Below are 63,347 nucleotides of genomic sequence, written 5' to 3'. Positions count from 1 at the left end.
TCTCATTTAAACCAATAGGAAAGTATCATGTTGCCCCACTCCCTAATCAATTCCTAAAATGCATCCCCCAATCTATATCCACTCTCCGTCATTTAAAATATTCATATTAATTAATGAATAATTAAATACGATTAATATTTAATCCCACCCATATTCAATGAGTATTAAATATTGTTATTACCAAAGGTTAATAAATACGGTTAGTAAATTACCAAAAATTACATATTCTTATTAGTATGATTAGTAAATTACCAAAAATTAATAAATATTATTATTAATTAACCCATTAACAACATTTTATAAAAATTGAAAACTCTTTAACTAATTTTTATAAAATTGAGAATTATATTTAATAATGATCAAAAAGTATAAAATTTTAGTTATTTTTATTATTATAATTAATAACCAAATACAAATGTGGGAACAAAATATTACAATGTTAGAAAATGAAATTATTAATTAATTTATATTGAAAAATAAAAGATAAATTAGTGTAATTTAGTTATTTATATACCAAATAAAAAATATATTTATAACAATTTAAAAAAATCAATAAATCCCCATAGTTACACAAATGTAATAAAATTTTTACAAATTTTCATAAAACTACAGTTTCAAAAAATAACATTTTTGAAATTAAAAGATATAAAGTATTTGGAAGTTTATTTAAAATGTATTAAATAATTATTTAAAATTATTATAATATTTTGGAAATTTTAGGAAAATTCATTACATTTGATAGATTTTGGAAAAGCATTGAAAAAATTATGTAATTTTCATTACAAATTATTGAAAATTATTAAAGATAAATGACTATGGGAATTGGAAAACTATAATTTGAACAAATGATTGCACAAATTATTAAGATAAATTAGTATAATATTGGAAAAAGGAAATTATTGGTTAGTTTATATTAGAAATTATAAGATAGATTAGACTAATTTTGTAAGTAAACCATTTAAAAAGAAAATAAATTATTTAATAAATTTTCCAAATTTTTCATAAAATTACATTTTTGAATATTAAAGACAATTTAGTATACTTTTAGAAATTTACCATGTAGTTGATACTTAATATATCCTTTTGATTCTATCATCAAATTGAATATTGGGTTCATGGGGACAGTGTTTTCAAAACTGGATCAAACCAGATGTTAGATCGGAAAAATTGGGAACCGGACACCGTTTCATCTCAAAACCGCTTTTTGTCCAATAATCGTTTATTTGGTTAGTAAACCACTGACCTTGGCGGTCGAACCGTCAACCCGGACAATAATTCTTGGCCTTTTTTTGTTTTTGTATTTTTTTGTCAGAGCGGGTAGTCTGTTAGATTGAATAGTCAAATCGTTTGACCCCATAATGGTTCTCTATCCGATCCAACTTTAAAAACCTTGCATGGGGAGTGGGTGCCTTGCCTTGAGCTTGGCTTGGTGTGTGGCATGGCTTGGCCCATGGACCAGCCTGACCTAGGGCACAACATGAGCCCGAGCGGGCTCGAGCCGTGGGTCATGCCGAACCAACCCCCCAAATTATCCTAGAGGAGGGAGGCACGGCATAGGACACTTCGTGGGCCAGCATGGCACGACTTGCACTTTGTGTCGGCCACATGCATGTTATATCGTGTCAACCCAATGTACACCTCTACTTGAATCTACCCAAAACTAGGGATGGGGTAGGGAAATTCGAGGATTCTCCATCTTTGATGAGGAGTGGGGTGCCTTGCCCCTGAACTCGCCCGACATTTGAGGAGTGGTTACCTTGCAGTGAATCCGCGTGACATTGAGGACAGGGTAAGGATGGGGTAGAGTGTCTTGACTATGGGGCAGGAAAAGGGATGAGATGCCTTGCTTTGAACCCACCCCATTGTCATTCCTATATAGTTGTTAATTATTAGTGGAATTAATAAAAATATTATCTTTTATAATTATTTTTATTTATTTTAAAATAATCAAAATTACATTTAAAAATAATATAAAGGATAAAAATTATTAAAATTAATATAATAAATTATTAATAAAACTAAATTTATAAAAAAATATTATTTCATATTTAATTAATAATAATTATTTTGTTATAAATCAACATTAAATCAAAAATAAAACTATTAAATGTTTTAGATATTTCAGTGCATCGCACGGTCCTACTAGTATAAAATATAAAATAATATATTGTGAAACTCAGGCAAGCGTAGAGAGGCGCCTGTGACATTGGATAGTAGGAGTCCCCCATTTATTACTTACACAAGTTTCTCCTCCACTATATAAAATTTGGTGCATTGTCCTTGTCCCAAGCCTGAGCGGCTGAGCCCCTATCATAAACGATTGTCTTTCATGTCTTGATCTCTGTATTGGAGTAATGACATTCCTCCTCTCCTGCAGTTCCACGTGCTTAGTTTCGAGAAATACAAGTTAAAAGCCCGCAACAGCCTACATATATATACTACTCTAGCTTCTTAATTTTTCACTTCTTCATCACAAGAAAACCCACCAGAAATTAATTAACCATTCCACTCTACGACCTTTGATCTTCTTCCTCAATCTCCTTCCAAGAAAGCCACAAGAAACCCATACAACATTTCTCTGAGAAAACCATCACCCTCAATCAACCTGAATTCCGAAGTCTGAAACTATCAAGAACGTAACTGACCCACGTCAGTCGTCCATGGCCCAACAAGACGAGGACCCTCGACAGAATCATCAATACCCTCTCGATCACAGTTCCTACAAGATACTTGCCATGATCGAAGCTAGTGTAAGCGCAATTGTCTACAAGGCTGAATGCCTGTCGAACTCATCGGCCGTGGCAATCAAAGCAATCGATCTTGATCGATCCAAAGCCAACTTCGACGATATAAGGCGGGAAGCCAAGACCATGTCCCTTCTCTCCCACCCAAACATCCTTAGAGCCCATTGTTCGTTCACAGTCGATCGTCGTCTCTTGGTGGTCATGCCCTTCATGTCTGGTGGGTCTCTTCAATCCATCATCTCTTCGTCTTTCCCTGATGGCTTGCCGGAGCCCTGCATAGCTATCGTTCTGAGAGAAACCCTCAACGCTCTCATGTACCTCCATGACCAAGGCCAGGTCCATCGAAACATCAAGGCTGGGAACATTCTGGTTGCTTCAGATGGGTCTATTAAACTCGCCGACTCCGGTGTCTCTGCGTCAATCTACGAACCCAGTCCGTCGTCCATGAAATTCAATGGTGTGGCTGGAACACCTTATTGGATGGCACCAGAGGTGATACACTCTCACACAGGGTATAGCTTCAAGGCTGATATATGGACATTTGGGGTTACGGCGTTAGAGCTTGCTCACGGTCGACCTCCACTCTCTCATCTTCCTCCCTCAAAATCTTTGAAGATGAGATTCGCCACCAAGTTTCAAGACTACGGGAAGAACACGAAAGACAAGAGTAAGTTCTCAATGAATTTCAAAGAGATGGTCAAAGATTGTCTAAATCAAGATCCATCGAAGAGACCCACCGCAGAGAAGTTGTTGAAGCATCCCTTCTTCAAGAACTGCGGGACCCCAGATTACCTCACCAAGAATTTATTGCAAGGGTTGCCCACAGTTGAAGAGAGGTTCAAGAAAATCATAGTAGATCATCCTCCACCGATTTGCAGCACCGATGTAAATGTAAATGAAGATGACAGCGACGAAGCATCCCTTGATTCCTCTGTCAAGCAAAGAAGGATAAGTGGATGGAATTTCAATGAGGAAGTACTAGAGCTGGACCCTATTTTTCCAACTGACAAAGAAGAAAGCTCCTCTCAGACCCAGACGACGGAAGATGATCAGGATTTTATTGCAGCAGCTGACAGTAGTAAGATCATCAGAAACACCATTGACGTCGATCAGAAGGATCAGGTAACCAAAGAACAAGATAGAGCTGAACCAGGGATGCGAGGAATTGTTTTGGGTGGTGCAAAGATCAACATTGATCAAATTCAAATCGATGGAGGTGTTGATCCAACAGTTTTACAAGAGGGAACACCAAACCAGCTGGCAACTTGGTCTGCGACGGTTAGCACACTGGAAGACCTTCGGGAAAGTTTGTATAACGAACAGGACATGGTTATGTCCTTAATTGGTAGAATTCATGGAGCAGAACTTGGTCTTCGTACAATAAGTCCCGAAGAATATTGTATGATGACAATCAACGGGCTAAGAAGAGAAGTCGAGAGAGTGAAGAAGAGGGTTAGTATCTTGGAACAGCAATTAGAGAGGTTGACAATTATCTTTCCTGCCAGCCCCAGCTCCAACAACGACAACAATGGCGGAAATGATGATGACGAAAGTAATGCAAACCCATCTCAGTGAAACTAAAGCTTCAATGGTGAACCTATTTGTGTGCTCTGTGTGTCTGATTTCTGTTTTTTTTTTTTTTTTTTTGTTGCAATGCATAGATTTCCATGGAAATAAAATGAAATAATTCCTCTAATATGCATCACTTGCTAGGATTTAATTCTTTCATTTCAAGTAGAATGGGAACATTATAGTGAATTTTTTTTTCGATTTGTAACATTACAGTGAAGCTTTTTTTTTCTTGCTTTCTTTCTTTTTGCTGGATAGAATACAATGAAGTTGATGTACAGATGGAAAACCAAGCAAAAGAAAAGCAGACTCGTGCATATATAAGAAGGGTATTTGTGTCCATGTAATACAGAAAGGGGGCAAATTACTTAAACCTCCCCTGTGTTTTGTCTTTTGTAAAATCTTCCCCTTGCCTCTCAAGTAAATGCCTGTGCAATCAATGACGAGAGGGAGAGTCTAATGGGCACCGAGAAGGCACGAAGCTAGGGTTCTGAGTCTTCTAACGGCAGCGGCGGGCGACAGTGACGGATATCGGCGATTTGGCGACAAAGAGTTGAAGGCGAAGGCACACACGAAGCTAGGGTTCACTGGTTTAGCTCTTCCAACGACAGAGTTGAGAGTTCTTGACTTCTCTCTTCTCTTTGTCGAGGGTTTTAGTTTATTGTTTTACACTTTTAATGTTTTTTAAGTTTTAATAATTAATATTTAAAAAATGAATAACATTATATATATAGTATTATAGTATATATAATAAATAGAATATTATATATATATTAACCGGGGCCTGGTGGGCATTCCCCGTCCCCAAACTTGATCGGGGATTCAGGGATTGCCCCATCCCCAACCCAAACCCCGTTGTGTCGGGGAGCTAGGGTACCCGTCAAGGACGGGGAAAATTACCACCCCTAGGATTCAGTTTGCCAAATTCCCCTTTGTTGAGGAATCGTAGACTTGGTACAGTTCATGAATATATAATGTTCGGGGGCATTGGTGTATAAAGTGGTGGTTTTTGATATTTTAAATGGTTTTAACTTTACAGTGGAATTCAAAAATCTACATTAGGCCTGTCCTTACTTTCTCATATATATTTCTGATTTAACGGTGGACATTTTCATAATTTCATTGTCTCTCTCTTTAACAACACCCTGTGGAGGTAGAGACTTGGGAAACTCTCCTCACCTTTATCATCAACCTGTTTGTATTCAAAATTGTAAAGTTAGGACAGGTTGAACCTCATTCAAGATAAAACCATTCCGGGATTTCCAAGTAAGCCACTGGCCACATAAGAATTATTGTATAATCAAACAAGAATTATTGATCCAAATATGAGTCGAAACCATCACAAAAAAGCAAGGCATGCGTAATAGATTAGGGAACACATTCCACCAAAGGCCCAACCTCGTTAACTGCCATACTATTGTGACAATATTTACAAAAAAAAAAAAAAAAAAATCTTTCAATCTTTGAGGGACTACTGCAACGCCCATAATTTCTTCCGTTTCTGAGGGTTGAAATCTATAATAATTAGTCTTGACTCCTGTCTAGCATTTAACAGCAAAGCAATCTAGTAGACTGACTTGACCCAAAAGCAACCCTTGGTAGACTAGGCTTGAAAGAGGCCGGTCAAGGCCTCTTTAGCATTAGTTAAATCACTTACCCAATTCAAGTGGGAAGAGGCCGGTCAAGGTCCACTAGGCTTGAAATGAGATAAACCCAAAACCCAAGGCTCATCCCAAATGCTAATGTTAGTTGCACTCGAACAATCTCCTTCTCTTAAAATATCTCGCACTTGAACAATATCCTTCTCTTAAAATATCTTCCTCCCATACGACTCTTGAAACCCCAACAACAATTAATTGGACCTTTGATAGACCAAAAATTCTTACCTCTCAAGCATTTTCCTTTTGTAATTTTTTACCAAAGGTAGTTTTTATTAACCAGAAATCTCTAGGCTAATTTAGTAATATTGAAAATATTCAAAAATATTCGATTTGATTTGAATTCGATTTATTAATTATTTTAGGTAATTAATAAATATAAAAAATACATATTTCATTTATATAAATTATTTATATAATTTAATTATGATATTTATAAAGTATATGAAATATTTAAATATTTTATATATTATATATAAGAATTAAAATAATCGGTCAAATTCAGATATTTGTTGAATTGGATCATGTCATATCCGAATTCGATTCGATTATTTGAACAGCTTGAATAGGATATCTGAATTCGACTAATTATAATACTCGAATAATCTGAATTTGATTTAATTATGTCGAATCTTGAATTCAAAATCAGATTTTTGAATATCGTTGACACCCTTAATAAGGTGAAAAGATGGAGCCTCATCCTTGACATCAAAATATACATACTCTAGTTCTCGATACTCTAATCCGAGCTCAAAGAAGACCAGAGGAAGGAAACCTGAAGGAGGTCCCAAGAGAAAGAGAGAGATAGAGAGAAAAGAGCTTTCTCCTAACCTATATAATGCTCCCTGTTCACCCAAAATTCGGAGGTATTCTGAACCTTAGATTCCAAACTCGCCTCCTCCATTTTCAAGTGGAAGTTGTTGCAATTAGAAGCACTCCCTAGCTCAAGAACCCATTTAAACTTCATTTTATTTCATCCTTAACTACTGGAAAAATTATTGACAAGGTACATACGAAAGGTAAGTCTTTTTTTAGTTTTCCTATATCATTTGAAGTTCTAAGACCTTAGAAAGCATTGTTCTCGACTTCTTCTAGACTAAGTATAGAGGCAACGAGGCAAGGGACTTAGGGAAATTAGTACCTAAGAACTGATAAAATCACCTCAAAGTTGGTCTCAAGAGAAGTTGAGAACACGTTTCTTCAGATTTCATAAATTCCGGCAACTACGTTTATTGGTTTTTTGAAAAAATTGAGTTTGAATAACTCCCATATTGGGCTAATACAATAGCTTAGAGAGAGGGGTACCTAATACCTTCCCTCTCCTGATCATTGGGACCAAAAATCTCTCAGTTGTGTACCTTTTACAAGGAGAACAGAGTCACTATCAAAGACTTAAATCGAATTTTTCGAATATGAAAATGAGGGCCCATTTCCTCTAAAAAAATGGGTGGCAGTTCTATCTCTTTGAGCCAGCCATGAGTATACCGGAGCTCATAATGAGCCTTTGTTTTTGTGCTTTGGGCGGAAACAAAATTGAGCAAAAAAAAAATTGATTTGAAGTACATTTGATAATAGTGAAGTTTTTGAAAACACAATAATCTAAATTCAAAAACATTTGTAAGCCCCTTCTTTTGGCATTACATACTCCACACTATAGGGGAATAAGGGCGGGGCAGAACAAAGTTGTGTCTCCTCCCAACAAAAATTATCTTTTACTCTTCCAACATGATTTGTTTTGCACATCTTTCCATGAGATTGGGACCCACCATATATGAGATGTGCAAACGCAAATCATGCATGTTGGAATGTATTAGAACATAGTTTTTTGACAAGAGCAGGTGCACATGAGACCCTTTGGCTATATTATGGAGAGCATGCAGTTTCATGCATATGATACTAAGGGTACATTTGGATTATGGACAAGATTGGAATTAGAATTGAAACCCCCATGAATCAAAATCAGAATCACCCATTCCTGATGCTTGTTTGGTTCAATCGGGAATTGGAATCAGAATTAACTAAAAGTTTTTCAATTTTGTATTATTTTATTATTACTTTATTAATATTTTATGAATATATAATTATTATTTTATTAGTATTTAATAATTATTATCTTAGTATTTATCATTGATTTATGAAAACTGTATTAACATATTAGTAGTTTATTATTAATATAATAATATTTTTGTTATTATATCTTATTAATAATTTATTGTTCTATTATACTTTATTATTATTTTATCAATATTTATTATTTTAAAATTAGTTTATTATTGTTTAATAATTTATATGTTAGTATTTTATTATTAATTTATTATATTGTACTAACATTTTATATGTACTTAATTATTATTATCATTTAAAAAATAATATCTTTGCCTTTTATTATTAATTGATTATATTTTTATATTATTATTATATTTAATAATTAATATTTTTATTGTTATTATTATTTTAATAATATTTTTATTATTTTGTTAGTATTAGGGTTTGGAATTTTTTTTTTTTTGTCATGAATTCTTTACTTCTTGACTAACCCTGAGTGCAATCCCATTCTCCCAAAAAGAGGAATGGAAATCTCATACAACCAAACAAATAGTTGGAATCAAAATGGGTCATGCAATAGGAACCAATCAGGAACCAATCAAAAGCCTCATATTTAGAGGGGTGCCAAGTGACTATCTCAACAATTAAGTCATTTCAGCAGAACATAAATCCTAAAACTTATCCAAATACAACTTAAATTTCAACTAAATGGGCTTTTCTGAATTACAAAATTGAAAGTTTGAATGAACATATAAAATTAATTAGCGCAGCCGCGCAAGGGAAACTTCCATAAAAAGTGGTGTTCCCTAACTAGTCGAATAGATGGCTTGGATTTGCCATTTTCTAGCGGAAGAATAGGTGTGCAGTAATTTGATAAGCTTTCCTACCTGATTCAACCCAACAAGGAAACTCTTTCCCACATCTATATATATATATATATATATATATATATAATTGGTCCTGCCATGTGAGCAGCCCTCTCTATCCTTCAAACCCTCTTTTTTAATTTTCTGTTTTGTTTTTAATTTTTCATTTTTTTAATTCCACATAATTACCCATTAAAACCAATAAGGAAATCACATATGCTTAATTAGTTCTAATAACCATAAAGAAAGAGGGATTTGCCTTTCTAATGTTTAGCCAAGTGACACCACTTCCCCCACTTCATCCTAAATTGTCTCTAATTCCTAATTATCTCCTAAATTATCTCTAACTCCTATTTATCTCATAAACTATCTCTAATTTAACAGAGATGTTCTCTCCTAAGCTATCTCTAATTTCTATTTATCCTCTCCCCACTTTTTAACTATATCTATCTAAAGAAAGTTGCAATTAAAAAAAAAAATCAGAACTATATAAATGGTATAACAAAATTATATACTAAATTTAAAGTATTTATTCAAAACATAAAATATTAATAGATTTAATAATATTCATATTATTAATAATTCAATATTTTTACAAAATTCATCATGAAATTATATAGTAACAATAAATAATTAATATTTTAAGAATTTAAATAAAAATATTATTTCAATAACTAAATAATATTGTAAATAACTAACTTCACTTATATCAATTAATAATTATAGAAAATAACTATCAACAAAATTATATTTATTAGTAATAATTTTACAACTATAGTGTATATTAATTATATATTTATATATACTATATTTAATATTTATTTTATTTTCAGTAATTATTTATTGTTTTTTATAAATATGCTTTCAATAATTATTTATAAATGTGTTTTTTATTTTTGTTATTTAATAGAAAATTATCAATAATTATTGTAGATTAAACAACTTTTATTTAACTTATTTATTGTATTTTTGTTATAAATTTATTTTTAGTAATTATATATTTTTTATAATTTATAGATTAATACTTATTAGAGATTAAACTATTATTTAAGATTTCACTATTTATTAACTAATTTAGTATATTTTCAGTATTTATTATAGTTTTGTAATTATTGTAGTTTTATTATATATCTATTATATTTTCATTATAAACTTATTTTCATTGATTGTGTACGTTTGCTATAAATTTTCAATAATTATTGGAGATTAAACTATTGCCATTTATTAGAGATTATACTATAAATTTAGTTAAAATTAGGAGTGTTCAATGATTGGTTCAGTTCAGTTGCCGGCTGTTTCACCAACCAAATCGATCTGGTCAAATCCTCAGTTTGTCACTAGAAACCGATTGACCATTAGCGAAAATCCACCAACTCGGGTTGCATCGATTTGGGTTTATTGTTTAACTTTCGCTTAACAAAGCACCAGTCCTCGTCACCATGCCTCTCCTTGCTCCATTATCCCCACCTTGTATTCTCTTTGACTTTCTCTCCTCTCCCCTTCCCACTACTCCCATTAAACCATGTCACCCATCTACCTAGTAATATTCTTATAATCTCTCTCCTAACTATCTCATTTAAACCAATAGGAAAGTATCATGCTGCCCCACTCCCTAATCAATTCCTAAAATGCATCCCCCAATCTATATCCATTCTCCCTCATTTAAAATATTCATATTAATTAATAAATAGTTAAATACAGTTAATATTTAATCCCACCCATATTCAATGAGTATTAAATCGTGTTATTATCAAAGGTTAATAAATATGGTTAGTAAATTACCAAAAATTAAATATTCTTATTAGTATGTTAATTAAATTACCAAAAATTAATAAGTATTGTTATTAATTAACTCATTAACAACATTTTATAAAAATTGAAAACTCTTTAACTAATTTCTATAAAATTTAGAATTATATTTAACAATTATCAAAAAGTATAAAATTTTAGTTTTGTTTATTATTATAATTAATAACCAAATACAAATGGGGGAACAAAATATTACAATGTTAGAAAACGAAATTATTAATTAATTTATATTGAAAAATAAAAGATAAATTAGTGTAATTTTGTTAGTAAACTACCAAGTAAAAAATATATATTTAATAACAATTTAAAAAAATCAATAAATCCCCATAGTTAGACAAATGTTATAATTTTTTCACAAATTTTCATAAAACTACAGTTTCATAAAATAACATTTTTGAAATTAAAAGATATAAAGTATTTGAAAGTTTATTTAAAATATATTAAATTATAATTTAAAATTATTATAATATTTTGGAATTTTTAGGAAAATTCAATACATTTGATAGATTTTGGAAAAGCATTGAAAAATTATGTAATTTTCATTACCAATTATTGAAAATTATTAAAGATGTATGACTATGGGAAATGGAAAACTATAATTTGAACAAATAATTACACAAATTATTAAGATAAATTAGTATAATATTGGAAAGAGGAAAATATTGGTTAGTTTATATTAGAAATTATAAGATAAATTAGTATAATTCTGTAAGTAAACCATTTAAAAAGAAAATAAATTTATCAATAAAAAATTAAATAAATCTTAATAAATTTTTAAAATTACACAAGTACAATAAATTTTCCAAAATTTTCATAAAATTATATTTTTGAATATTAAAGACAATTTAGTGTACTTTTAGAAATTTACCATGCGGTTGATACTCAATATATCCTTTTGATCATTTATATCATGAAATTGGATATTGGGTTGACGGGGACAGTGTTTTCAAAACTGGATCAAACCAGATGGTTAGATCAGAAAAATTGGGAACCAGACACCGTTTCATCTCAAAACCACTTTTTGTCCTATAACCGTTTATTTGGTTAGTAAACCACTAACCTGGGCGGTCGAACCGTCAACCCAAACAAATATTCTTGGCCTTTTTTTGGTTTTCTATTTTTTTTTTGTCCGAGTGGGTCATCTATTAGATCGAACAGTCAAATCGTTTGACCCCAGAACGGTTCCCTATCTGCTCCAATTTTAAAAACCTTGGATGGTGAGTGGGTGCCTTGCCTTGAGCTTGGCTTGGTGTGCGTCATGGCCTGGCCCAAGGCACAGTACGAGCCGTGGGCCATGCCGAACCGACCCCCCAAATTATTCTAGAGGAAGGAAGCACAGCCTAGGACGCCTCGTGGGCCAGCACGGTACAACTTGCACTTTGTGCGAGCCACATGCACGTTATGTTGTGTCGACCCAACACAACCCAATTTATACATCTACTTGAATCTACCCAATACTGTGGATGGGGCAGGGAAATTCGAGGATTCTCCATCCTTGATGAGGAGTGGGGTGCCTTACCCCTGAACCGCCTGACATTTGAGGAGTGGTTACCTTGCCCTGAACCCGCGTGACATTGGGGACGGGGTAGGGATGGGGTAGAGTGTCTTGACTATGGGGTAGGGAAAGGGATGGGAAGCATTGCCTTGAACACACCCCATTGTCATTCCTATATAATTATTAATTATTAGTGGAATTAATAAAAATGTTACATTTTATAATTATATTTATTCATTTTTAATTTATCAAAATTACATTTAAAAATAATATAAACAATAAAAATTATTAAAATTATAATAAATTATTAATAAAACTAAATTTATAAAAAATATTTTTTCATATTTAATTAATAATAATTATTTTTTATAAATCAACATTAAATGAAAATTAAAACTATTAAATCTTTTAGATTTTTTCGTGCATTGCACGGTCCTACTAGTGTAAAATATAAAATAATTATTGTGAAACTCATGCATGTGTAGAGAGAGGCCTGTGACATTGGATATTAGGAGTCCCCCAGCCTGAGCGGCTGAGCCCCTACCATACCAACGATTGTCCTTTCATGTCTTGATCTCTGTATTGGTGTAATGACATTCCTCCTCTCCTGCAGTTCCACGTGCTTAGTTTCTAGAAATACAAGTTAAAAGCCAGCAACAACCAATCATATATATATCTACTACTCTAGTTTCTTAATTTTTCACTTCTTCATCACAAGAAAACCCACCATAAATTAATTAACCTTTCCACTCTACGTCCTTTGATCTTCTTCCTCAATCTCCTTCCAAGAAACCCATACAACATTCCTCTGAAAAAATCATCGCCCTCAATCAACCTGAATTCTGAAGTCTGAAACTATCAAGAACGTAACTGACCCACGTCAGTCGTCCATGGCCCAACAAGACGAGGACCCTCGACAGAATCATCAATATCCTCTCGATCACAGTTCCTACAAGATACTTGCCATGATCGGCGCTGGTGTAAGTGCAATTGTCTACAAGGCTGAATGCCTGTCGAACTCATCGGCCGTGGCAATCAAAGCAATCGATCTTGATCGATCCAAAGCCAACTTCGACGATATAAGGCGGGAAGCCAAGACCATGTCCCTTCTCTCCCACCCAAACATCCTTAGAGCCCATTGTTCGTTCACAGTCGATCGTCATCTCTGGGTGGTCATGCCCTACATGTCTGGTGGGTCTCTTCAATCCATCATCTCTTCGTCTTTCCCTGATGGCTTGCCGGAGCCCTGCATTGCTATCGCTCTGAGAGAAACCCTCAACGCTCTCATGTAGCTCCATGACCAAGGCCAGGTCCATCGAGACATCAAGGCTAGGAACATTCTGGTTGCTTCAGATGGGTCTATTAAACTCGCCGACTTCGGTGTCTCTGCGTCAATCTACGAACCCAGTCCGTCGTCCATGAAATTCAATGGTGTGGCTGGAACACCTTATTGGATGGCACCAGAGGTGATACACTCTCACACTGCGTATAGCTTCAAGGCTGACATATGGACATTTGGGGTTACGGCATTAGAGCTTGCTCACGGTCGACCTCCACTCTCTCATCTTGCTCCCTCAAAATCTCTGATGATGAGATTCGCCACCAAGTTTCAAGACTACGGGAAGAACACGAAAGACAAGAGTAAGTTCTCAAAGAATTTCAAAGAGATGGTCAAAGATTGTCTAAATCAAGATCCATCGAAGAGACCCACCACAGAGAAGTTGTTGAAGCATCCCTTCTTCAAGAACTGCGGGACCCCAGATTTCCTCACCAAGAATTTATTGCAAGGGCTGCCCACAGTTGAAGAGAGGTTCAAGAAAATCATAGTAGATCATCCTTCACCGATTTGCAGCACCGATGTAAATGTAAATGAAGATGACAGCGACGAAGCATCCCTTGATTCCTCTGTCAAGCAAAGAAGGATAAGTGGATGGAATTTCAATGAGGAAGTACTAGAGCTGGACCCTATTTTCCCAACTGACAAAGAAGAAAGCTCCTCTCAGACCCAGACGACGGAAGATGATCAGGATTTTATTGCAGCAGCTGACAGTAGTAAGATCATCAGAAACACCATTGACGTCGATCAGCAGGATCAGGTAACCAAAGAACAAGATAGAGCTGAACCAGGGATGCGAGGAATTGTTTTGGATGGTGCAAAGATCAACATTGATCAAATTTAAATCGATGGAGGTGTTGATCCAACAGTTTTACAAGAGGGAACACCAAACCAGCTGGCAACTTGGTCTGCGACGGTTAGCACACTGGAAGACCTTCGGGAAAGTTTGTATAACGAACAGGACATGGTTATGTCCTTAATTGGTAGAATTCATGGAGCAGAACTTGGTCTTCGTACAATAAGTCCCGAAGAATATTGTATGATGACAATCAACGGGCTAAGAAGAGAAGTCGAGAGAGTGAAGAAGAGGGTTAGTATCTTGGAATAGCAATTAGAGAGGTTGACAATTATCTTTCCTGCCAGCCCCAGCTCCAACAACGACAACAATGGCGGAAATGATGATGACGAAAGTAATGCAAACCCATCTCAGTGAAACTAAAGCTTCAATGGTGAACCTATTTGTGTGCTCTGTGTGTCTGATTTCTGTTTTCTTTTTTTTTTTTTTGGTTGCAATGCATAGATTTCCATGGAAATAAAATGAAATAATTCCTCTAATATGCATCACTTGCTAGGATTTAATTCTTTCGTTTCAAGTGGAAAGGGAACATTATAGTGAAGTTTTTTTTATCAACTTTATCATCTTGATACAAATATGATTCAAAGCCATCACAAAAAAGCAAGGCATGCGTAAAAGATTAGGGAACACAGCCCACCAAAGGCCCAACCTCGTTAACTGCCATACCATCATGATAATATATTTACAAAAAAAAAAAAAAACTTTTAATCTTTGGATGGACCACTGACAAGGCCCATAATCTCCTTCGTTTATGAGGGTTGATATTTATATTAATTAGTCTTGACTCTTGTCTAGCATTTAACTGCAAAGCAATCTACTAGGCTGACTTGACTCAAAAGTAACCCTTGGTATTAACAGTCCAAACAAGCCTGTCACAGAACCACTAACCTTTGGCAAATCAAGATCACAAATAACATTAACCAAGCCATTAGTGAAAACCTGACTCATCTTACTTCCTTCCCACCTATGGTTCTGATGATTAGTTAAATCACTTACCCAATTTAAGTGGGAAGAGGCTGGTCTAGGTCCACTATGCTTGAAATGAGATAAACCCAAAACCCAAGGCTCATCCCAAATGCTAATGCTCTGACCCTTAGTTACACTCGAACAATCTCCTTCTCTTAAAATATCTCTCCCGCAAGAACAATTAATTGGAGCTTTGATAGACCAAAAGTTCTTACCTCTCAAGCATCTTTAATTATTTTAGGTAATTAATAAATATATAAAATATATATTTCATTTTTATAAATTATTTATATAATTTAATTATGATATATATAAATTATATAAAATATTTAAATATTTTATATATTATATATAAGAATTAAATAATTGATCAAGTTCAGATATTTATTGAATGGAATCAGGTCATATCTGAATTTCAATTTTTTGAATGGTATGAATAGGATATCTGAATTCAACTGATTATGATACTCCAATAATCTGAATTTGATTCAATTATGTTGAATCTTGAAAACAAAATCAGATTTTAGAATATCATTGACACCCCTAATAAGGTGAAAGGCTGAAGCCTCATCCTTGACATCGAAATCAACATACTCTACTTCCCGATACTCATTTTGATTAACCTCTTCCTTGGCCTATCCTTCATTAATGTAGAATTGGACTCATGAAGAATGGGAAAGCATAATGGAAAGAAGTAAGGCCTTTGTTCAACTTCGTCAATTGAAAGACGGAACTGACAAACAGTCCCTCAACCCTCTCAACTGCAATTGGTTGAGGACATTGTGAAATTAAAATCTTTGTTGGAAATAAAATCTTTTAAAAATGGTAAGTGGCTACACGCGTTTGAGTATTGAACAAAAAAAGTGGTAGTTAGCATCTACATGTTTACAATCTTATAGTAAGTGGCTACACGCGTTTGGTTAAACCATGACTTGGGACATTGGTTGGTTCGGTCATATGCTAAAACCCGTAACTCATAAAAAATTGATCACATCTGACCAATCGATTTAACTGGAAAACTAGTAAACTGGTCCTAGTTTTACATCTTTTTATTTGTGTTCATTTAGATTTTTTTAATGTATATATTGTATTAATACACACATTTTTTAAAGAATAATATGTGTAAAGAGACAAACCTTAGGCAGTGTTTGGAAATGATGCAAATAAGTGTGAATGCAAATATGTAGAGTGTAAAACGGTTCATATAAATTGCAAAATTGAGTTAGTTTTGCATTGACAAATTCACCTTTTTACCAAACAGACTTTTAGCGTTAATGGATGCAAACATGAATTCCAGTAAAGCATATGCTTTTTTTTTTTTATCAAAAGCCCAATTGGATGCAAATTTACTTTGTGCCTATTTGGCAAGTCTTTTCCAGAAGATCTGATGGTTAAAAGACGGGGAGATTTTGCAAATAGATCTTGAAAGACCAAAGACTGTTTGGTTGAAATATTTTACATAGATCTCACAAAGGACCATAAAAGGTAGAAGACCTTTTGGTAATGTGAATGTTTTGCTGTCGGCCAACAAACCTTCATTTAACACATGGGACTCGCATACATTTTCTAAGGTGTGACCCACATACCATTGGTGGACATGTATGTGGGGCCCATGTACATTTTATAAGGTGGGCCAAACATACTATTGGTGGCCATGCATGTGGGGTCCATGTGTTGATATGTATGTGGAGCCCACATGCATTTTACAAGGTAGGCCCCACATGCCATTGGTGGACATGCATGTGACTCCATGTGTGGACATTTATGTGGGGCCCACATTCAATTAGTGAACATGTATGTAGGATCCATGTGTGGATATGCAAGGTGGGCCCCACATACCATTGGTGGACATATATGTAGGGTCCATGTGTGGACATGTATGTGGGGCCCCACATGCTATTGGTGGATATGCATGTGGGTCCATGTATGGACATGTATGTGGGACCCATTTATATTTTACAAGGTGGGTCCCACATAGTACCCAATGTAGGCCCCGCACACATTTTCCAAAGTGGGCCTCACATATCATTGGTAGGTCCCACTTATACATTCAAATAGTTTTTGTGAAAAGATAACCTATTTTCTCCCAAGCGTGTGCATCGTACCACACGTTCGAAGAAGACGGGGCGCTAAAAGACTATAAAAGCTTCATTTGAAGCTTCCTGAAAAAGCCTAAATTCGGGCTTCTAGTGTCTTTTATGGGCTGGAGCTTTTCCCAATAGATCTTTCTATTGTCAATAGATCTTTCTATTGATGTACTTTTACATCTTATTATCAATTTAAATATGCGTTAGTCTATCATTTGTCAATGCATAAATGTAATACTGCCAAACACAGACAAAAGTGAACCAAAATACAAATTTACCCTGAACCGGGATTTACACTTCATTTACATCATTTCCGAATGCAGCCTTAGTGATTTTGTTTTAAAAAGTAAAATTCTAACCATTTTTACATCACATTTAAGTGCAAATAACATTTATAAAATATATTTTATATAATATTTATATAACCGCAACATATATAGAATATATATGTACCCTTTATTTTAGTGTATATATATATATATACAACCAGGTTGGTTAGTCCGTCCACATTCTCTAATTAATGGGCATAGAGGCCATAATAGCTTTGATGTGATGGATTTGACATTCCAATACCTATATTTTTATAGTCAAAAACTTAATGTTTATATAATCATTTTAATTGCAAAATGGAGATAAATTTTATTTAAGGAATGTTAAGGTTTAGTAATATTACGATTCATGGAAAATTAATGGTTTAAAATATTGAAAACAGTGATACCAAAAAACATTCAAAATAAGAAGAATGATTATTAACAACTTTGGATACGTGATTTTTTTCTTATAAAAAATATTGATACTTTCATTCATGTTCATGGCTGTTTTGGATTTTATAAGAAAATTAACCATAAATGTATAATCTTTCTCGTCTAACAATTGGGGAGGGTCTAGATTGGAAATCAGATTCAGTTCTCACAAAATGGTGCCTAGACTTTGTTCACGCAACTATACATTGAAAATATCTCCTTATAAATAAGAATATACAAACATGAAAATATTATTAATGCATGACTGTAAAAGGGTGTGAATACAATGCGAGAATGGTTTTGTGAGTACTAAATCTATGTTCTACATATTACGAGATTGTAGAGATGAAATGCTTAAAATTTATAAAACCCTCTCCTATCCAACCCACACCGTTGCCATCCTTAGGCAAGAATTTGGAGACTGTTGATGAGATGGGATAAATCGGGTTCAGTAATCTCATTCCATTCAGTTGGGTTGAAGGCTTGAAATGTCTTCTAATTGGGTTCCAGTTGAGCCAACCCCAAGCCGAATTCACATCTGCGTCCACAACACAATTTTTAGGGCTGTAAGTCGGGCCGGGTTAGGTCGGGTTGAGGCCAACCCTAAGTTCTAAACCCTAACCCTAACCCAACCTGACCAACCCAAGTCCAACCCAACCTTCTTCCCATCCTTTAAAACCTTATAGAATTTCTCAATTTTACATCTTAACTCAACTTTTACTACATAGATTAATCCTATGTTTCATTAGTATTTGTTTGTTGATGTTATTTTTTTGTTCTTTTAGTACAAAATTCAGAAAAACAAGTGTTAGAAATGACTATAGTTTATTATGAGTTATGACTTACGATAGATCTTTCTTGGGCGGCAAACAACATAGAGGAGATGAAGAATAAAATTTTCAAAAAACATAAAATAATGTTATTAAGGTTTTAGTCTTTCTGGTTAAGATTAAGTGAAATGATTATCTTAAAAGAAATACATGATACTATGTGGTGGGGGCTATACAAATATCATGCATCTAAACAAATCAATGTATGTTATGTATTACATATAATATATATTAATATATGACATGTACTATTGAGTCGGGTTCGGGTTGGGTTGGGTTGGCTAAGGGGTCAACCCTAACCTAACCCGAAGTAAAGTCGGGTTTATGAATTTCAACCCTAACCCTAACCTGAACATTAACCCGACCCGACCCAACCAAACCCACCTTTTTTGGGTTGGGTTGGGTTGGGTCGGGTTTGGGCCAACCCGGCCTAAGTTGCAGCCTTAACATCTTTTCCATGTATTGAGAACATCTCTTGATAATAGTACCAGAACTGGTGATCTCATCATCGGAAAATGTTCCTAATACACAACAGGGATATGCTGTGGGACGTTGTAGGGCGCCTCCTTGTGGAGTGCACATCTGAATTCCCCTAAACCTGCTGAGATTCCAAGCTACATTCAAGTTTCAACACTGGACAACCCATTTATCCTACATACGACATAGCAGACATTACATGAGACAATGAAACCTGGCACCTTTATATTTCTTATATTGGTGGTGTTCTTTTCATGGAGTATATAATACTAGCTAGCTACCCATATGACATGTCTGTAGCTTCTTTTATTACTTGCAATCTGATTGAAAGAGTAGGGGTCCGGACTGAGAGAAATTAGGAGCCAAAGGAAAGAGAAAGATCTTGGGAATTCATATAAAAAACATTAGGATAGAGATGAAAAAGAGATTCACCCTAGAGCATGGCTAGGATCCAATATTACTATGATATGCAAGGTTGATGTGGACTAAACAAGGCCAATCCACATGGCCTAGTATCACAAGATTTCTCTACATTCACAAGATTTCTCCATGTGACATAAATGGATGGATGATCTAGCAAGTGGTAAGTATTTCTACTTGACTGCTTACAAAATTTTCTTTCTATTAAATTAAATTCGACTCAAATTTAATTACTTTTTGAATTTCGAAATTCTTGTTGCCAACTTTTCATGTAATCCAAACTCCAAAGTGACATATGAGTTTGCAAAATGGGTTTCATACCGAAAGCCTAGAAAATGTTTGATGAAAAACCCCAAAAGCTAGAACATGCTTTAATTGAGCTAATAAATTGAATTTGGAATCAATAAATTATTCAATACAGCTTGATCAAAGTTGAAACCCTCCCAAATGGGCTCATATTTTGGATCTCTCGAACATACAAGTTGAAAGCTGAAACTCAAGAAAGAATGCAGTGTTGGCTGATTTCACTTTGACTTATGCACACAGCAGAGTGAGAATGAAGCTCCAGTTGTTTTCTGTTTTGGCAATTCTGTGGAATCACTTAAGAAGGTCATTTACAAAAGAGCTCTCAATTGTCTAATATAATGTGCTTGATCCTACAATACAAGGTGGGCGCTTGTGCATCCATGATCATATACCTCCATCGTACCCATCTCCTTTTTCCTATTTTTTCCCGCGTCTTAGGAATAAAGTAAAAGTGTAAAACTTTCCTATAAAAAATCCTTTCTTACAAAGAAATGAAAAATGATTATCCAACCTTTGTAAAATCTCACCTCTCTAAATATGATATTAAGGCCCTGTCTGGTGCATCTTTTCATGCGAGTTGTTGGTTGTTTAGCTGTTGAAAGATCATGTCTTGAAAAGCACTCGGGATTTCTTACTTTTCCTACCCACTCTCCACCCGTCTTGAATTGGAGCCACACATCTCTATTATGAATTAAGAGATGTGTGGCTCCAATTCACGGCGGGTAGAGAGTGGATAGGAAAAATTTGTAGGAAATCTGGGCTCCTTGAAAAGATATAAGAAGTCCATTTTGGACAAAATTCGAGAAACTCCAATTGATGTTTTTCAAATTTTTGTTTCATTTTGCATGAAAAAATGTCTGTAAACTATTAAGATCTTTATGTAAAAAGCCTACTATATCTTTCGGTTCTAAGAGCTTCAAGAAGACCTTTAAAAAAAACTTGCCAAACCGCACCTAAATTATGTCCAACTTTATACCTTATCAATCTCAAAGTTAGAAGTTCCAATCCAACAGTATGTGAAGACCCTCCTTGGCCTTATAAGTCATCCTTGTTTGATGACGTAAAATTTTTGCAGCGTGTAGGACAAAAAATATAGGCAAAGCAAAATAACAAAAAGGTAAATTACAAAGACTCTCCCTATATTATAGGGTTAGTGACAAAGACCCTCCTAATAAAGACCTCTGAACTTTAGTTGTTAGACAAAGACCTCCTTAGCCGTTAAGTCGGATGATGAAAGGATTAAATTACCAAAATACACCTTTAAACTTTCTCTATTTTGGTTCTATTGTCATTTTCTCTTAAAACCTAACTACCCCCAAAGTACCTTGACTCTCACCAGAAAAGAAGTGGATCAGATATGGGGACGTGTTCTCGATCTCTGATGATATTGTAGATAAAACCATTTTACCCAAAGATGCTACCACAATTTAATCTTGCAAAAAACGGGTGCTCGGAGAGACCTAGAAAGGCGGTCCAATTGCTATGGTGCAATCGACGACGACCCAAAATGAGAGAGCTGGTCTATTTAGTAAAGACAACTGTGACGTTGTGGGTATATGACATTATATGGTATGTCCTTACGTGGAGAAATCATAATATTTAAGATTGGTGTGCAAATATCAAAATATAAGCAATAAAACTCCCACTATTAAATAATGGGTATTTGTAGTTAATCAATCAAAAGCTATGAAGTTTCCTCCATTCATTCTTCCTACTTTCAAAGCAATATAAAAAAGGATACGTTGACACCATTAATATCAATAGTGATTAGAGTGTAATTGTGGAAGACACTGATATTCCTAGGAATAACATAATAACACTGATATTCATGTTTCCTTATAAGAATTCAAATCCTTCAACCATCGACATCTGACCAAAAGAAAATTTTCTGACCATTTATGCTTCTACATAGTTTATATAGGCATCTATAAAATTAAAGGAACAATATTTTGAATGCCATGAATCCCCGAGTGAAAAAACTCTAATTATTGAGAATATCAAGATGATTAGGAAAATGTTAGAAAAAAAGAACACAATTCTAATAGTGAATATGTTGGATAGTTTTTGTATGCCCTTAGCTTCAATCAGTTTTGATGTACTTTTGATATTTAATGTAAATAAATGAAGTACATGTTTGATTAATGTTGTGTGGTATACTTTTGTGTAAGACCCTAAAACTGGACACTTAATGAGACTTGTGTTAGTTTTAAATGTTTACAGCCATTGGATAAGTCTGGGGAGATTTATCCTGTCAAGGCTGACACTGGTGTGCTACCAACTGTTGGGGTGGCTTGTCTCAGCCGCTAGGGTGAGACCCAAGGCACCTGCAGTGTAGGATTAATTGAACCCTTGAACCAGAGTAGATTTCTAGTATTGCCATGGACCTTGGAGATTGATGGGCAAAACTGGAAAGTTACACCTGACCCCTAAACCCGATTATGGTACTGCACTAAGTGTTGTTAGACAGTTTTGTATGCCCTTAGCTTCAATCAAAATTGATGTACTTTATGAGTTTATTGTAAATGAATAAAAGTGCATATTTGATTCATGTTCCCTTGGTATGTTTCTGTGTAATACCCTTAAATTGGACACTTATTGAGACTTGTGTTAATTTAGAATGTTCACAGCCAGTGGGTCGGTCTGGGGAGACTTATCCTAACAAGGCTAACACTGTGGTGCCACCAAGTCGGTTGGGGTGGCTTGTCTCAGCTACCGGGGTGAGACCCTAGGCACATACAGTGTGGGATTAATTGAATCTTTGAACTGGACCAGATTTTCAGTATTGCCCTGGACCTTGGAGATTGATGGGCAAAACTGGAAAGTTACACCCGACCCCTAGACTCGATTATGATACTGCACTTGGTGTCGGATTGGGTTGTCTTTGATGTACCAGTCAGTGAAATCCTTAGCGGGGGTCAAAACCTGGGTATGTTGGGACAATCCGAGAATTCATCTGAGTGGGTGATCATAGTGACAGGATCAGCCTCTTTGTCAGACAAAGGTAATGATCGGGGATGCGCTCTCACTGTTGGAAACCAAGACTGCCGGCAACCAATTTCAACCGTTGAGATTTGTTTTGCAAAGTATATTTTATATGATATATAAAAGTATATATATTATGGTTTCTAAAATGTTTGCAAAATGTTTTAATTCTCGGGATCCATATAAGTGGAGAGTGCAACACTGTTCCTTGCAGCCGAGGGAGAGGTCCTCTCTTGTCGGGCAGTGTATGATCATTAAGGGCTGAGAGGTTAAGTGTAAGACCATTGAGGATAATACCTGATGGGCTAATCTTGCATCTGCCCACAGTCCCTAGGTGTTACAAGGTGGCTTGGCCCAGGGACCACTTAGGGTAAGTGTTGGGCCCATAGAGCCCATTCGATGGGTTTCAGGGGGTGCACTGTCTTTAACAGTGTATTCGACCAGGCCTTGTAATAAAGGCTGGGCCGAACCCATGTGGCTGATGTGTATATCAATGCTTGGGTCCCACGCCATACAAGGAAGCCCAACTGGGCAGCAGTTAGGAAGGTTAAGTGAGCACATAAGCTTGATGGGCCTAAAGCCCATTTCGAACTGGGCTATTTGTTTAGTTAATTAAAGAGGCAAATTCTAAGATGGATTAGCAGATATGATAGGGTCTTAATCCTATCCACTCAGAGAGTCCAGATCTTAATGTGATTCAGATCTAGAAACCTCCTAATAAGATTAGGATAAAGCTAATCTAATCTGCAGATAAGATAAGGGTTTATCCTTATCACTAGAAGAGAAGGCTGATCCAAATATGATTTGGATAAGCACCTCCTAATGGGATTAGGAGCTGATCTTTTAATTTTAATAAAAAGAAGGAGGGGGAGGCAGCCTAGAAAAAAAAGAGAGACCAAGAAACACATCAGATCTTTCTTTAATGCTGAAATCAAGAAGAGAGAATTCTGCACCCTGCGAATACTCTCTTGCCGCCTCCCTGCTCTTGTCGCCCTGTTTGCCAGTTCAATCTCCAGCTGTGGGAGAAGTCAAGATTGGATCTTGACATCAGTTCTTTGAGAAAGGATTGAAAAGGAAGTTGTGCTCACGTACCATTCTACTGATTTTTGCGAATGACAGAGTTCTTGGGGAAGAACACTGTTGATTCTGCTCCATCCTGCACTGTGCCATCTTCAGTGGGAGCAGTCTTTGGATCCTTCCTTGGGCGTGAACACCTTCGTTGGGAGATATTACTTCTCCGTATCAGGTATTATTCTCTCCCATTCCTTTTGGTTCAGATCTGGTTCAGTTTAAGGTTCAAGATTTATCCTTGAAAATATGATTTTTTAAATAGGGAATGTGATTCCCAGTTGAAGGGAGATGAATTTTTTTTTGAAATTCGCCCTTTATTCCGCAATCTTTGGGCGTCCATGGGATGGATCTCTCATCCTTTCAGTTGGATTGGACTGTCTTTAATATGCCAATCAGTGAGATCCTTAGCAGGGGTCAAAACCTAGGTATGCTAGGACAGTATGGGAATTCATCTGAGTGTGTGATCATAGTAACGGGATCAGCCCCTTTGTCGGACAAAGGTAATGATTGGGGATGCACTCTCTCTGATGGAAACCAAACTACTGGCAGTTGATTTCAATCGTTGGAATTTTGTTTTGCAAAATTTATATATATGATATATATTTAGTATGGTTTCAAAATTGTTTGCAAATGGTTTTAATTCCCGGGATCCATATAAGTAAAGAGTGCAACATTGTTCCTTGCAGCCGAGGGAGAGGTCCTCTCTTGTCGGGCAGTACTTAATCATTATGGGCTGAGAGGTTAAGTGTATGGCTATTTGGGATAACACCTGATGGGCTAATCTTGCACCTGCTCATAGTCCCTGGGTTTTTGTAAGATGGCTTGGCCTAGGGACCGATTAGTGTAAGTGTTGGGCCCATAGGGTCCATATGATGGGCTCAGGGGGTTTACTGGGTTCTCTAGTGAATTCGACCAGGGCTTGTAACAGAGGCTGTGCCGAACCCATGTGGCTGGTGTGTAGATCAATGTTTGGGTCTCGCACCATACAAAGAAGCCCAACTGGGCAGCAGTTTGGAAGACTTTTGAGCACATAACCTTATTGGGCCTAAAACCCATTTCGAACTAGGTTGATTTGATCAGTCATTAATAAGGGGCGAATTTGAGATTAAGATATACCCAAAAGCTTATCTAATCTACAGATAGGATTAAGAAGAATCCTAATCCAAATACTGATTTGGATAAGGGGCAACTCCTGATATGATCAGAAAATCCTTTCTTAATCTTGAAGCAACTGGAGGAAACCCTAATTGAATTACATGAATTCGAACCTTAGAGAGACAGAACATACTCTGCAATTTTGTGAGATAGGATCTCAGAAACCCTAGAGAAAAGAAAAGTAGTTCGCCATCTATTTCTCTAGCTTCCTCTAGTTATAGCTGCCATCCATCTATCACAGTTTGTTTTCTCTGTCAGAGAAAGATCAAGAATAGTTCTTGATATCAGTCTTTGTTGAAAGGCTGATTCAGTTTGGTGCTCATTGTCATCCAAAGGATTCTTATGAAGGATTTAGTGCATAGGACGCACCCTGCTGGTTCTGTTCCATAATTGCTGTGTTATCTTCAGCAAGAGCAGATCTTGGTTTCTTCTTTGGACTTGAACACCAACTTTGGGAGAAATCTTTTTCTCTGGATCATGTATAATTACTCCCTTCATTTTTGGTTCAAATTTGATTCGGTTCTGGTTCAAGTAGGATCCTTGCATCTTGATTCTAAAATTAGGGAATGCGATTCCTAGTTGAAAGGAAGGTAGAAAATTTTTGAAATTCGTCCACCCATTCCGCAATTGTTTTGGCGTCCATCAGATGGATTCTACCATCCCTTTCAGAAATATCAACCTCCGTTTAATCTTCAATCTTAAATAGATTATTTGCTAAGTTCCTGTTATGTTTTCTGGACCCTCGCTACATTGTATGAAAAGTTATAAAAGAAAAAAATGATAATTAATCGAACAAAATCAAGAGGGACTCCCGAAATTAGCATAACATAGTTCATACCACCCTAGAGATTTTGATCAAGTTCTCAAATTCTATCTTCCAACGCTTTCCTTGTTTTTGAGTCTTTTTTCTTCCACCTGAAAGAACTTTTGATAATCATCACTATAACTTGTCCAAACATGAGAAATTCCACCAAATCCAAACAAAGACAAATTTCATTTCAACTAAGCGTCTAAACCATCTTTACCCGAGTAGGATAGGAAGAATAAGAAAAACCATCTTTTTCCCTTTTTTTGTAATTCATTTAATCAGGGGAAGGATGGAGGCTTTATGGAGCTCATATCGGTTGTATTTCTAACCAGAGTAGTGGCTATAAAAAGACGAAATCATCAAAAAATGGATTTTTGTGGAGAAGGATCATTACATTTACCCGATATTCCAAGTAGTGACTCAAGATAGACTTAGGAAAGGGCATGGCATTCTTGCAAAATGAAGCTGGTGGTGGCTAGTGTTTGCGGCAATTCTAGGTTGTGTTGGTGATGGGGAAAGGTTGTGAGCCGGTTGTTTTTATTGTTGTATTTAACTTTGAAAATGAAAGATGGGTTTTCAGTGAGGACAAAAGAAAGAGAAGGAGGTGGATCTCATAAGCGCTAAGTTGTTGAGTGTTAAAAAAATAAGATGATTTTATAAATTAAAGAAAAATGTAAAATAAATTTGAGAAGGGTAGTTTGGATATTTACAAAACTTTAAATAGTAAGGTGAGAATCTTTTTCAAAGATAACTGACGGAATACTAACGGAAAGGGGTCTTTGTCTAATCGCTAAAATTTAGGGTGGCCTTTGTTATAAATTAAAGTATAGGGTCATTGTCACTCACCCCATAAAACAAGGGGTCTTTCTAAAGGAGTGAAAATCACATATTTCAAAGCATCAAGTAAATCTTTGCCATCTTGGTCTTTCTGTGGACCCCACTTGAGTATTGGAATTATTTTAATGATGATGTGATCTTTAACCATCCCATTAACCATCTAATCACGAGATTAGTTAGGTGGGTCCACAGTGGAACGGTCTGGATCGATCATTCGATTTTTCTGTACACATGTGAGCGCTGATATACTATTCTCAACCATCACCAAAAAAATCCAAAACAGAAAGGAAATGAAAAACACACAATCGAGTATCCAAATCCTACATCTCTCCTTACTCTCTCTCTCTCATGGAGGGGAACGAAAGCGGCCTGAGCTCATACTACCTCCATCACCAGCAGCGGCATCTTCCCCACCACAGCGCCACGACCACCACAAGCACCCCGACTTCCGCCTACACCAACGGAATATTTGCCAACCCACATCACCCAAACGCGTCGTCCGGCCACTACTCGTCGTCTGAGGGTGGGACTCCCCTCGTTTTCCCTCCACATTCGGTGACCGGAAGAGCCCCCCTTGCTGCTTCCGCTCCACCCGAGACAGTTCGCCGGAAGAGAGGTAGACCGAGGAAGTACGGTACGTCCGAGGCACCTGCGAGTGCCACGGCCTCATCCTCTGTGTCTTCTGCAAAGAAAGTTACTTCACCTTCGTCGTTTCTTCTGTCAAAGAAGGAGCAGTCGTCGGGTTCTTCTTCGTTGTCTTCTAAGAAAGCCCAGTTGGCTGCGCTTGGTGAGTTGCAGAAACCCTTTTATTGCTGTTCCTTGATTTTTACCCAATTCCATGGAATTGGTCATAATCTTGATTAGTTGTTTTGCTTGCATGTATCAAGTAAAGATGCATGGTGTGTCTTCTGTATGCATTATATGTTTTAGTGTTTTTCATTGTACATCTGTGTCAATAATGCACTCATTTCTGTCTAATCTTCTGAAATGGGTGATTGGTATGAGTTTGAGTTTACATGCACAATGGCATGTAGGTGAAGATAAACTATGTGTGTTGAATATTTCTGCTACTTGGTTAGAGAATGGTTAGGCCCAATTTTGGGCGGCTTTTGGTCTGTCTTACTCCAGTTATCAAATTGAAGAAAAGGCCAAATTCTTGAGCTCAGGTCCTTCTAAGTCAGTCTTGATTTCATGGAGGTTTTGGGCAATTATAGGCTTTTGTTTGTCAGTGGGGAAGATGCCCATGCTTCTTTTCCTTTTCTCTACTTTTACACTACACATACAGACGCATATATGCATGTACAAGTATATGCACATTGATTTTTCTTTAATTTCATTAAAAGGAAGCCTTTATATAAGCAATTCCATAAGTAGAAAAATAAGGATAATAATGAATCTATGAAGCTTTAATTTGAACTTAATTGAGGATTAAAACTTCACTAGAATGTTCAGACTTCTATGTTTTGTTCTGATTTGAAGAATAACTAGAACGAAATTTACATCAGATGTAAAACTCCTATAATTTTTGGTATGAAATAGGATATCAGTCAGTAAATATAGATAGATGGAAGAAACAGGAAAGTTGATATTGAAATGGAGGAGAAATTGAAAGAATAAGAAACAATGGGAAGTTATCGAAAGAGACAAAATGACTTTTTAGTTTTTATTTTAGATGTTTAATATTTTCTTTAAGTTTCAAACTAAAATCTGATATTAATTTTTTCAATTTCTGAAATTGAAATTTGAATCGTTGAAAGTTTTTGGTATATAGGATAGATGTGGATATTTAGACCAGTTCCTATCTGATTTAGTTTTATGGAAATATGTTCCATTTGTCTTAATGATGAGTTGGAAACTAGGCACATATTCTTTAAGCAACACAGACGTTTTGATTTCTTGTTGTTGTTGTTGTTAATTATGGGTTTACCCAATAGAAATACATATAAGCGTATATTAATCAAATGTCAAGGACATAGTTTTCTTTTATGTGATTTGTCTGACACAAGTTCTAAAATCCTATATACTGCAAATATAATTCCTTTGTTTATTGATCTCTTTGATCTCATAATTGTGCTTCCTATATGTAAGAAAAAAGATTATTCTGTTTTAAAGAAAAACCATGAAGCAAATTCCAATCTCATTTTACTTATCAAAAAAAAAAAACCAATCTCATTTTACTTATCAAAAAAAAAAAAAATCTAATTTTCACATAAAACTACAATCTGCAATTACTGATAAAAACAAAACTACAACATGCAATTATATTTGATCACACTGCCTTCTACCAAGAGCTCCATAAAAATATGTAGTATCAATTGCACTCAAGGTCTTCTCACTACATCTTATTTCAATGGATATCAAGGCGTTCAAACTTTCTTTTGATCATTCATATATCCATGAAGATTTTATTAATTATGAAAAGAACAGCATACTTCATCAATTCGCACCACCACCACCACCAACAACAACAACAACAAGAGAAGAAGAAATACATATAAGCATATATTGATATAACCATTATGTTCCTTCGGCTTCCCTTTTTTACATTTACCTAATCCCTCAATCTACCATTGTAGGCAACAAGAGTGCATTAGGTTGCATTTGATAAGAGTGCAAATGCTGAACTGAAGCAAATTTGTACTCCGGTTCGGTTTTGCAGGCATATGGTAAGAATATATTTTTTGTAATGAAAATGACAGCAAATTTGTTTTTTCTGACATGTTTGCATTCAAAATGGGAGCAAAGCTTGCTTCCATAAGTTGGTCATTGTAAAAGGGACAGATTCCAGTCTTGAAATTTGTGTTTGTACTCACCACAACCATGTATATTTGGAAAGAATGCAGAATTTATCAATGCAAAACCAAACCAAGTTTGCATTTTCATGAACTGTACATATTGGTATTTGCACTGTACATATTTGCATTTGCACTCTTACCAAATGAAGCCTTAGCTTATTAAGCATTGTCATTTCCATGCTTCATCTACCTAACCATCACCTGTGAATCTCCTTCCACTTAATTTAGATGGCTGTAAATCTGAGACATGCCAAAAGCCATGTAGTGAGTAGTTGTGCTCTAATGGAATAACTCATTCCAGTAGGTCCAGAATGAACTAATATGGTCACCGTTTTTTGTCTTGGAAGACCCTTCATGTGTCTGAATTACCATGGTACCCCAAACAGTATCCATCAAGGCCTTCTAACATCTTTGTTGATACATCAATAAAAAATGAGGTTTCTATATATGAGAGTTATTTTGGGTAGCTACTTTATATTCTTTTGATCTTTTTGAATTATTTTTTCAGCTTTTTGGCACGTTTTTGGTCATTGGCTGTATTTTTTTCTTGCTTTCCTATTCTTAATAAATTTTATAATTATTTGCTAAAAATCTGGGTAGTATATTATAGGTTCTTTAAAAGTGTCAATTTACAGGCTTGAACACCTGAGCTATTGATCTTTGACCTTTATTTGTTGTGCAAGTAATATATACTGTGCCTTCATCTTTCTTAAATCAACATGCCATATTTTGTTTTTTGGCATATGATGTGAAGGGGCTGAATAACCCAGTCTGTTTGCTGGTATTTATTGGTCATTACTCTATTAGACACAATTGAATCTTCTGATCTTTTCTTTGTTAGATTATAATTTGTGTAGATGATGAAAGAGTTCGAATTGTAACTCATTCCAGGCTTGGGTGCATAAGTAGATGCTTATATACTTCTAGATCCCCTTAAAATTTAACTTATTGTCCTTAGGATCCCACTTAATGTCTTCAGAGGTAAACACATTCTTGTATCCTTCCACTAATGTTCTATATGAATGTTATTCATTTTATGATGAGTTGCCACCACAAATCATGCTGGTATTTTTGGGAATATGATATGGAATTAGAAAATCAGGATTTTTTTTTTTCGTTTTGAAAAAGCAGCATATCAGACATATATGCTTGGCCACTCTTGAGCATTGTTTGGTAATATTTGTACAGTGGTGCTATATTTAATTTTTTTTAATACCTCTGAAGTTGTTCTATGTATTATGAAGTAATGTCTGTCAATAGGATATCTTATAATTAGATAATTCCACGGAACATTTGTTATACCTTGTTTCTGTGTCTAATAATGAGCATGTATGTTTGTATTTGAGATGGAAGGGTATTCTGCTCCCGAGAGATAATTTTGGCTTCTTTTATCTTTATTGGCAACACCTTTTGCCAACTGACCCACAACTAGTTTGTCTAGTTGACCCCATATATTTGGGATAAGGATTAGATGATAATGATGATGATCTAGGTCCATGAATCCATTGGGAATGTGAGATGTTTTTAGAAACCAAAATGGAGATGTTATTGCCTTATTCTTAAGATCACTTAGTGTAGGAGACTCTATCAAGGCTGAATTACTTGCTGTACTCCACGGGCTCTGTCAGGCTAGGGAGATGAATATCAATAATTTGATTGTGGAAGGGGACTCCATGACTATCATTGACTGGTTGGAAAATATGGAGAAAGCAGTATGGGGCTACAGAAATGAAACGAAACAACTCAAGCAACTGATTAGGAGCCTAAAACCAAAGATACATTGTGCCAAGAACAGCTAATGGGATGGCTGACACTCTGGCTAAGCAAGGAGCCACTAGAAATCAATTGTTTTGGGCCTGTTTCTAACTAGTATGCTTTGAAGTAGTAGGGTAGTAATTTCTATCCTAGCCATGGCATGCATGTACTTGTTATTTGCTGATCTATTAATAATTTTTTAACAGTAAATCATCAGAAAAATTGATGATGATCCACAGCTGGCTTGCCCTTGGGTCATCATTTGTCTCTATGCTTTTATTACATAAACCAATTGAAATCTTTTATGAACACTTTTTCTAGGCATTACTTTGCATGCCAAAGCCATAAATAAAGACCAGATGAGAAAATGGGCAAGCACAATCATGATCTTTTGACATCTCTCTAGTTGAATGCTATACTTAGGTCATCATATGGGGATGGCAACATGAATCCTGTTTCACCATTTCCATCTTGTTAACGCCAGATCCATTGTTAAATTATGGGCACTTAAGTCATTTCTAACTACTTCAACCCATGTCCTTTTTGGTCTACCCCTAGCCTTTCTAGCCCTCCAAGTCTCCAACTTGCAATAGATCACTTCTTCTTACGAGTGCTGTTGTTGATCTTATATGCACACGATCAAACCATCTTAGTCTACTTTCTCTCATTTTATCACCTATTTGGAGCTACTTCTAGGTTCTTTTGAATGTTTTACTTGGGTACAATGTTGATGTTGTATAGTCCTTAATGTCATTGTTTCTAAATGTTTTTTCTACTTTGATTTTGTTTTCTGATATCTTGTTGTGTGAACGATTTCATTTTGGTATTGTGTTATATTAATGTTTTTAAACTTTGTGACTCCTTTAGTTTCTTATAAGTTTTAGTTATGTAATTTACGTATATGTTCTGCTCATATTTTATCTTTTGATGCAGGGAATGCAGGGCAAGGTTTTACTCCGCATGTCATTACTGTAGCTGCTGGAGAAGTATGCACTCTTACTCATTCCTTAATGCAACATCGCTCTATACATATGCAGTTAATTCTGAATCTTGAGAGCTAATTATGGTTCTATGACATCAAAATCCTTAAAATAGATGGACATAGTGGTCAACTTTGAATCTTGAGAACTACTTATGGTTTTATGACATCAAAATCCTTAAAAGAAGATATTTATCTTCTTACAGAATGTGAATAATTCACTAATATTTTATATTTCTTATCTTTTCACCGATAAAAAAAAAGATCTTATGTTTCCTGGTGAATGATTGACAATGTTAGCCTTTGTTAATAGTTGAATATTCTGATTTTTGACATATTTTAATGGTGACTGACATACAATGTCAAATTGTCTATTTTGTCCTTGCATGTTTCCAATTGTTCCACTTTTCCTTCCTTCCCTTAATCATTGAAAAGTGCAACCTTTAATGGCTGGAAATAACATTAAAAAAAAAAGAATCCTTTAATGGCTGGAAAAGAACACAAGAATAGCTCCATTATTGCATGGAATGGACATGGCAATCAGAATCTGATGCATGCGCAGGAGTCTTATTAAGATTAAAAGTGAGGACCATTGATTAGAAGAGGTGGTTAGATTAATGAAGTACCTTGATGTTGTATCTCTCCTTGACAGAGAACCTAACAAAAGGATTTAGGCTTTTGGTTCTTTCTTTTGAAATATAATCTATTTGGGTCTTTGGTTCTATTGGATTCTTCTCTTGTGCCTCCTTCAACCCTCTTTGCCCCCCTCCCTCCCTCAAGGTGTTTTCTTTTAAGGAAATTTGGTCAGGCCCAGCGGCCCAGCCCCACCCAAAATAAGGGCTTTTTTCTACAGATGTTTCTATTGAAATTAATACTTGTGAGGTGCTTTAGAGAAGAAGGCCCGCTTAGCCCCTTTCTCCTCATGGATGTATCCTTTGTAAGATGAATAGTAAAACTAACTTCCATTTACTAATCTGTTGCCCTTTTGTCTCTAGAATTTTCCTCTTTATTTGGTGTGAGGTAGCTACCCCAGGTGGATGTTGAAAGCTTGTTTAAGATCCAAATTCTCCACCCCACCCAAGGAGAAGAGTAAGATCATGTACAAGAGAAAAGCTACTCTTTGGACAATACGGGAAAAAAAGGAACTTCAGAATATTTGAAGAAAAAGCACAACCTGTGGGCAGGTGATAGATCTAATCATCTAATTTCAATGTGAGTGGTGCACTAGCTTGGATGATATATTGAGGGGATGACAGCAACCTTCCTCATCCATATCTGAAGTTACAGTCCATCAAGGTTGGCAACCACAGGCAATAGGCTTAAAGTCGAGCTCAACATTGACATGTGCAATCTCAGTAATCCTAGAAACTCAGGAAACTGGAGGAATTTTTAGAAACTCTTAAGGTGAGATCTTAAGAATATAGACTGATCCTATTGATACGGTAATCCCATTTTTTTTTTTTTTTGATCAATAACAATGAAATTTTATTAATGATATAGAAAACCAGAGTTACAAGGGAAGGAACTAAAAAGTCTTAACTCCTAACTACCCAAGGAACATCCTGACCATGTGGCAATTACAAAACAGCCCAAAATATAGTGTTTCTGTTTACCCCTTGCCTAGCTACCCAAGGAACTCCTAGCTACCCAAGGAACATCCTGACCAATGCGTTTGCACTTCTCTTTATCCATGTACAATGAATTTCCATGTCCTTGGTGAGCCACTTGAACTTCCTTTCTTCGTTGCTGTATTTCCAAAGCATAGGACTGTCCTCTTTTAGCCAATTCACCACAGTTTCAGAATCACCTTCTATAATCAACTTTTTGATATTCATTTCCTTGACCCTTTGTATCCCTTCAATAGCTCCTAAAATCTTAGCCCTTAAGGAGTCTCCCACCCCAATTGGACCAGAGTACATGGCTAACAAATTCCTTGTTTCATCCCTTATCACTCCCCCTACTCCGGAAGGCCCTGGGTTTCCTATGCTGCTACCATCAAAGTTCAGTTTGATAAACCCATGAGGTGGAGGAGTCCAACAAGAGTTTAAAATCTTTCTACTTGAGCCTGAATCTGCAATCTCCTTCCAATTCCTTATCAACTCATCAACTGAGAACACTTTGAACAATTCCAATGTTCTCAACCAATGTACCATCCTAATGTGGATGATCTCCATGATTTCTTCCACACTTCTCTCTTTATTTGAGAATATCCTTGAGTTCCTCTCCTCCCAAACAGTCTAACATACCGCAACTCTACCACACCTCCACATGGTCTTGGCCCTTTTAGTTGGGCAGTTAGGCATGGAAGTAAATAAGCTTGGTACATTCAAAGGGGGAATCCACCTGCACCCTAACAGAGAAGTAAACCATACCCAAATAACTTTAACAAACTGACAAGAAATTAGTAAATGGTTTCCAGACTCACCATCGGATTTACAAAGAGCACACCAGTGAGGAGACAAGCAACTGTTGGGTCTTTTCCTTTGGAATAGATCCCCTGTATTAACTCTTTCCAGAAAAGCTTCCCAACAAAAACTCCGAACCTTTGGAGGTATAGGTCGACACCACACTTCTTTAATAGGGAAAGATGATCCAACAGGAGGAGAGGGTAACGGTGCTTTGAAGAAGGAGGCACAAGTGTAGGAACCCGAGGGAGTGAGTGTCCAAATTCTGCTATTTGTCTTAGAAGGCTCAGTGAAGACCCCTTCAAGAATGGATAGTAAGGCTAAAGTGTAGGCTAACTTTGTGTCCCTGACATCTCTTCTTAAACTTAAATTCCATCCAAACCTAGAAGGTGAATTAGAAGGAACAAGAAAGGAGGAGACTGGTTCATTTTTGAGGGTAGAAATAGTGAAAAGGCCTCGAAATTGATCTTTCACAGAGGAATCCCCAACCCAAACATGTTCCCAAAACTTAATGAGGTTACTTGAGTGCAAGTCATACCTGATCCATGGAGAGAACAAGGGCAAGATGGCTTGAATAGCTTTCCAAGGAGAAGTTGTAGTTCTAGCTAGAATTCCTGAATCCCATCCATTATCTGCCAGCCCATGTATACTTCCCACTATCTTAACCCACAGTCTTTCTTTCTCCAATGAGAATCTCCACAGCCATTTCCCTAGTAATGCTAGGTTCCTAGTCCTAATGTTCCCAATTCCCAAACTTCCCTCCTTTTTACCCCTACAGACCACCTCCCACTTAACCCTATGGTCCTTCTCCTCTCCTGGCTCCCACAGGAAATCCCTCATTAGTTTTTCCAACCTATTGGCCACCTTAACCGGGATCCTAAAGACTGACAAAAAATATACAGGAAGGTTAGCTAGAGTAGACCTGATTAAGGTGATTTTCCCTCCAAGGTACGGTAATCCCATTCGTGCTCAATTTTTCTTTTTCATACGAGGGGATAGGATTGGCTGTCATTGAGATATTTGGAGCTTGAAGTAGAAAGGGATTCTACGGTTGTAGTTGGCTGGCTGTGGGGTGATAGGTCAGTTTCCTGGATTTATTCCCACTGCAGTGGGGAGGCAAGATCTCTGCCATCTAGTTTGAAAGGCTGATTAAATAGATTGCTAGGAGTGCAAACTCCAAGGCTGACCTTCTTGTGATAGAATGGAGCTTTCTATTTGGTTTTGTTACTGTAATTTTGATCTTGTTAGCTAAGTCAAGCTAACCATGACTTATTCTCATTAATAAAAGTTCTGCTGATTTGTTATTGATAAAAAAAAGCCACTTTTCTGCTTTTCGTTTTGTTTGGCATCTCGAGCATGCTAAACCAAATTAGTTGATAGTGACCAAGGTTTCAAAATGTCTTTTGAGGATGGCCAATTTTTTCGCAATTGCTGCAACTGACCATGTTGGGTAGCAACTCCATTGTTTGACTTCCATGTCTAAAGTTCTGAGACTTCATCATATATGCATACAGGATGAACAAAAGATTCTTGAAACTTATTTGAATGTTTTCAGTTTTTTCACTTTATTTGGTCCCAGTCTACTTAAATTCCTTTGTTGAATCAATAAATACCTTAGATGTTACTTCTCATCCTGTCATGTCACCATGTTTGTTTTTGATCTTATTTTGACATTTTTGCTTGCCAATAATGGGTATTTCCACAGGTCAGACAATGGAGTTAGTTATGTCTTTATATAAAACTTCCTAACACATGGATTCATTCATTAGGACGTGGCCCAGAAGATCATGTCATTCATGCAACAACACAGGCGTGCCATCTGCATTCTTTCGGCATCTGGTTCAATTTCTAATGCATCTCTCCGCCAGCCAGCTACATTGGGGGGCAATGTGACATATGAGGTAAACTATGTGTGGAAGGTTTTTACTTTGCTGCAAGATCATTTACATGGAGTAACTTTGGATAATGTATTTGTAGCCTTCGGATTTTGTGTTTTCATTTCTCTTTAGTTGAATCTGCTTGTTGGTTCTTGTCCCTGCTTATGCGCTCATGGAAGTCTGTTCAGGACATTCAACAGCTTCCTGTTTACAAACTAAACAAGATGTTTAAATGCATTGTGAGTGAATTTTAAGTTAATAATGTCGGGTTATTTTGTGTTTACTTCAGCTTATCCACTCACCTCCCAAAGAAGTGAGTTTTCCCTTTCAAAATGCATGTGGAAACTTGTTATTGCTGTCAGATGGCTTGTGGAATTGGTAAAATATGTTGTTTGAACAAAGGTATAGGAGGCTATGTAGCTGTTGAATTCCAAGTCAAGGGAATTTGATGTACAATTGTATGTTTAACTTGGAAGTCTGCTTGTCACTATAACAGGTAATATGTTCTGAAGAATACAGAATAATGTGGCAATTTCTATACACATAAAAATCTAGTCTGATTTGGGAAATAGTATTCCTCTTCAGTGGTGATGATATGTTTGGGAAGCCCAATAAAAATGATATATCTAGGACAGGCATGGCAAATGGCTCTTAATTTCTTCAAAAGGAAGGATATGAAAAATGACAATTTTTTTTTAATGGGTAGGTAAAGTTACCTTGACTTTTCTATGAGTGGCAGGCCACTTTTTTATTGATAACAGTTCAAACAAATTTTATTGCAAAATTATGGTTGGAGATTTGCTTAATCATTTTTTTTAAAAGGTTATGTATATTGATATAAAACACAAAAAAGTATTTTTTGAGAGCTGACAGGGTGGACATTTTTAGGGGATGGAGGGTTGAAAGTATGATACAATAGTAATGACTGTAACGTATCTGCAATTTGCTGATGATAAATTATTTGAACACCTTTCAAAGTTGAAGATTAATTTTGAGAAGAGTTGCGTGGCTGGGATAAATTTAAGAGATGAGTTGAATTCAATAGCTGAATCTCTAGGTTGCTTCATAACTTCTTAGCCAATGAAATACTTATGTTTGCCTTTAGGAGATAACCCTTGGGAAAGTAGGTTTTGGAGCCCAATTGTAGAAAGGTGTGCAAAGAGATTGGCAGGTTGGAAGAGATATTACATCTCTTGGGTTTGGGGGGGGATAACCTTGATAAAATCCACCTTAGCAAACCTCCCAAGTTACTACCTTTAAATTTTAGGATTCCGCAAAGGGAGGTTCTGAAATTAGAGAGGATTATGAGTAGACCTGTTCACAGGCCATGTTTGGGCTGGGCTCTACCTCTTATCAACATAGTATGTCTATGCCTAAGCTCAAGTCTGGCCCGACCATCGGGCCTAGATCTTGAGTCTATGCCTGAGCCTGGCCCTTATAAAAAGCCCGAAGCTTGAGCCCAAGCCCAAAGATTGGATAGTAGGTAAAAAGCATCAACTTGAGTAAGGCAAACTAAGCAATATATTTTTCTGGGGAAAACCCATATAACAGTCAATTCTTGCATGCTTTCCTCCAATATATATATATATATATTGAGAAATCTTGAGCTTGGATTGAAAAGTAGTTAGGCCTGGTTCTTAGAACTTGAGCCTGAGCTTGTGGGCCAAAAACCATGTCCAAGCCCGATAAAGAACATGCCACATTGGGCTAGCCTGTCGGGCTACTTAGCCCACGAATAGGTCTAATTATGAGGGATTTCTTGTGGGAGCCTAGTGAAGTGAGGAAGGATCATTTGGTTAAATGGATTTTGGGGGGGGTTGGGCGTAGGTAATATTAGTGTTTTAAAAGCACAAGACGCAGGGGCCATTTTGCACCTGAGGTGCAAGCGGGGCATGTGCCTTTTCGAAGCAAGGCGCAAAAAATACAAAAATAATGCAAAATATATAAAAAATGTCAGAAAATGCCAAAAAATTCAAAAACAAAAACGCAATAAAAATATAAACTTAAATTCTAAAATAAATGTTTTAATGAACCTATTATCTAAAATTAAAATACATAAACATAACATGTAAAGTGTATTCAAATGAAAATTTAAAAATAAAATCAAACACAAAACATTTTCAAGCATGTAAAACCCACAATCTCTTTTTTTCCTCAATTGCATTACTTAAAGTAGCTAATGTGATGTAAAACATATTAAATTCCTGATTCTACGAGCCACCTTTGTGCCACGCCTCTCAAGGCAAGCCCAAACAAGTCCATGTTAGGGTCTTAAATTCTTAGTTCTCACACAAAAATAATGATTTTATAATTTTAATTGCTTTTTAAAAAGTTATTTTATTAGGATGTACGAATGAACAACATTAGAAAAAGTGTGGAATTTTCAAAAGGCACACACCTGGGCTGAGGTGCAAGGCGCATCAGGCGCATGCCTAGGCGCACCAGGCATGCGCCTTTTGAAAGGGATGTGCCTAGGACCTAGGTGAGATGCATACCCTAAAATGTGCCTTGCCTGTAGGCCTAGTCACGTCTTTTAAATCACTAGGTAATATAGGGAAGATAAATATAGCTTTGTTGGGTAAATGGTTGTGGAGGTGGCTATTGGAGAGGGATAGATAATGGCATTTGGTAGTTGAAAGTGTACATAGGCAGATTGGCAATGGTTGGGAATTAGGGATGCTAGTGTATCTTAGCGGGTTACATTGGCTTCTCCTTGGAAGGTTGTACTTGGAATTCTTCCTCAGTTTTAAAGCCTTATCAGATATGATACGTTTGCTGGAGATAAAATAATTTGCTAGGAAGATGCTTGCATTGGGCAACTCTGCTCTTAAAGACCACTTTCTGTCCTTGTATTCCCTTCATTCAAAAAGAACATATTCAAAGGTTTGTTTCCTTCTCCCCATTGACTGTTATTAGTTGGGATTTGGGCTTTAGAAGAGATTTGAGAGATATGAGCTTGATTGGGTTGCCTTGCCGTTAAAATCTTTGGGTTCTATTTTTTTTAGATCATTCATAACTAGGCAGTTGGGTTTGGACTCCTCACCCTAGGGGTATCTTCTCATTTGCTTCCTTTTTCTTTTCCTTGTTTTCTATTCCTACCTCTCAACCCTTCCCTTCTAAAGAAATTTGGTCTAGATCCGTCACACCCAAGGTTTGAACTTTTTTGTTGGAAAGTCTTTCTTGGGAAGGTAAATGCTTTGGATAACCTTCAAAAAAGAAGACCCTTTCTTTGCATCTCCCAAACTGGTTTTTTCTTTGCAAAGCTAATGGTGAGAGCTGTTACTACCTTCTAACCTTTTGTCATTTTGTTGCAGGCATTTATTTGGAAGGCTTTTTGTTTTGTTTGGGTGTAGGTGGAATATGCCTTTGTAGATTAGTGGTTTATTTAACCATGTGACCTTTGTTTATTCTAAGTAGAGGAGTAGAATCTTGTGTAGACATGGTAGTGCTGCTTTAGTTTGGATGGTTTGGGAGGAGAGAAATTCTAGAATCTTCAATGAGGAAGAGATGTGGAGGTAGTTTGGGATTGTATTTTAAATAGGGATTTATATTGGGCTAAAACTTTGGACATATTTTCCACCTATCCTCTGATGATATGAGGTGGAATTCGGTTGCTGTACCAAAGAGTAGAAATCTGCAAAGAAAAGAAGAGTTTCTTGTGGAAGAAGAGAAAGAGAAGAGAAGAAGTTGAGAAAGAAAGAGAGAGCAAATCAGATCTGGCCGCCCTCTCCCATTGGTATTTATACTTCAAGTAAAAAATAAGTACGATGACTAATATGCCCTTATAGGGCGGATAACACATAAAACTGCACAAAAAACTTAAAAACATCACTCCAAAGGGTTCCAACAAGAGTGCTGTGGTTTCTACTTATCTAAACAAATAATAAACAAAAACAACTAACAAATTCTGCTCAAAATCTTTAACACTCCCCTTCAAGTTGGGAGTAAATGGCACAAAGGTGTATTCCCCTGATGTGGATCTCCTATCATCTAGACAACCTGCCTATTCTGCATCTGTATAGGACTCCACTTTCAAATTCCCATGATTTGAGAATAGAATTCCTCTACCTGGATGCTTCTTTAGGTATGCAAGTATCTTATTAGTGGCTTCCCAGTGCTAAACCCAAGGAGCATGCATATATTGGCTCACAAAACTAACAACATAGGAAGTGTCTGGGCGTGTCATACATAAATATAGTAGCCAACCTACCATCCTTTGATATCTCCCAACATTCTTAACCAACTCACCATCCAAATTATTAATCATGTGGTTTGAGTGAATAGGAGTATTAGTTGGTTTAACTCCTAGTTTCCCAATTTCTTGCAGTAGGTCCAACACATACTTCCTTTGAGAGATGAATATCCCATGCTTGGATCTTGTAACCTCAATCTCCAAAAAATATTTTAGTTCACCTAGATCATCAATCTCAAATTCCTATTGCAGCTAAAGTTTGAAATTTCGATGCATATCGGGCCATACGTATAGTATCGGGGGCTTCCCGATACACCTCTGTAGGGGGTGTTTCGTGGTTTAACCTAGTTTAGGGGGTAGATAGGCCTTAAACTGACCCTTCTGAACTAGGTTTAAAAAAACTAAAAAAAATGGAGAAATCAACTTTGGTACAGGTTGATATGCGGACACCCCTACCGGCGTATCGGCCGTATCAATATTTTGAACCTTGTCTCTAGTGACTTATTGAGTGCATCAATCTTCCTCAGATCATTTCCTATATCAACTATATCATCCACATACACAATTTGTATTGACACAAGTGCTTCTCTCCTCTTTTTTTATTTTATTTTATTTTGATCAATAACTGAAGATTTTTTTGATGAATAATAATAAATTTATTGATTCAGAAACAAATTTAGAGTGAGTTCATACATCATCCCAGCGAGAGGTGCGAGCTGCAGCCCCTCCTTGAATCTTACAAGTAAACTAGGAAAGAAAAACAAGAATCACAACTGAGCCCAAAATAATTCTTCCCTATTTACCCCTTGCTTAGCTAACATATCTGACAGAGTATTTGCTGATCTCCCCACCCACTGTACAGTGACCAACATATTCCTTGTCAACCAACTAAATTTCTTCATTTCATTCTTGTATCTCCACATAGCCTCTTTAGAATTTTTCAACCAACCCACCCACCACTTTAGAGTCCCCCTCAATTTTAGTTGTTGTACCCCCAGCTGGTTTGCAAATTGCACCACTTGTACAACAGCTAAGAGTTCTGCCCTGATGGAGTTCCCAAATCCCAAGGGACCTGAGTAAAGCAACAAAATCTCTCCCTTCGCATTTCTCAAAGCATCCCCCATTCCGGATAAACCTGGATTACCCATGCTACTTCCATCAAAGTTCAACTTTAGTGAGCTTTCGGATGGAGGAGACCAGCTTGTAATTGATTTGTCCTTTAGAGATGAACACCTCGCTACTGCTGACCAATTTCTCCAAAGGTCATTGAAGGAGAATTGATGAAAGATTTTCAAGGTCTTCAGCCAATGTATTGCCCTATTTAACACAGTCTTTCAAATCCTAGCTGCTCCTTTCCTTTTCTTGAAAGATTTTTATTTCTTCCTGAAGAGTCCAAATCAAAGCAGCACGAGCACATCTCCACATAATTCTCCCTATTTTTGTAGGCCAATAAAAGGTAGAATGGTTGAAGAGCATGCGAACTTCTGCTAGTAGACTCCATCTACCCCCAGACAACGAAAGTAGCCAAGCCCAAAGGTCTGCAGAAAAGGGACAAGATATTAATAATTGGTAACAATCCTCACCGTGAGCTCTATAGAGGATACACCAATTAGGAGAAATACAGAGGAAAGGTCTTCTCTTTTGTAGGTTATCTAAAGTGTTAACTTTCCCATGGAATACTTGCCAACAAAATGCCATAATTTTTGGGGGAACTGGCCTACACCAAATTTCTTTTACGGAAAGGGTTGGTGAGTAGAAAGTTGAGAGATGGACTTGAAGAAAGAAGCACAAGTGAAGGTTCCACTGGGTCTAGGAGTCCAAACCCTCTTATCTGGCTTGGAGGGATCCAAACAAACCTGATTAAGACAACCAAGCAAAGCAGAAAGAGAATCAATTTCATCATCCCTAAGACCTCTACGAAACCCAAAATCCCAAGTAAGATCTAAGGGTGTTCCCAAAGGTGAGACAAATTTTTAGACCACCTCTTTTTTGTACAAAGAAATAGAAAAAAGCGAAGGGAACAAATCCTTTAACGGTGTGTCTCCTACCCAAATATCCTCCCGAAAAAGGACAGAGTTGCCAGAACAAATTTCATACCTAATAAAATTGAGGAATTGAGGAAGGGTGTTGTGAATAGCCTTCTAAGGTGTTGCTAGGTTAGCTTGCCTTGATACACCAGCATCCCATCCATTCTCTGACCTCCCATGAATGCTTCCCACCACCTCATGCCACAATCTCTCTCTTTCCAAAGGCCATCACCATAACCATTTCCCTAACAGGGTTTGATTTTTTCTAGTTACCCTTCCAAGTCTCAAACCCCCCTCTTCTTTACTTCTTCACACAATTTCCCAATTAACCAAGTGATCCTTTTTTTCTTGTCCCGGCTCCCATAAGAAATCTCTCATCAACTTCTCCAATTTCCTAACTTCCCTAACTGGTATCCTAAAAACAGACAAATAATAGGTAGGTAAGTTAGCCAAGGTAGCTCTTATTAGGGTAATTCTCCCTCCTAAAGAGATATAATTCCTCTTCCATGAGGCTAATCTCTTCTCAAACTTTTCTATCACTGGGGTCCAAAATCTACTCTCCCTAGGATTTGCCCCAAAAGGAAGCCCTAAATATGACATAGGCCAAACAAAAGTGGAACACTCAAGACACTCCGCAATAGCCTTGACCTCCCCTACCTCCAAATTTATACCTGCTATGCAGCTCTTTTCCAGATTTATTCTCAAGTTAGAGATACTTTCAAAACCTTTTATTAGCTCCTTTAGGTTTGCTACCTTTTTGCTAAGACCTCCTTCACAAAAGATCATTAGGTCATCTGCAAACTGAAGGTGGGTGACGGGAACTTGGTGTCTCCCTATTCTCCAACCCCTAATGGCATCTTCGCTGTCAGCCTTAGTAATGATCCTACTAATCACATCAGCTACTAAGGTAAAAAGGAAGGGTGAGAGTGGATCCCCTTGCCTGACACCCTTGCAAGCTAGAAAAAAGTCCCTCACCATACCATTTACCAGAATAGAGTAGTGACAAGTACTAATACACCCAAAATCCAATTACACCACTTTTCCCCAAACCCACAGTTTTGCATAACCTCTAATAGAAACTTCCAGTCCACCAAATCATAGGCCTTTTCGAGATCCAATTTACAAATGAATCCTCTCTTACTAGACCTTTTCATTTCCTCCACACACTCATTCGCAATTAAGATCTGATCTGTTATTTGTCGCCCTTGAATGAAAGCCCCCTGTGTTTCACTAATGATAGAGGGGAGGACTATTTTGATCCTCAATGAGAGCACTTTAGCCAGAATTTTATAGATGCTTGTCACCAAACTAATAGGCCTAAAATCTTTTGGGTGGTTGACATCAATCTTCTTAGGCATCAGGGCCAAAAAGGCGGCATTAATTCCAGGGCTTATAGTGTGATTGTCTGCAAATTCCTTAAAGACTTCAACTAAATCCTCTTTCACCACCTCCCAACAGTCTTGATAAAAGCCCATCTTAAAGCCATCTGGACCCGGAGCCTTGGATCTATCCATTATTAAAACAACTTTCTTAATCTCTTCTTCCTCGAAATCCCTTTCCAGCCACTTTGCCACTCCATCTTCAATTCTTGGCCAATCCACCCTTTCCATGACTGCTCTCTCACTCAAAGGTCTTCTATAAATCGATTTGAAGTGGTCCACAAATTTTCTGGCTATGTCATCTTGGTTGGTAATTACCTCCTCTCCTATCTCTAGCTTGGTCACAAGATTCTTTCTTCGTCTCCCATTTGCCAAATCATGGAAGAATCTAGTGTTCCCATCGCCTTCCTTAATCCACTTGTGTCTAGATTTTCGTCTCCAACTGATTTCTTTCCTCAATAACACCTCTTCCAAATCCTTCTTTGATTGTCTCCTTAACACTCTGTCCTCCTCGGTCAGCCCATTTTGAGATTCCTTTACATCCAAGTTCTCTATGCAAGAAATTAAGCACAATTTTTGCTCCTCAATTCTACCAAACTGATCTCTATTCCACTCTTTTATTTTGGCTTTCAGCCTTTTTAATTTCTTATGGAACTTGATCCCCTTCCATCTTACCCCCCTCTCCTCCTCACCCCACCATTCCTTCACTTTTTTCACAAAATTTGGATGGGTGAGCCACATATTTTCGAATCTAAAAGGTTTGGGTCCTATAGAAAATGACCCAATACCTATTTGGATAGGACAGTGATCGGAGGTGACCCTAGGTAACGCTCTAGCAACCAAGTTTTCCAAACTATTCTCCCAGGCAAGGTTAAATAAGAATCTATCCAGCTTCGAACACAAAGGGGTTTCTTGAAGGTTGGACCAAGTGTAACTGGCTTGCAGCAGAAGTATTTCCTTCAATTCACATTCTTCAATAAAACCATTAAATTTCCTCATGCTTGTTGAAATTACCTGTTGGGGATTACTGGTTTCATCAGAGAATCAAATTTCATTAAAATCCCCGCCCAGGCACCAAGGACCATCCCATAGCCCCTTGATTGCATATAGTTCCTCCCACATCTCATTCCTCTCTCTATAGGAATTAGGGCCATAAACATTGGTTAAGACCCATACGCACCCATTCTCTACATTCTTACACTTAACGGAAATTGAGAATCTGCCTATCAATTCTTCCACTACTTCCACCACATCCTCCCTCCACAGTGTTACAATCCCCCCCGAGGCTCCCCCAAGAAGGAGACAAGCTCCAACCTAAACCTCTAGATCTCCAAAAACTCCTCACCCATCTCCTGTCTAATTCCATCATTTTGAATTCTTATAACATCACAATATTGGGTTTTTCCCTCTGGAGTAGGTCTTTGATCACCCTTCTCTTTCTTGCACTCCCTAACCCTCTTACATTCCAGCTAATAATTTTCATCGAGACAATATAGCAAAAAACCCATGAAAAGGCCATAGTCTCCTCATTTTAGGCCCTTCCTTGTTATGGACGCATTCCTAGGGAAGACGTACCGTCGCCACCGCCAGCAGCAGGCACCTGACCCACCGCCAGCAGTAGCAGTGATTCAATGATTCTCATCCTACCCAGTTCGGCAACAACAACCTTATCTAGATTAGATTAGATCATCTTGCTTGTTCTTATCTTATTGTTCTTATCTTATTCTATTGCTCTTATCTTATCTTGTTAGTAGCTTATCAGATTAGGATTAGCTTATCTTATCCTTAGCAAGATAGAACTGGAAGTCTCCCTATTCAGCAAGGAGACTCCCTTTGATTAGGACTCTTGTAATCTCCTATTTAAGGAGACCCCATTATTGAATGAGGATATAAAAAATTTCCAGTCAAGAAAGAGAGTAAAAGGAGAGTTCGGTGATCTCTTGGACAAATCACCCTCTAGGACGCCAAGATAGGTTCAGCTAGGAAGGGGAGGAACAAGGGAAAACATGAGCTTTTCCCCGTGGACCGACCCGTGACGAGATCCTACGCCCGAGCCCATAACATTCCTCCTATCCTCTCTACCACTAAATTCTAAATCCTCCTCAATGTCTGAAATTAGCCTTTCCACTTCAGATCTTTTTTTCTTATTTGTTCCTCCCCCCCCCTTCCTAATATATCAATCATCCTTTTTCTTTTCTCCATCCTTTCCGGCCAATGTCTGAGGAAGAATTTGACCCTACTCACACTTATTTTGGCTACATCTTTCTATGAGTCTTTCCTTTTTTTTTTTTTTCTTCCATCATTGTACAAATCATCTCCCAAATTCTGTCTGCCTCCCCCTTACTACTTCCTTCCAACACCCTCTCTCTTGCATCAGAACCTCCTGGATGGGAAGCTGAGATATCTGTTACAGGCATAGCAAACAAGTCAATACCTATAAAAGAATTGACACCCATACCTAGTAGGACGGGGGTAGGACTAGAAACACTGGAATTGAAGTGCTGACAGGCGACAAATGGTTTTAAGGCCTTTCCCTTTTTTGGACAAGGTTGTGAAGTAGACATAGTGAAAGAATCACTTCCTGACGACCTACCCACTTGGAAAACCTTTCTCTGTGTTTCCGACACTGGAATACCCACATCCATCTCACGGCCGATTCTTATCCCTCTCCACCAACATCCTGTAATTCATTAAACTCAGGGTCAGCTCCCCCGACGAAGGGAGGAGGAGTTTTCACAACTTTAGAACCATTTTCTTCACCATTTGTAGTCTTCCTGCCACCTACCTCTTCAGTCTCTTCCTCTAAAAACAACAGCTCTGTATGCAAACTTTCTATTTCAAGTAACTCATTGTTGCTTTTCGGAGATAGACTTCCCAAACTTAATGTTTCGTCTCTATCAGAATCGTCACTGCTGTTTTGTTCACACAACAAATCTTCAGACCCTATTCTGTTCAAATCACTAGGCTTCATGTATCTCGGGTTGCGCCTATCTGGTGAAAGACGGTTCGCTAGGTTGGATGGAACCCACTGTAGAGAGCCTCGAGACTGAGAGTCTTGAGATTTTGCACCTTATCTGTTCGATCGAAAGGAGGGAGTCGGGGTAGAAGAAGATAGACGCTTAGTCTCGTCTATCAGCTCATCCCTCCTCCCAGTCACATGCTTACTTAAAGTGTCCCTCGGCCCAACTGTCTTGTAATGGACCTTGGGCTCAAGATTATAGGAACCCAACTTTGAGACCTTTACTTGAGTTGCCTTCTCTGGCCCTCCACAAAAGGGACCCACTCGATTGGGCCCATGTTCTAATTCTTTTCGTCCCACGTGACCTCTTAAAAAGTCACGTCCCCCTGTTTTATTGGTCGAGCCAGCAAGCTTCCCTGTCTGAGGTTGCTTGTTCAGCCCTCTCCCTTTCGCCAATGGTAAGTTTTTGTCTGTTTCCCCTGACACCACCTACGCAAAGGATCAGCCATTTGTCATATCCTTATCTTGCTTTCTCCAGGTTTGACCTTCCAACTGCCCCAAAACTTTTGGCTTCCCAGAACTTGTTGGCCCTTTTTAGCGAAACATTCCTTCCCATTTGAATTACCCAATCTCACAGGTCCACGTAGTGCTTCTTCTTCCTCCTCCTCCCCTCCTACCATACTAGCCTCCTTCCACAGCCCTGCTTTAATGGAGGAAGCTAACCACACAGAGATAAAGCTCCCCTCTGTTCGTACCTCTATCTTTTGTGGAATGTCTTCTGGCTTCACACCACTTAACAGGATTGCTACTGAGTAAAGATCACCCCAGAAAGCTCCTTTCAGGATTCCTCCACACAATACAGCTATAGACTGCTATTTCTTGTTTCCATAGATGAAATGGCAAGCCTATTACACGCACCACCACACCATCTTCAACAAAAATATCCTTGGAGTTGGATGTTGGATTCCATTTAAAGACTGAATGATCCGAAATCAGCCTGAACATTGATAGCTAATATTTCCAAATCATTCTCTAATGGATCTAGGATGGCTTTACAGCTATCAAAGGGGGTTACTATGAAGACACTCTTCAGCTTCAACCTGGTTGCCAGTAAATCAGCTACCCTCCTCCAATCATTAACCTTTTCCTTGGCTGTATCACAAACTTACTATCCCACTCCTCTCTCTAGACCTCCCACCATTCTGCATTGGCCTTTTGTTTTTTCCATGACCACTGGCCCTTGTTCTACCCTGCTGTTGCTGAGATATGCCTTCTCCTCCCTTATGGAGGCTTTTTTATCATTTGCTACTCTTTGGACTAAGAACTCTTTGAGCAACCAGTCAACTTCCCCCCAACCTTGGTTATGTTTTCTTGCTGGTAGACACACCAGTTGCCTTCGTCCCTTACCAATAAATTCAGCCAAAGCTATGAAGAAACCTTTTTCTCTTCCTCTTACATTCAACAACATATCTTCTCCCTTCTAATGTACTAAAGTCCTGCCAGCTTATCTGCTTACCTTTTGAACAGGCTCCAGCTATGAACTCTCTTAGCCACTCGATCACTTCTAATCCTTCCAGCAATACTGTACACTTTTTCGCTTCCCTTACCTTCAGGCTTACCTTCCCCTTGATTCTCATCTCTTCGAACATGAGATTTTTTGCTTCTATCTTCAAGGATTTTCTCCACTGACCTGCCTGCACGTACTCCATTGTTCCTCTCTCCAGTCAGTGGAGCCCTTCTCCAACACAAGCTCAGAAAAATCTAATGATCACTCATGAACTCCATTCAACTAAACTCCTTCCTAAACTAAGGATCTCTGTAAGTTTTTTTCAATAACACAATAAGATTCATTAAAAGAGAATAATATTACAAAGGAGAGGAGCTAAAATTTCTTAACTCCCCAAGACAATCAAACATACTCCCAAGAAAAAAAAACAGTTACAACTAAGCCCATAACACAGAACTCCTATTTACCCCTTGCCTCGCTAAGCCATCTGCAAATGAATTTGCACTTCTCTTTACCCATTTGCATTGAACTTCCATGTCCTTAGTAAACCATTTAAATTTCCTCTTCTCATTGTTGTAGTTCCAAAGCCTAGAGGTATCTTCATTTTACCAATTCACTATAGTCTCAGAGTCTCCTTCTATGATTAGTTTATTAACATTCAGATCTTTAGCCCTTTGTACCCCTTCCATAGCTGCTAGTATATCTGCATTCAGGGAGTCTCCCACTCCAATTGGGCCAGAGTACAAGGCTATTATAAACCCTTTTTCATCCCTTAGTACTCCCCATATTCTGGAGGGCTTTGGATTGCCCATATTGCTTCCTAATTGAAGCTGAATTTGCAATTTCCTTCCACTTTCTTAGCAAATCATCCACTGAGAAATCTGCAAACATATCCAGAGTTTTCAGTCATTGAATTACCCTTAGAAATCATCCACTGAGAAATCTTCCATGCTTCTTTCCTTTTCTGAGAAAGTCCTTAAATTTCTTTCTTCCCAAATAGTCTAGTATATGGTTGCCCTAACGCATCTCCACATAATCCCCACCTTTTTTGTTGGCCGATCGGAGGGAAGTAAACAAAGCTTTCCACATTCATTGGAGAATTCCACCTGCACTCAAACAAAGAAGCAAACCATTCCCAAATATATTTTGCAAATCGATAGGAGATTAGTAAGTGAACACTAGACTCACCATCAGCTTTACAGAGGACACATCGGTGAGGAGACAAACACCTATTGGGTTTTTTTCTTTGAAGCAAATCACGTGTTAATTCTTTCCAGAAAGGCTTCCCAATTGAAACTCCCAACCTTCGGAGGAATAGGTTCACACCACACCTCTTTGACAGGGAAAGACAAACCAAAAGTAACCACTGGTTGTGCGAGGGCTTTAAAGAAAGAAGAAACAATAAAGGAACCCGAAGGAGAGAGGGTCCAAATTCTACTATCTACCTTTGTTGGTTCCAAAAAACCCCCTCAAGGATGGATAATAAAGACAAAGTACTCTCCAATTTTGAATCCTTAATATCTCTTCTCAAACCCAAGTTCCAACAAAAACCAGAAGCCGAATTAGAGGGTACAAGGAAAGAGGACACTGGTTTATTCTTAAAGGTAGAGGTAGCAAAGAGAGCTGAAAATTGGTCTTTTAAAGGACTATCCCCAACCCAAACATTGCTTGAGTGTAAGTAATACCTGATCCATGGAGAGAATAGAGGAAAAATAGATTGGATTGCTTTCCAGGGTGATGCCCTTGTAGTCCTAGCTAGAATCCCAGAGTCCCATTCATTCTTAGCAAGCCCGTGAATATTGCCCACTATCCTAGTCCACAACTTTTTTTTTGATAGTGAGAATCTCCACAACCATTTCTCTAGTAGTGCCAAATTTCTCTTATATTCCCAATGCCAAGGCCTCCATGCCTCTTGCTCCTGCAAACAACTTCCCACCCAACCCTTTGACCCCTTTTCTCCTCCCTTGTCTCCCAAAGGAAGTCTCTCATTAGTTTCTCCAACTTACTAGCCACCCCCGCTAGAATTTGAAAACCAACAAATAATAAACAAACAAGTTACTAAGACGGATCTTATTAGGGTGATTCTCCCTCCAAGGGAAATGTAATTTTTCTTCCAAGAGGCAAGTCTCTTTTCAAGTCTCTCCACAACCAGAGTCTGAAACCCTCCTTTCTAAGGATTATCTCCCAAAGGCAGGCCAAGGTAGTTTATGGGCCAATTAGACGCTGCACATTGCGAAATATTTGCACATTCAAGTATCTCCCTCTTCCCCAAGTGCTTCTTTCCTCATCACAAAGGGAGTGTGATCTGCTTGGGTTTGTGTGTATCCAAAATGGATTAATGCCCCTCTAAACCTGTCAAACCATGCCCTAGGTGACTGTTGCAAACCATATAGTTACTTTTTTTAGCCTGCAAGCTTTTCCCTCACCAACATTCTAATAGAAACCGACTGGAAGGTTCATATATACCTCCTCTTGCAAATCATCATTAAAAAATTCATTTTTAACATCAAGTTAGAAGAGCGGCTGCCCTATACTTCACAATGAATGCCCACCTACATCCAGCTGTATCCTTTTTTGCAGGAAGATCAACTATCTCCCATCCTGATTCTTAATCAAAGCCTCAATTTCTTCTACCACAGCCATTCGCCACTCAAGTTTTGAGAGAGCCTAATTGACATTCTTGGGTGTAGACACAAAATCTAGGAAAGAAAGGAAAGCATAATAAAAAGGTGATAGGACATTGTAGGAAAGATGGCGTGAAATGCAATGGGCTGTTCACTTACTCTTTCCCTTGCGGAGTGCAATGGGAAGACCAAGATCAGCTGTAACATTAGTGTTAGGTACAAATGCATTATCAATGGGATCAGAGGCAACTGCATCCCCTAAAACGAACAGGAACTGAAGCACATACCATAAGGCTTCTTGCCATCTCCAAATGTGTATTTTTCCTCTTTGTTACCCCATTCTATTGCTGCATATAAGCATGACTATGATGAATTACCCCATGCTCCAAAATATATGTGGCCAAATCTTTCTCAAAATATTCTCTAGCATCGTTTGATATGAAAATCTTAGTCCTCACTCCAAACTGTGTGAGAACCATTTGGTAGAATTGTTGTCTAATGGTGGGGAGCCAAGACATTTTATTGAAAAAAAAACCATTTGGTAGAACTATCGCACCAAAATAGGTACCTCGTCACGTGATCTCATCAAATATATCCATGAATACTGAGTGTAGTCATCCACAAACAAAAGAAAATAACGGTATGGAAGAAATATGATAAGGTCCCCATGCATCAGAGTTAACAATATCAAAAGCAAAAGAACTTCTATTACTTGGTTTAAAAGAATGTCTACTACTTTCCCAATTGACAACTTTCACACTATAGACTAGATAACTGAACAAACTCAAACAACTTTGGAAACAAGCATCTCAATGAACTGAAAAAAAGTTGAGCCAATCGATTATTCCACAACATAATTTGACTCACTAACTCTTACCCACTACTACTGCTAATAATATGGTGGCTCTGATGTCTTGGAATCTGATTTAGAAGGTAGACTCTATTCACTTCATGACCACTCCCAATTGTTCTCTTTAACTCCGGATCCTGTAAAACACAATTACCATGAAGGAAAGTCATTGAACAACTCAAATTTTTTGTCAAATTACTCACAGAAAGAAAATTAGTATGAAGTCTGGGAACATGTAAGACAAAGGACAAAGTAATGCCATTAGTGACCCTAATTGTTCATTTCTCAACAATGGGAATGTGAGAACCATTTGCTGTAGAGATTCCATATCTACTAGAACACAATTGGTAAGAACCGAAAAGGTTAGACATATTCGTCATGTGCTCAGATGCTCCTGAATCTATAATCCAGGGAGGCCCCTCCTTACCTGAGGTGGATGCATAATTTGCAATTGCATATGAGCTACTTGTATGTAGGCCTGTCGACGATACCCATAAACCCGCAACCCGATCTGATACTCGATCCAATAATCTTGGATTCGGATGAGGTAAATGTCATATGGGATTGGATTTGGATGGCAAAAGTAGAATCCGATTAAAAGTTGGATCGAACTCGGATTCACCCCCATCCGATCCGATAAAAATCCGAGTATGATATATTTATAAATATAAATATATTTTATACTTTTATACATTAACGGAATAGATAAAATTTCTTAGGGGTAAATAAGGAAATCTGTTCCTCAAACCCCCAGTAGGCCAGCCTTAAAATCCTAAACTCTCACTGGACAATTCAACAATCGACATTTTCTTCTCACTTCTCTCTTGTTGTCACCTAACTTGCCTGGCCATTTGCCAAGTTGCTGTTGTTCTCTCCTCTCTCAATTCACTCTTTGCAACAACCAAGTCGTCGTCGCCGTTCTTTTTTCACCGTTGTCGTTCTTTTCTCACCTAGGTTTTCTTCTTGACCATAGAGTTCTCATGTATTGTTTTCTTCTTGACCATAGGTTTTCATTTTGTTCTGAATAAATTATAGATTGTTTCAAAAGTTTTGAAGTAAAATTTATAGATTATATAATTGTTTCAAAACTTTTGAGCAAAAATTACTGATTATAGATTTTGTTTTAATGATATTACATTCAGCAATTTTGACCATTCAACTATTGAAATAGGTAGCTTCAGTCAGAGTCGGATTAAAATCCGAAATCCAAAAATCCGATCGGATTCGAACTTGAATTCCCTGCACATAATCTGATTGGATTTTGGATTGGAGTCGGATGCATCTAACATGTCGAATTGAACTCGGATTTAGATGAATTCGATCCGAGTCCAATCCAATGATTGGCCTACTTGTATGAGCAAAGTAGTGTGATTGTCTCTTAGGTTTCCTGCACTTTGTTGCCCACTTGAAGAACTAGAATTGGCTGAGTCTAGAAGTGTAGAGTGGGTTGTGCTGGGCCAGCACGACATGGCCCGTGGGAGGCCCACTCTAAAGGCAGGCCGTGCCGTGTCGGCCCGCGGGCTGCCATGGGCCGTGCCGTCCTCCCTAGTGGAAACTTTGGGGGTCAACCTGGCACGACCCACAACCCAGGCCCAAGTGGGCCCGTGCCGTGCCGTGCTGGCACATGGGCCTGGGCCTGGCCGGGTTGTAGGCCGTACTGTGGGCTTGGACCATGTCGGGCTGGGCCACAGGGCGGGCCTTGGGCTTAGGCCAAATTGGGCTGCACTTTTCTAAGTAAAATTGTAAAACTAGAATATTTAACTTTCCTATGGACTTTGGGAATTAGGAACTATTTAAAAAATAAAGAAATGAGAAATCTAAGTTATTTAATACATAAATGAAAAAAAAATACTTAACCAAATTGAAATAAGAATGATGGAATAACAAATTGGAAGAAAAATAGGAATTTTATTTCATTTAAATTTGAATGATACAAATTAGTGAATTACAAATACAATGATTGGATTTGGGAATTAGGAACTATTTAAAAAATAAAGAAATGAGAAATCTAAGTTATTTAATACATAAATGAAAAAAAAATACTTAACCAAATTGAAATAAGAATGATGGAATAACAAATTGGAAGAAAAATAGGAATTTTATTTCATTTAAATTTGAATGATACAAATTAGTGAATTACAAATACAATGATTGGATAATTGAATACTTGGATGAATGAAATATAAAAATGGAATAAATTAATAAATTATAAAAAAACAATATGGTTACAAATTGAAAATACAAAATTACATTGTTAAAAAATTAAAAAAATATATCAAATAAATTAAATAAAATTTAAAAATTTTACAATAATTTGAAAAAATGAAAAATTCTACGAGTAGTCAAATTCATGAATCATCATTCCTGACTTTCATCATCTGCTTCGGGTGAGATGTCCGGTGTTGTATCATGCCCTCCCTTGTTTTGTATTCTATCTTCTGCATCAAGCCAATCCTTGAAGCAGATGCACATCTCTATGCTCTCATAGTTCATGCAGCTTCTTTTGTCATCCAACTCCTTGGTACCTACACTAAAACAAGACTCCGATGGAATTGTAGACACCGGAGGGATTAGTAGATCACGTGCCATGGCGGCGAGAACCGGATAATTTTTAGAGTGTTCACTTCACCAGGCTAAAATATAAAACTTATTTGATACGTCACCTAAATTAGAAAAATTTGCTTGCAAATAAAAATTAAGTTCAGTAAATGAACTTGTAGAACTAGCAGATTTTTGCCTTCTACTTATTAAATAAAAAAGCTTTTCTCTTCTATTGGGCTCAAAGTCAGAAGGAGAAGAAGAAGAAGAAGATGAACAACTTTAGATTTATACAAATTGTACATTTCAAATAATAAATTAATAATTTCTTCTTTTTTATTTCCTATATCAATATTCATATTTTCGTAATATGTTTCAAGTAAAATATCTAAACCATCTTTCCTAATCCTAGGGTCTAATATTGAAGCTAAACAATAAAGGGGAGAAATGTTCTCCCAATATCTTTTAAATTTATTTTCCATAATTTCAACAATACATTGAAAATGCTGATTATTTCTATATTTGGCAAAACAATCACTAATTACTATTAATTGATACGGTAAATTACAACTAGTTGGATAATAAATTCTAGATAATTCATTTGTTGCATCATAAAAATGTTTTAAAAATCTCTTATACAGACTGCCATTTTCCAGTCTTCCTCAAATATCATATCATTAGGCATTTTTAAATTATAAAAATCAGAAAGAATTTGTTTATGAGATATACAACTTTCTTACATAGCATAGGTAGAATTCCACCTATACTTTACATCTACTATAAAATGTTTATATTTTAAACCATAATTTTGGCATAAATATTTAAATTCTTGTTTTCTTGCCCCTGAACTTTTTATATATGTAATACAATTTCTAATTTTTGAAATAATATTCAAGGCATCTTGAATACATAAATTTAAGATGTGACATGCACATCTAATATGAAATAATTTACCATTTAAGAATGATTTTAATTGAGATTTTAAAATATTTATTGTAGAATCATTATTGCTAGCATTATCAAAACTAATAGAAAACTAATAGAAAACAATTATACTTACCATAAGCATGCAAAGTATTTAAAATACTTGCAGCAATAGTTGGACCACTATGTGGCCATTCAAGCCTAGTAAAACTAAAAATTCTTTTATTAAAAAGCCAATTTTCATCAATGAAATGGCCGGTAACACAAATATAACTAATATTAAATTTGGATGTCCAAACATCCGAAGTAATTGCTACTTTAGAATTAAGATTTGCTAACAAGGAAATTAAATTTTGTTTATATGAATAAAAAATTTTTAAAGCATCAGTTCTTATAGTATTGCTAAAAACTTTTTTATATTGTGGGTTTACAGAATTACGCAACCAATTTTCTAGCTTTGGATCCTCAGCTAACATAAATGGTTCTTTTGCATGCACAATATACTTAGCAAGTTCTTGTCTCATTTTTTCTTATGAATATCTAAAAGTACCAAAACTAGTCCCCCTTCCAATCTGTGTTTGAGTTGTTTCTCTCCCTTCATCTTCCTCTCGCTCATGTGTGAGCAGATGTCTGCTCAAATGACCCGTACCACCCTTTCCTACAATAACTTTTGATAGGTTGCTTCATCCTTCTTACTCTCCCAAACCACAATCTTTAAGTGATTTATTTCTTGCCAAAGTGTTTTCAGCATGGAGAAATACATAGCAAGTAGTCTATCTCCTGGTTTTGTATTAATCACATGATTTCTTAACCGGTAGGCTCTAGATACATTCTGTTTTTGGGAATAGGTCTCAGTTACTCCATTCCAAATCTCCTTTGCAGTATTAGCCCACAAAAAAATTTTATTGATGTGAGATAACTTAGGATTTTACATAGCCAGGACATCACCATGTAATTCTCCTGTACCCATCGGGTGTATCAAGTTTCTTCTCCTCCCTAGTGATGTACCCCAATTTCCCATGAGCACCAATAGCAATCTTAGCTGATTGTGCCCATTCTAAATAATTTGTACCATCCAATTTTACTGTGGTAATATTCCCAAACCCAAAAGAGTCATTGGTACTTCCACCAAATAAACCCAGGTCACTTGTGGACTTCTGATCAAGTGCTCAGTACTCCAGCTCTCCATTCTGACTTCAATCACGTCATAAATAAGAAGTAATCAGGTAGAAAGCTTCTAAAAATAGAATGATCTCACACACAAGGGTAGGAGGAGTTTCCGAAGGAAGAAAAACCTACTCGGAGAGAAATTTCTCTCCTCCCAACTTCTCCCACCAAAGAGAAAAAGTGAATCGATCTCTCTAGAGGACTCTAAAATTGCTAGACATAGTTTTCAAGGCGCCAAGGCGATAGGTGATGGATTTTTTTAAGCAAAAACCACATATCCTAGGGTAGTTCCCTAGGTTCCATAACCATCTTTCCTTAATAACTATCCATAGTTTTCATAAGAAAATTATAAACTTCGTGTGTAAGTCTAGAAAATCAACATATTTATGAGAAGAAAAAGAAAGAAAAGAAAATTCAAAAAATATAGGGGCTGAACCCCTATTTGTGTTCAGATTTTGAAGTCTTTGAGGGTTCAATGCAACAGTTAGCAATGTTTGTGTTGATTAAACCCTAACAAATAAGAAAATAATAAAAAGAAATTAGTTTATAAACACAAAAAATGAATATTTTTGTTTAATAATGTCTATTTTGTAATTATAATCTCAAAAAAATAACAATATAAAAGTATTTTATAAGATAGTATACAAAACTGCTTGGCGACTGGGCAAGGCGAGCCTCCAAGGGTGCCTTATCGCCTAGGTGTTGCCTTGACAACTATTCTGTCAGAAACTGAACCACTCCCTATAGAAAACCTAGAGAAGTCCAGAAATGTCTGATCACCTAGTATCAGGTCAAAAATGAAGAGTCCAACTTGGCTAGGACTCTTCCTCGCACTCCAGTTCTTCCTTATTTTGATGCCAAAACACATATCACCCTCTTGATGACTGAAACCGACCAAAAAATCCAAGAACTGGGCAGTCTGAAGTAGATCGATCAGCCCATTATCTCCTCATGCAATCGGCTGATCTAGGACTGCATGGACGAACTCCAAGAAACCCTAGTCTTGCTCTGGTACCAAGTAGAAATCTGCTGAATCAAAAATCTGCAAAGAAAAGAAGAGTTTCTTGTGGAAGAAGTGAAAGAGAAGAGAAGAATTTGAGAAAGAAAGAGCAAATCAGATCTGGCTGTCCTCTCCCATTGGTATTTATACTTTAAGTAAAAAAAGTACAATGACTAATATGCCCTTATAAGCCTCCTAACACATAAAATTGCATTAAAAACTTAAAAATATCACTCCAAAGGGTCCTGACAAGAGTGTTGTGGTCCCCACTTACTATCTAAACAAATGATAAACAAAAAATCTGCACAAAATCCTCAACGGAGCTCAGCCAACAAGGAAAGGGCTCTTTCAGTTTGGGTACCTCTGGAAGAAGGAATTAAAACTCAACTTTGATGGAAGTAGACTAGGTAATCTAGGGCCTTGTGGAATGGAGGAGTCTTCAGAAATTCAGATGGCTATGTTATTGCCTTATATTCAGGTCGAGCAGGAGTAGGGGAGTCTATTATTGCTGAGTTCCAATCAGTGTTTCAGGGGGTACAGATTGCTAAAGACTTGAACTTTGACAGATTGCAGATTGAAGGGGACTCTATGCTGATAGTTGGGTGGTTGAAGGAACCGGATACAGTGATTTGGACCTACAGGGAAGCAGTGAAAAGATTTAAATGGCTTACTAGTAACATGGCTGTAAGATTTCAAACCAAGACCACTATATAATGGTGCTTTATTGTCTCTCAATGAGTGAGAGATCTCAAATATTCCACAACAACTAGAAGTGGTTTTCTTTTTATTCCTTTTCTTCTTCTTACAAATCAGGTTGGTCTAGGTTGGAGAAAAAGGATTGGGTTGGGTTAGGGCCAATCACTTTGGGTTGAAGATTGTGGTTGGACTAGGGTTAGGGTTGAAGGTTTAAGACTTCTGGATTGGGCAAGGGTTGGCTTCAACCCAATCTCACCTAGCCCAAGTTGTTACTGCCTAGTGTTTGGGGTGGAAGAAACAAGCCAAAAGGAGCAATCTCAAAATATGTGCAAAATTTCTATTCTGCAACACCATTTTCTTGTGTGTGGATCTATTTTGTGGGAACTGGGAAATAGCAATTGAGAAATGAAAATCTCAATCAGTCCTATTAGTAGTTACAGACCGTAGAATTTCAAAATACCTGCACCTTGAGTTGTCTTAAATAAAGCTCCTCTTCCTTGTGTCATTTGAATGAAATGAAAAGATCATCCACGCGTGGAAAGCTGCAACGTTTCTCTGGCATGCCACATTAATTTTAGGTGGGATTAAGAATTAGATAGAAGGAAAAATTGACCTAGGGTTTCTTTTAGGGTCATTTCATTTTGTTTTACATACCATTTGAATACAGGAATAATCATCTGAAATAGGGAGTATAAGCTGAGGAAAGCTGGCCAAGCCACCCTAAGTATTTGCAATTTAAAACTACATAGGTAGGGTATACCCCAATACAAGTCAGCCCAGTAATGGTTCTGCCAATTCACCTGTAGATCTTCTAACCCATCTGAACAAAGTGATCATCCTATGGGCTAGAGATCTGATTTTCCTCAGTAAAACAAAGCAGGCATGGGCTTTACCACCATTTTGAATCCAGCCAATTACAACCTTTGAGTCATCTTCCACTTACATGTTGTCATAGCTGAAGGAGAAGCAGAAATGGAGACTCTGAAGATGTTAGAACTCAGGAGTTAATTATTTCCATGGTTTTCAAGGTATTGCTGCCTAGGTTGCTATTTCAATTTCTTCATCTTGTCTGACATTTAGTCCTTCTCTGACTGGGGGGGTGGGATATCCATTTTTGCAGACAGGGGCTGTTACCTCCCCTCCTGTGTATGCATATCACAGGCTTTTCCCAACTATTCGTTTTTATGTTTTGCATTTTCAATCAAACTTAATTACAGCAGTATGTAAGCAAGTTGGGCATGATGCTAGCAGTTAGATCTTATTGCCTTTCTTTTATTTTGTTTTATGTTAATGGACTTGTTAACTCTATTGTTTATTAAGCAGCTGTAATCTCCTTACTTTTATTAGTGGTTCTAATAAAAACACTATTGGAGGGACTGGAGAGAGACATGATGATCTCTTTTCCTTATCCCTTCTTTGACTTTCTTCCTCCTCTCTTGCAAATTTCCAGCTGCCATGGATGTTTATTTCAAATGCAAATGTCCCATCTCGGGTTAAGTGTTCATTGTAGTATTTCTTTGTACCATATTGATATAGTCAATCTTGGGATGGTGGTCCCTTTTTCCTTTCTACTTGGAGAGCTATGGGCTTGTACTAGTCCTTTTTTGTATCACCAATAAATAGACATTTATGTGTTGCAGATCAATGTGAACTTCCCATCCAGAGTTGCTTTCTTGTGGACAGAATTTTCTCACAGTTCCTTATGGTTTGTCATCTTATTGTAGGAGATGAATGATGTCGAACATTTGTTTTTTGTAAAAGAATTATTAAGTGTCAGTACCTTATCTCGTACTGGTACATCTATTGGTTTTGTGTATATGGCAGTACTTTGCATGATTGTTTGGATGAATTTGAGCCAGTCCACAAAATCTATAGTGCCTGGTTAGGCTTGATATTCAACGAGTTGTATATTATGGAACTTCTTTTTGTGGTATATTGGGTCATTTGGTATGAGAGAAATAATTGGCTGTTTGAAAATAGTTGTATGGTTAAAGAAGTCCTTGGGAAGATGAGAGACAAAAATTTTCTTCATTGGCTTGATGGGAAGCTAGTTTGATGTTCATGATTTTTTCAACCACCCCACAGACCATAGATCATATTCTTTTGGGTTGCATGGTTTAGAACACAGCCGCACTACAGACTAAAAAACACCTTGAATGCTTGAAATGGATTGCATGTTTCAAAACACCAATTTTCAACCACACCAAAATGGGGCCCAACGTTATCAACCGAACCACACTTTATTTTCAACACTTGCCTGAAAACCACCTTACTTAAGTACAGAGATAAATGTCTTTTCTATCTCAGCAATCAGGTTTCCAGAATATGGGCAAAATGCATATGTTTGAATTCCAAGTCCTATTTATATGCATTTATTGTGCCTATATATCTTTTGAGAATTCTAATTTGCTTGTTCTACTTCTCTTTGCCTTCATTTTTTTTTGTGGTAGTGGTTTCATGACAAAATTATGCAACTATTATCCTAGGTGGTAGATGCCAGGTAGTATTGATTTACTGGACTTTTGATAATTCCATTTCCATACTATTGTTAGTTAGATTTCCTGCAATACCATTACAAAAATCTAATCCAAAAAGAGCACCTGCTAATTTTTATCATTATCTAATCATCAGACTTGTATACTTGTCATTAAATAACCATTCAACCATTGATTAGTTTCTTTTTCTCTTATGCTAGGATAAATAATTCATATGGGACATGGCAGTGTTTACTTCTGTTTTACCCAAATTTACATCTATACCAACATTATTTCTTTCCACATTCAAATTTGGTGAAGTCATTTTAGTACTCTGATTTTGTCATCAAGAAAATGTGCAAAATCAAAATCATAAAATCTCAGAGTGCACAGTGCTGGAAATATATTCTAATCAATTTGTTAGTAACCTACTGGAAGGTTACTACTAGTCCTTACCCATGATTCTGCAAGGGAAGATACATAGAATTCTGCCTCTACTTAATCTCAGAGTGCACAGTGCTGGAAATATATTCTAATCAATTTGTTAGTAACCTACTGGAAGGTTACTACTAGTCCTTACCCATGATTCTGCAAGGGAGGATACATAGAATTCTGCCTCTACTTTTCTTCCATTATACATCAAAATTTAATCTGTTGTATTTCAGGGGCGTTTTGAGATCCTTTCTCTTTCTGGGTCTTTTCTGCACAGCGAAATTGGGGGAGCGTCCTCAAGAACTGGTGGACTCAGTGTATGTCTGTCTGGTACAGATGGTCGCATTGTTGGAGGTGGAGTAGGGGGTCCCCTAAAGGCTGCGGGACCAGTGCAGGTATCATGGTTCAAAATGTGTTTATTTGCTGTTGGAGTGTTCCTCCACTTGCTAAAAGAGGGTGAAGAAGAAAAAGAATGTAAAACTGATGTCACCAATCTCCGCAGGTAATCTTGGGATCCTTTGTGCTTGACACCAAGAAGGATGCTAGTGCTGGTATAAATGTTGATGTTTCTGCTAGCAAGTTGTCATCACCACTAGTTGGGACAGCAATTTCTAGCATAGGCTTTCGCTCAGGACCAGACCCATCTGGCAGAATCACTAGGGTAAATGATGAGCATCAAAATATGGGTATGGGTCATTTCATGATGCAACCTCGAGGAATGCATGTAATGTCATCACGGTCAACTGATTGGAGTGGCCCAGATACTAGAAGCAGTGCTGATATTGAATTGACAGGTGTGCGCCCTCCCTTGGATACAGAGGCTCTCTTGGTCAACAAGCTGGGATCAAATCTACACTGATCCATATCTTGGATACCTTCTCTTGGGTTTTGTTTGCAGGAAGAACAGATGGTGGAGCATGCCAATCTCCAGAAGATGGAGATGATGAACAAATTGGAGAATGAAAATTCATTTGCTGTCATGGAGGTAATGATTGGATGGTAGTTTCATCGGAGAAGTAGCAGTTCAGGTTGGGCCCTTGTGAGAGCAGTGGATGTACAACCTTTTGTGTCATTCTAAGAGGGCGACAACACTCGTGTACAGGATACCGGCAGTCTTCTCTTTCTTCTCAATATGATCGTTTTATTGCTTCACGTATGGGTAGTGTTGCCTTCGAATTCCCATTCTGAAATGAAATCTGATGTAGCTTGTACGTTCTGTGTCCCGGGTTCTTATTAGGTGGATGTGCATTGTCGCCTTCTTTTATTAGACCTCATGCTCATGGTATTCTTATTTAGTCCAACATCCGATCTACAAGTTTATTACAGTTTATAAAGATAAATGTGGTCGCAGCATTCCGAGTTTCCTGTATATTGAATGGGTGAGTCCTCAGTGCGTGCTTGTTTTCTAGTTTGACAATTTGTTGGATTGGATCCTCTCTCTCTCTCCACAGACAACACAAAAGTATCCAAGTAAAGAGAACACAATGGGACGAACTTGACCTTTATTTTTTTTGATAAATCAAAATCACTATAGAAAAGAAAAAAAAAATGCATACCAAAGCCCAGTTCAGAAATCCACCATTCCAGAATCCATGAAGTCTTTTTACTTTATAAACATTATTAAGAATCTTATTACAAAGTCTTCATACTAAAAGAGGCGTGTTCTCCGATGTGAATTGTTTTTCTTGTTGCAAGTTTCAAAAGCA

At 37.1% G+C, this 63,347-nt stretch overlaps 2 protein-coding genes and 1 pseudogene across 2 annotated transcripts; all 3 read left to right on the top strand.

Annotated features, from left to right (window-relative positions):
• Positions 1 to 2,660: 2,660 nt before the first annotated feature.
• Positions 2,661 to 4,319, top strand: LOC148878889 (serine/threonine-protein kinase BLUS1 pseudogene; annotated as a pseudogene).
• Positions 4,320 to 13,077: 8,758 nt separating this feature from the next.
• LOC148878888 (serine/threonine-protein kinase BLUS1-like) lies at positions 13,078 to 14,367 on the top strand. Its single transcript, XM_088973577.1, is given in 1 exon segment — positions 13,078 to 14,367. A coding segment is annotated over 1 exon segment (1,290 nt).
• A 12,970-nt stretch (positions 14,368 to 27,337) lies between these two features.
• Positions 27,338 to 63,010, top strand: LOC148878887 (AT-hook motif nuclear-localized protein 14-like). The gene is made up of 6 exons (XM_088960257.1): positions 27,338 to 27,848; positions 32,545 to 32,597; positions 36,765 to 36,896; positions 61,875 to 62,036; positions 62,144 to 62,435; positions 62,540 to 63,010. Exons 1-6 carry the CDS (start codon positions 27,410 to 27,412, stop codon positions 62,602 to 62,604), a joined length of 1,143 nt encoding a protein of 380 aa, XP_088816383.1. The 5' UTR covers positions 27,338 to 27,409; the 3' UTR covers positions 62,605 to 63,010.
• Positions 63,011 to 63,347: the final 337 nt, after the last annotated feature.

Source organism: Nelumbo lutea, chromosome 1, assembly GCF_056320005.1.
Source record: "Nelumbo lutea isolate HS-2025 chromosome 1, American lotus-T2T, whole genome shotgun sequence".
NCBI lineage: Eukaryota > Viridiplantae > Streptophyta > Magnoliopsida > Proteales > Nelumbonaceae > Nelumbo > Nelumbo lutea.
Note: the sequence above shows the minus strand (reverse complement) of the source record. Positions and strands in the feature narration are given on the sequence as shown.

Bases quoted from the DNA above. Each gene is read 5' to 3' on its own strand.
- LOC148878887 (XM_088960257.1), top strand. From the start codon at position 27,410: ATGGAGGGGAACGAAAGCGGCCTGAGCTCATACTACCTCCATCACCAG. The intron at 27,849-32,544 runs GTGAGTTGCAGA...CTTTTGATGCAG, and splicing joins AGCCCAGTTGGCTGCGCTTG to GGAATGCAGGGCAAGGTTTT. The intron at 62,037-62,143 runs GTATCATGGTTC...CAATCTCCGCAG, and splicing joins AGGCTGCGGGACCAGTGCAG to GTAATCTTGGGATCCTTTGT.